We start from the raw sequence: 60948 nt of genomic DNA, 5'->3' as shown, positions 1-60948 counted from the left end.
TCATAAAATCTAATTTAAATCGACTCACCACTATCTTTCCCTTAGTCTTCATCTCTAATTCTTCGATATCAATAACAATCGAACACTGTAACTCCACTCCAGTACATTAACGTCGAAGGAACAATTGGTTACTTATCAGTAAGTCCTTTTTTTTTATCTTTCTCGAAAACCATTCCTTACCTATTAACTTTATCATTTAATTTGTTAATTCAAACAGATACAATATGGAGGCCGAGTCTCAGGCAGAGAACATGAATGAGGAACAAACCTACGAATGGGAAAGCATAACAACAGAGCTAAACATCACAAAACCAGTGAATGAGATTCAAATATGTGACGTCCTAGGCAAGAGTCTCGACAAACTGGGAAAATGGGAAGCATTCTACGAAATGTATGCGAAACGGATGGGTTTCGGCACAAGAAAAGATGATGTACGACGTTCTCACGGAGTCATCGTAATGCGCAGGTGGGTTTGTTGTTCCGAGGGTTACAAAAGAATCACAATAACGGAAACACAAAGAAAAAAGAGACCTCATGATGTCACTAGAACCGGATGTCAGGCAGCATTACGTATTTTACTCACACAACCATCTAACACTTGGAAATGCAAAGAGTTCAGCACAATACACAATCACGACCTCGCTTCATCAAGTGAGGTACAATTTTTGAGATCATACCGAGTAGTGTCCGATGGCTTGCTTGCCCAAGTTAGGTCGATGAACTCAGTTGGAATTAAAACTGCCAACATAATGTCTCATGTTGCTTTGCAAAGTGGAGGTTACGAGAGAATGCCATGTCAACTTCGAGATGTCTACAACAGGGTTGCTGGTGCCAAGCGAGAAGAAAAGATAGAGACGGACTCGGAAGGAGCGTTGGGATTTCTTGATTGTCTCGCAGAGAGGGATCCAAATTTCTTCGTTGTATATCAGGTGGACGAGGAGAATCGATTGGCTAACTTATTTTGGGCAGATGGAAACTCACGTGTCGACTATGTGGCTTTTGGGGATGTACTAGGGTTTGATACCACCTACATGACAAATGAGTACAATAAGCCTCTCACTGTTCTCATTGGCGTAAACCACCATTTCAACACATGCATCTTCGGGTTCGCTCTACTCCTCCACGAGAAGCTTCCATCCTATCGTTGGCTACTTCAAAAATTTCTCGAATGCCATGGAGATAAGAAGCCAAATGTTGTAGTTACTGACCAAGATGTGGCCATGAAACAGGCCATCATGGAACACATGCCTGATGTGACACACCGTCTATGTGCTTGGCATCTCAATACAAATGCTTCCAAAAAGGTTAAAGATCCGATCTTCTTGAAAATGTTTAAAGATCTAATGTACAACTACTACGAGGAGGAGGATTTCGAAGCAAGATGGTTAGACGTCGTCGAAACCCAACAACTAACAGATAATGAATGGTGCCAAACAACATTCGACACAAGAAAACAGTGGGCAGAAACTTATTTAAGGGGTTCATTCGTTGCAGGAATGAGAACCACACAACGTTGCGAATCGATCAACTCAGCCCTAAAAAAATTTTTAGAGAAGAATTATTGCTTGCGCGAGTTCGTAACAACCATAGATATGACAGTCTCAAAGCTCAGACACAACGAGACTGCAAATGACTTCAAAAGCAGATGCACTCGACCTCACCCACCTAATCCTACATGCTTGACCACGTACTACAACCAATGTGTTGAATTCTACACAAGAACTATGTACCACAAGGTTGCTGAGCAGCTTGATTTAGAGAATAATTATTTTGTCATAAGTGAGGAGCAAGAAGGAGAGTGGCAGATATACACCATTGGAAAGTTTCAGCATCCGGAAGTCCGATACCGAGTTCATTACTGTGAAGGCCAACGAGCACTACACTGTAGCTGCATGCTATATGAAAGTCAGGGGTACCCTTGTAGACATTTATGGGCTACAATGAAAAGATTAAACATCAGAAGAATACCTAATACTCTTCTCATGAAGCGATGGAGCAAATCCGCGAAGACAAATCTCCACCTACATTTTAACCCCCCGGCCCAAGAACAACAACACATTTATGAGATGGCTAGGTTTGGATCTCTCACCTCATTAACTTATAACTTGACTTTCTATGCAGCAAAAACAGAGGATTCGTACACGCGTGCAAAGGAAGAGATTGAACGGCTAACTCTAATGTTGAAGGAAGAATTTGAGATGAGTTCCAATCCAGAAGGACAGACGCCACAACCTGGAAGATATCGTAACAACCCCAACATTATTAAAGACCCTGAAGTTGTGAGAACAAAGGGTACGGGAAATCCAAGGGAAGGACCGAACGGGGAGCAGATCCCAAGAAACTCAAGACATTGTCGCATTTGTCGCTCATCAGGCCATGATTATCGGCGGTGCCCAAACCGTCAACAGAATACTGGATCTCAGGGGCAACAGTCAGCACACAATCAACCAACAACTGACTCATTCAATGAACACTCCAACGCGTATTTCCCTGAACCGCCTTCCACCACACAAGAATCATACTATGGTCATTCATATATATAACTAGCTATTTTTAACCGTTGATGTTTTAAGGTTTATGACTCTAGTTATTGCTTCAAAAACTCTACATTTATATACTTCATGTTATGTTTGCCGTGTTTAAGGTATTTATCTCAACAAATCTCAAATTTATAATTAATGAACAAATAAATTATTTTACCCAAGAAAATTCAATCTTATAAGGTCAAAAATTTCCATAGTAATTGTATTTTTTTATACACAATAATAAAAATAAAAATAATACACCAACTTAAAACTCAATATATACCAACACATAATTTCATAATTTATAACAAATTATTCTTAACAATGTACTACGAAACAAATATGAATGTACTCTGTACGTGATATTTTGTACTCGGTACGTGATATTTTGTACACTAATTTTACTAAACAGCATGCATAAACAATTAATGTACTCGGTACGTGATATTATGTACTCAACTACAATTCCAAAATTACATACATGATGTAAAATACCAAAATAACCCCACTCCGACAACATGGACCCACTGCCTACAGTATATTTGTACAATTAACTGCCACGAACAGTAAAGCTGTTGTACTTTTTTTTACTTTAACTGACGTGAACAGTAATTAAATTGTACCTTTTTATTTTTTAATTAAAAATACAAATTTACAACCGGTTACCTAACCTAGAATAACCGGTTGCCAACTTAAATAAATAATTAAAAATTATAACTATTCTAACGTGGGACCTACCTGCCGTACACGGATTCCATTCCGTGTTTTGCACATTTGGGCACAAAATCGGCTGCCTATATATATATGACTATATAATAATATGATGAAGATAAGATAAGTTTTTGTACACAGCCAATATTAGCTGTTCCTCCACACCAATATCCTAAAGATTCCTTACCTTTTTTCATACATATCATCATCATTATTTTTTGGATTTCTTTTTTTCACATATATATATTATAGGATGCACTCCATTAAAATATATATTTTGTAATTTTTAATTAATTTGATATTTAGAAAAATTAATTTGTTCAATAGTTTTTATAATCGTGTATATTATTATCATTAAAATATTCTATAAAATTTTAAGAAAAAAATTAAAATAATTTATAAGATAAATCCAATATTCAACCGTTAATTTCACACGTACATATATAAAATAAAAAAGTCTTGTATGTTCACCAGACTATTTTAAAATACTATTTTTAGCGTGTTAATTTTTAAAATTTTATAAAATATTTTAAATAACTACAACGTATATCATAATAAAAAAATAATTAAATTAAATTTGTTTTTAGATACAAAAATATATAATATATAAGAATTTTCTTATATTATTTATTTATATTTTTGTAGGAGTATTTTAGGTACGTAAGGAAGCCCCATGTTTTGACACATGCCAATAGTACATGTATATGTATAAATCGATCAATAGTACGTAAAAGTGTTCACACATATAAACAGTTATAAATAAATAAATATATAATATTGTAAATTATAGTTAAAAATATATATTATATTATTGGCTGAATAATACCTATATTCAATGTGTGTTAACTTCATATCTATATTATATAATACAATTGTTTGAATATGTATATTTATCTATATATATATATATATGTGTGTACTTTATATATGTAATTAATGATTATTCAGTTTATACTAATATATATCAACTGATCAACTACTGATAAACAACATGTACATTTTAAAATAATTTTTTTTAGCTTTTATTATAAAGATAAATAGTATTTTTAATAATTATTAAAATAAATATGTATATTTTTAAAAAATATTTTTTTATTTTGGCCCTTAAAATGAGTGAGCTCTAAGTGCAGACCTAACCCACCTAAATCTAAGGCCGGTCCTGATTAGATCTCAGAGTAACGTTGTACATAGGCTTTTGAGGCTGTGTAATTGGTGATTGTATACATTTTCAGTAATAAAATTCTTACTTGATTACTAAATTAAAAAATATAAAAAATTTATTTTTTAAGAGTTATTATATTAAAAAAATACTAAAAACTATTATCGGTGTTTAGGACATTCCTCAATATCGGCCTAAATATTTTGGGAGTCATGTGGGAAAGATTAAAATTAAACTTTATATATATATATATAAAAAAAAAAGTTTGTACATAAGACCACAATTCCATGATTTTTACTTCTTTTTCTTTTTTTAAAGATATCTTTCTAGACTTTTAATTATAATTTTTTCATATAATAATAATAATAAAAAAGTTTTTCCCATAAAAAATGGACTAGTCTTGTGCAATGCTCAAACTACCAAAAGCTTAGACCGGCCCTGTTATACTGTAATTAAGTATCGGGTCTCATATAATTTAAGAAAATAACTTTTAAAAAATATTGCTAATTAATTATAAAGTGTCACCTATAAAAAATATTGAGCAAATAGCAATAGATATCCCTTTTAGCATTTCTCTTTTTTAAAAAAATGAAACATATATTTGATCATGGCTGAATGCTCGTGGATCTACTACAGACACTAATTGCATTTAACACGATAAGTTATTTTCACATTTTCTTTTTAGTTTTTTCCGATTAGAAATATTTTATTTATGGTAACTATTGTTTGTAATTTCTATAATTTTTATCTATTGATGCTTATTTTGGTTATTTAAAAGAATAAATTTACAATAATATTTATTTATTTATTATTTTTATGTTTCATCCCACTATTAATGTATAGTTTGTTTATGTGCAGTTAAAATACTAATGTTGTGACAGTCAGTAGTCCTGTGATCCGTAAGGGGAAATACCGGGTAAGCTGTGCAATCCCACACCGCCTGAGGAAGGTCAAGTGGGATGATTCCGAGACTGTGTAGGCATGGGACTACACAGTTGAAGAGGGCTTAAATGGATTGATTGGTACTACCTATGTCAACAAGGTGCATCTTGTTTTTCGGTAGCCCATCACGAAAGAACTCCACAGTTAAGCGTGCTTGGCTTGGAGCAATTTCAAGGATGGGTGACCTCATGGGAAGTTTTCCCAGGATGCGTGTGAGTGAGGACAAAACACGCTGGAAACACTCGTGTTGATCTGTAGGGTCAGTCATCAATCCAGGAAGCAACCAGAGTGGCGTACTCGTGTATAAGAGCCATTATTCCGTGGGTGGAAGGACCCAATGGAGGCTTGAAGCGGGGACGTTACAAATGGTATCAGAGCCTTGACCCAGCCGGAAGTGTGGTCGACGAGGACGTCGGACCCTGTAAGGGGGGGTGATTGTGACAGTCAGTAGTCCTGTGATCCGTAAGGGGAAATACCGGGTAAGCTGTGCAATCCCACACCGCCTGGGGAAGGTCAAGTGGGATGATTCCGAGACTGTGTAGGTATGGGACTACACAGTTGAAGAGGGCTTAAATGGATTGATTGGTACTACCTATGTCAACAAGGTGCATCTTGTTTTTCGGTAGCCCATCACGAAAGAACTCCACAGTTAAGTGTGCTTGGCTTGGAGCAATTTCAAGGATGGGTGACCTCCTGGGAAGTTTTCTCAGGATGCGTGTGAGTGAGGACAAAACACGCTGGAAACACTCGTGTTGATCTGTAGGGTCAGTCATCAATCCAGGAAGCAACCAGAGTGGCGTACTCGTGTATAAGAGCCATTATTCCGTGGGTGGAAGGACCCAATGGAGGCTTGAAGTGGGGACGTTACAAATGTCCCTTCAAGCTTTTAGAGAAAGGATAACAACTTTTTAAAACAAATTGCGGGACGCTGATGACATTGGATTGTAGTCTGTTACTAAGATTTTACAACTGTGATTTATTTTTCAATAAAGTTTCCCTACTCTAATGATTTTAAGATCATTGCTAGAAGTTTTTACAAGTTTGTCATCCAAATTTCCAAGAGTGTCCCTAATCTGTGTTGCTCATGGATTAGTTGTGCATGCTCTTCGGATGAATGAACAATTTATTTAACTATATATGATGATCCAAATTTTTGTTGGATGTATAGAAATATTGTAATAATCATGACATGTATAGTATTTATTTAATGAACATGATCATAACTAGCTTGTATAACATTATTATATTTTCAATGAATTTATTCATTGCTTTTAAAAATAACACACACATATTTGATCGATAGGAAAAAGAATCCAAGGAAAGACCCCTAATAAATATATACAAATATGTATAAATGTTTTTACATATAATATGATTAATTAATTATATTAAGTAAGAACATGTGAGTTTAGATACGATTCACATGCATATCCCCCCTGACATTATTGTTAATCATATGCATATATAAAATATACATATATTATATTATATATACACATGCAAGAGTAAGTACTATAATTTCATACATTATTAACTTACAAAACTGCTAAAAGATCTTGTAACCTACATATATATAATATTTTAAACTAACTTCTTCCATATATATACATATACAATTATTAATTATTAATTCATAATCTATTATCTATATTTAATAATAAAGAGATGTTACTGTCATATATAGCCGCCCAAATAATCTTTGAAACAACACACAATTAAGTCATTATATATATACATATTGTAGACTATATATGGAAGCATTATATATAGTTTATGTAATTAAGTTTCCATTTAATTATTACCATGTATAAATAATATATATTATTAGGATCCAGTTGGAAAGAGTCTTATATATGATCATGCATGTATGTATATTTTCCTTTCTTTTTTAGGTTGTATGTATTTCAATTACATTATATTTATTTTTGAGGATGGTTTTAACTATGTAATTAATTAATTAGTTGAAATTATAATGAACACCAAACATAATTAACATGAATATACATAAAACCAAGCTAAAAGTACATAATTAGCCATTTATGCTTTGAATAAACACAAAGTTATGGGGTTAATCCCCCTTGTGAGAGTCTCGCACTTCAGCGAAACACGCCTAATCTATTATATATTTTTTTGAATGAAGAACTATGATTTTTTTTTTTTAAAAAAAAAAAAGTACGATATAATTAACAAAAAAGAATTTTATTATATAAGCAATAAAAATTTTAATATTTTTTATATACTCTCTTGTTTTTTTAAATGATCAAAATTAATTTGATGTAGTTTTTTTTGTTAATGATGATTAAAAATTACACAATTAATTAATGCTCAAGATATATTATTTTTGTAAAAAAAAAGATGACTATAGCAGAATCAAGTATATATATTTATGATCATAAAGCTAGACTGTTTAAATATGAAACATTAATTAATTATATATTTTATTTATTACTTGGGAAGAAAACCAAAAACAAAAGAAGTTACAAATAAGACTTTTATTATGTCTCTCTGTCTTATGACTTAATTAACAGAATTAATTAATTAATTAAGCAGTAGCTCCAACAGGAACAGCTCCCTTAAGCCTTGAAGATCCATATAGAGTTTCCTCAAACCTAATAATCTCATTTTTGGAACCATAAGCAACTTGAGTTCTATCATCAAGATTGTTAATCACTTTGTCAAGCACAGATTGATGCCCATCACTACTGTGACCTCCAGCCTTTTCAACCAAGAACCCTAATGGTGCTACCTCAAACAATAGCCTCAATTTCGCTTTGGCTGATGGAGATATCACATTTGTGAAAATACCCTTCTCCTTCACAATAATCTATAACATAATTGATTGTATCAATAACAGATTAAAAATATACATTGTTAATTATAGTAGCCATAATATCAATTTTTAAAGATTCTAAAAAATTTACAGAGTTTATTATGTTGAACTCTGTTTTTGGCATCATAAATTATTTGATATTATCTAAAAAAAAACTATTAAGATGCATGTTGTAACTACAATCTATAGTGATATGAAAGAAAAAATAAGTTATACAACAAAAGTACCTTATAGTCGGGGCAAAAATTATGTTAATCAACTAGCTCAAGTGGTCATAAAAGGTATGGAATGATGCGTGTGTGTAGAAGGTCTTAGAATTATGTCATAAATTGTGTAATGTAATTTATATATAAACGTTTCAATCAATAAAAAGAGCAAAAATTATGTTATTTTAAGAGTATTGCTATAACGCACCAATACTCAAAATACCTTGATGCAAAATTATGTATTGAGTCCAACATATTGTATTTTAAATTGAAATATGTCGGCGGTATCAATAACAGTATGTCATATTAAGTGATGTTAGGTAATACTGGTGCCTTGATTAATATATGAGTGTTCTGACCTGGTTAACATCAGGAACCATTCCTCCAGTGTATCTCAATGTGTACTTCTCTTTCACATAGTAATCAATTAGCTGTGAATGGAAAAGTACTTAGAACTTTATCATTCAATTCATTGTTGAGAAAAATAGAACAAAAATTATAGTTAATTACTTTGCTGTATTCTGGGTTATCAAATGTAGCTCTCAAGTTTCCAGGGGAGAAAAGTTTTCCTTCATTAATTTCTGTTGTGTCCTTCACATGCTGCCATTTTCCTTTTTACACAAACAAACCAAATCATTAGTTTTCTAATGAAAAATCCAGTTATAACAGTTTGAAATAGCCAATGTCAACACTTGTACTCTTTGTTTTACAAAACAATAAAACTATTGCTTTGACTCAAGGCCCGGCCTTAAGTTAAGGCAGGATAGGCCCACGCCAAGAGCCCCTTAACCTAAGGGCCCAATTGTTTAAAATTATCATTTAACATCATACAATTTTCTTAACATTTTAATTAAAAGCGCTTTAAATTTGATTTTAGGGCGCTCGGGTCAATATAAGCATTATTTTTTTTATTATTTTATAAAATACAGGGTACTAAATAAGTATTACCAATAATAAAAGGTTAAACTTGTATTAAACAAAAACACAAAGTACTAAAGTAGTATCTATCGAATTAATGATAATGCATCATATCATAGTTAGTTAAGTTAGTTAGTTACCTTCATCCAAAAGCAAGAACTCATGAGTACCAGGAATATCTTTAAGAGCAAGAACATAAGTAGTTCTTGGGCCATAAATTCCCATGGCTGCAGCAACTTGATCTCTTCCTGTGACACCGGTTAACTTATCGCCCGGCCACACTCCAAAGATTGTTCCTACTGTGAAATTCGTGTCAACGATACTCGATCCATCGAGTGGATCGAAAGCCACACTGAATCCTCCTGTTGTTAATCATGATTTTTTCGAATTCGGTTATTAGAAGACAAGAACATTCAAATTATGAATTTTTTTAGATCAAATTTTTTTGTTTAGATTTTCTTACCTTCAATTGGGCCTCCCATGTCTTGGAGTTCAGGTACTTCTTCAGAACAAGCATACTTACAGAAGTGTGAGTATTGTAAGGCCTATTAATTAAGTAAAAACCAATTAATGATTTAGGAACTTAACAAAGTTGTTAAAGTTACATTAATTGAAATAATCTTTACATCAATTTATTTTGGTTGTGATATATTCAATAATAAAGAACAAAAGAAATATTTAAGTAAAGGAACTCTGCATAGCTATATCACTATATGGTTACATATTTGTGACTAAAATGCATTACATATATAATAAAACATTTTACTTTTTAAATAATAATTATTTACTAATGCTTCATGTGGAGAGTAATTAATAAATGATCATAGACTTATTAGATTGGATTGAATTAAGAAAAAATAAGAGAGAAAAAGTATAAAAAAAAAACAATGAATTGATCATATATAAATAACTAAATCAAATTGTAAAAATTATCTAATCCAATCAAATTTGAACTTATTATGAAATAAAACCTCAAAAAGACCTATTATGACAAAAAATAGAAATAATTACATAAAATACTAATTTTTGTAAATTTTTTACATTTTTTCGTTTAAATTTTTTTATATATATTTTTACGGTACTCTATAAAAACACATGAAAGTATATAATAAGAAAACAACAACATAAAAAAAAATAAAGAATTAACGACAAAATAATAAGAATACAGTTTAAATAACCGTAAAAATGTTAAAAACTCCGTACAAATTGTATTTTATAATTTTTTTGTCATTTTTGTGTTTTTTTTGAAATTATCCCAAAAAAATATTTAGGTAAAGGAAGTCTGCATACCACTATATGGTTACATATTTGTAACTAAATGCATTACATAATGAAATGGATTAGACATAAACAAATGACAATTTGAAATTTGAACTAATTTTACTGTGCATGAAGAGATAAAATCTGAATTGAAATTAGTTGATTAAGTAAGAAAAAGAAAAGTAATTAACCTCAAAAAGAAGCTTATCAGCAAGCATATCAACAGCAAGTTGCTCATCACCAAAGGAGTTAACACAAGCAGTTCCACCACAAGAAGCTGTTCTTACTTTAAATGCAATTGTTCTAAGTGCTTCTCCCATTGACATAAGCAATGTTCTCAGTCCCTTATCTGTTGTTGCTTTGTTCAAAAACTCTTCCTACCACAACACACATATTTTACTAGTTTTAACATTTTACTACAAATCCTCATATTTTATGACACTTTTTAATTAATCTTCTTACCAAGCTATCACCAATTTCGCATTTTGTTACTGATGTAGAGTTCTTCGATTTTACAACTTTTAGCGACGATTTTGGCGTCACACGCAATGATTCCCCAAACAACGAGCTTGATTTCAAGACCTGTCATGGTTATTCAATATTTTGTAAAATTCTTTGGGTATGTAAATTTTTTCGTGGCGAAAATCTTTATACAGTTTATTTTTGGCAATACATATCTCAATAGTTATATTTGATGTCACATAGGGATTAATATGGTAACAAAATGACTACATAGAGATTTTTGCTACAAAATTTTTTACATAAAAACTTAAGTGCAACAAAGTAAATTACATAAGTAGAATGAGATGGTGATGGTCTATATTAATTTTGATTTTTTGTTAAAACAATGAAGGACTAAAAACCTTATTCTAAACCAAAGATATCATAAATTTGATAAAAATAAAAAATGCCCAACAAAGCATATAAATACATACATACATACATATGTATATATTATATAGTAGTTAAGATTATATAAATTATGAGTACCTTGGAATTGAAAGATGGAGAAATGGATGAAGGAGAGAAGAGAGACATAGAATGCTGAGATGAAATACTTGGAAGAAAAGTTCCACGAGCACAACATGCCACACCAGTCTCCATACTCAAATTACCTTAAAAATTATTCTTCTTTGAGTTTTAAGACTCTTAACCAAACTAAAACAAATAAACCAAAAGAACACTAAGCTAAGCTAAGCTTGTTGCTTTTGATTTTGTGTTATTGATTGCATTGGGCATGAGAACTTGGAAGGAGAGTGTAGTATTAGATAAGTGTTTGGACACGTGGCACCCTCTCAGTAGATAGACCCAAGTATAGTAGCATTGGCTGAGAAGTAATTATCTTCACACTCCTATATGTGTGGCTATAAAATAATAAGATAATGATAAAAGGCCTCTGTCCTCACCAATGATAAGTTATGCTGATGAAATAAATAAATTATTTGCAATTTTATTTATTTAATATGATGAAATTCTGTTGAAAAAACCAACTGTTTTTTTTTTTGTTAGTTTATAAGTTTTTATGGGAATGTGTATTTGTATACGTATTTGGCTAAGGTATTTTATATTGGGATGTGTGTTGTTTTAAAAATAAATCAATGATCGAAATAAGCAAAAGTAAACTCAAAAGTGACCAATTTAATTCCAAGTCAATTCACTTCTTGATTTTCTCATTCAATCATTTTTTTCTCTTTGATTTTTCTGCTTTTTTTTTTATCTTTGATGGGTGTTCATATTCGAATCTAACGACAACACATGTTACAAAAAAACAATATGGAATAGAGAATGAAAAATTATAAATGGTACAAAAATTAAATAATACTCAAGTTTCTCAAAATTTCCATACCAAAAACAATCTCACTTAACCAGTGGATCAAGTCAACTTGGCATTGATTTTCTTGGATTTGGTACTTTTAGCTTTTCCCTTTTGTTGTTTATACTCTTCATAAAGCTTCAAGGAATGTTTTGTATGATCCAACTCACTCATCAATCTTTGGTTCTCCTTAATGTCTCGAAGAAGCGTAAAATGTTCCGAGAGTTTGTTTTTCAACATGTCTTCATCAACGGGAGTTGTATCGATTGACGATTGGACTCCAGCCGATTTGAAGGACCCGCTTCCTTTTTTCTTACCGGTGGATTTAGAGGAATCGGTTGGTGGGGTTAGTGACTCCAGCTCACGTGACAAGTCGTTGAAAGCTTGTATTGGGGAAACATTGGAGAAAAAGAACTGGTCGTGAGTAACGTTCATGTTTGAAATTCCGGTAGCCATTGTTGAAACAGCAGGATGATAATGCTTCACAAGAAGATTCAGTTCCCAAAGGACTGAAGCAAGTGCACCACTTAAGTTGGGGTCTGAAGCATATGGATGGTATTTCTGTGAACAAAAATGCCGTTAGATTTTGTTGTTCAACACCGAAATCCCAGAAATTTGCCCTCAAAATTGTTGGTTATTAAAACAAAAAGAAAATATACTTAGAAACCAAGCAATCTTTGCATAATTGTATAACATGAGATATTACCGCAATGGAGCCGGAAACCGAGCCACCCCCGGCATCATTTTCCAACAAATTTCGACACTTGACATTTTTCTGAAGAAGATGCTTCAGAGTGACCAAAGCTGAAAAAGTTCCCAAAGGACATGTTATATAACTTTACAATGATTCATATCTTATGTCTGATACCAAAATGGGAAATTTCAATATAAAAAAGGCCTACCCGCCATTGCTTCGGCAGAGCCAAAACATAATGAGAAAGTAGCCAGACGCTTTACAAATGCAGCTGCCTTTTGCATGTCATGTTGTCTATCTTCACACAACATTATCTTCAAAGCTTCGGCTAAGACTTCTCCCTGATCTCTGTTAAAGAAACAAAATTGAAAAAAGATTAACTAAAGAAATACAAACCCGACTTGACATCTCAAGCACAGCCGAATTGGAATGTATAAAACACAAATGCACTTGCCTCACACATATATATACACTAAAACAAGAGAGAGCACTGACCTTCCAGGCCTGTATTCAAGGATTATATTATACAGTTGGATAAAGAAGTCCTGCAGATCAACATTCAAGGCGTCGAGGTTGCTCTTCATCACTTTAAAAGCAACAATGCAGCATTGAAGGCGCTCAGATACTGTCAAACTTTTCCCAGAGGCTTTTTCAGAACTATCACAACCATATGCAAGCCTTCTTAGATGACTTATGAGATCACTCATGAAATCTAAATCTATTAGATGGGAAAATTTCCCTAAACCTCTCAAACAGGGAGCCAGCAGAGGGTGGGAACCACCAGCATTTGCTTCAGAACTAAGATACAAAATAAGAAAAGAGAAAAAGTAGTCAAAAATATGTAGGGAGAATTTATTAGATAGCAGTCTATCAAAAGTCATTCTCGAAGTGTCAACTTTCCAGGATTCAGATTTCTGTCTTACGTTCTTATGCAAATTCATAGATAACAACTCAATTTAGCTCTTGTAATTTACGAAAACAAGAAAATAATCTCAAAGCTAACAAAATATGTGGAAAATAAAATATAACAAGGTTTCCTAAACAATCACTACTCTGCTCACCCATATAAAATATATTTATACATATATACACTAAAAACATGTAATTAAATGGTTTTGATCATCAAGCAAGCTTTTAATTTCGAAGAAGAAAAACCGCATGAAAATTGCTGCTCCCCAATCTCACTTAGACAATATTTTATGTACTATGTATCTCAACAGCAAAATTAGACAACTTAATACACTAAGCTCAGGAATAGTTCAAGAAAAAGCCATCTGTGAGAGGCAATGATGTAATTAAATATATGTACATACAACAGTTTCCAACCTAATCACCCATATGTAAATTTGCAAGGACAAATAGACAATCATATATTTGCTTCCTGTAGTATCTGTTAATTCAATGTAAATGAGTCTTGAACCTAATATCACAAAGCTTTTGTGTATCTTTACTAAACAATACTACACGACATTGCATGTTCAGGTCAATAGAATTATACGATGAAAAATTATAGTGAACCTGGCAACTGTTGCCACTGTATGCTTCAAGATACGAAAATATGTTGCAAACACAGCAGAAAGTGTCTCTGTCTGCATCCTTCTCCGCTCTGTAATATCAGGGGTGTAAGCTACAGACTTGTAATCAGCTTCCACCTAGTACAGCAACATAGTGTTCCCATCAATAGAACAAATTAAGAGCAATAAAATTGTAAAAGGTAACAGTAGTTCTTTTTTAATATGTAAAAATCTACCTCCTCTCTTATCTTTGACATGGTCTCTCGTTTACTTCTCTTTTTGTCATTCTCTGGCAACTGACTTGCATCATCAAAATTCTTTCTCTTCCTACCTCTCTTGGGTTTGACTCTATTCTTTGGATCTTCTTTGTGCGACCTCCCAAGATCTTCATAAAATGACAAAGATAAGAAAACCTGAGAAAGCAATGCAAACAATGTTCAGGCGAAGTTTAGAGATTTAAAACAATTTGGTAAGTTTTATTTAAATGTGCCCACACAAAAAAAAATGTATATATAAGCTGAAGGAGGGCATCACACCTCAATGGTATCAGGATGCAATTGACAATTATAAGCTTTCACATGATCTGCAATCAATCGAACAGCCTCCCCTGTGAGTTCGCCACCATGTTTACCCTCATTTGTAAAAAGTGACTTTATCGCTGAGGAACAAAGTCTCCTGTTAACAAGAAATATACATGTAAACAAAAATGTTTCCATTGAAAATACTTAAACTAGATGAGCCACTGCAGCTATATTACAAGAAAAAGTGTAAATTAACCAGATAAGCCAAAACCAAATTAGAATTGCCCCAAAAGGGAAAGGTTTTTTAGACTTCCACTCCCTAAGCAGATTCATTCAGGTACATTAATCATCTTCTTAAACAAAAGTTAAACACAAAATCCAAGAAAACATTGTACTGAGATTTTCAAGCTCGAAACTGTCACTAGCCCCTAAAAGGAAACTTATCAAATCTTAAAAAGAACAAGGAAGAAAGAATATAGAAACAGCAAAACCTTACGACGTCATCTTGGGAGCTTATGTTTCTGACAACAACACCTAACAAGCTCTCGCGAAAGTTAAAATGAGGTGCTGCATCAAGCAAAGAGCAGAGACATCGAATGGCCACATGTTGGAAAGAGGGCACATTAACAAGTGCTGATAGTTTCTGCAAGTATGCCTGTAAAATCATGCATGAAAAATAAGAAATTAGCTGTAATTTACTGAACTTAAAAGTTATTCATGCCTGAAAACTAAAACAATAGTATTGAAAAGCAAATATCAGAACAAGTTGACAATAGATTCCAATTCTCATTCAAATTGGAGTACCAACCTTGTATGAAGATAAAAGTGTTGACTCATAAAATCGCATTTTCTTGACATCCTTAGAGACTTTCATCTGGAGCTCCTTCTCAGTAGGAAGCCTGATCCGGTAGCTGTCGCACAAATGGAAAATGTGAAAATCTAAACTGAATACAAACACCAGACACCTTCCATACAATGAAATTATTCATACCCGGGGATGATATCCTTAAAAATTGCCAACAAAGATAACAGTCCAAGTTTGACAATTGGATGGTTATCGTCTTTACAAAGTAGTAAGAACTCATTTAGAGATTTTATATTAGACTCTGGATCAGAAAGCAGTGCAGTTCCCAGCTCAGCAATCTTTCGCTTCTTATTTTCAAATGCTTCTTCAGCCGTGAGATCTTCTTTCACCTCAGCCTAAAAGCAAAAGGGGAAAAAAATTATGGGACACACAAAACCAGAGTCCAAGCATTTTATCTACTTGGTATTAATGGAATCCCTATATGCAAACATTGTGATACAATTTAAGTTGTGTATTTGATATAGTTCCAAACAATACGGGCATACAACAAAAAATGAAAGCATATTGTTCTAAATTCTAATACATGTCAAATTGACAATAAATATTATGAATACTCAAATATCTCAAGTATATTCCTTGTATATTTTATGACTAAGGTTCACATTTGTTACTTAATAATCCTAACAATTACAAGTAAAAAAAAATATGACATAAAACTTCAGTCATAAGGAAAACAAAGTAAAATAAGAAACTTCAAAATAGTAATTACCAAAGCAGCTGCTTGTGGGGTTTGCTCCACTTCAGGTGCGACCACCACTTCCTTCCCTTGTTTCTTTGCCTCTTTCCTACCCTTTTTGAGCTTCGCCCTCTTCTCCGCCTTTGTCAACTTAAAAACACCTGTACCTTCCTTATCATCTTCTTTCTCTTCTTCTTCATTAAGATTGCTTTCAGATTGCTTTGAAGCCTTTGGAACTATACCAGACAGCATATACAAAAGGTATCATACTTACAGCTTCAAAGACTAAATAAAAGACAGCAATGTAAGATAGCGAAAAACTAAAAACCTGTTCTGTAGACAAGTGTCCCATCTAAAGTTTTCACCGGAAGAGCATCTACACGATCCACTTCAAGCTTGTCAACCTCTTGCTCTTTCTGCAATTGTTTCTTCTTTAATCGCCTCTCGTATATCGCCTCCAAAGCATCCTCTTTCACATCAGCAACACGAGTAACATGCCTTTTTGTACGCAAATACAAAGTTGATCAGTAGAGAAAAATCCCACACAAAAAAAAAAACAGCACAGAAGTTAATTTGATTCACTATGACAGCAAAGACATTATCTTCTTCAATATGAAAGTTACCATTATATAATTTAAAGCAAGTTCGATTCAGTTTCAATGAAAATAAGACTAAAACACACACACACACACGCATTATGGTATAAAAAACTTCAAACACTAAAGAAAATCAACATTTCCAGTACATATTTATGAACAGAGTTTGATACAGAAACTAGTTGAATGATATCAAATTGATCAAATCCATTAAAATCAATATTCTGCATAGAATCAAAGGTATAAAATACAGAAATGAGAATGAATTAAAAAGAAAAAACACGAACTTGGTGATAGATTGGGTGTCCAAGCGTGAAACGAAGCCAGCATAATCTTTATTGTGGTGAACAAACTCCAAGTCCTCATCGGAGACTTCAATTTCATCATCAGCAATATCCGGTGGAAGGTCAGGTGGAAGAATTATCTTCTGCTTTCCACCACCCTTCTTCGTCCTCGTCCTCATCATGAGTTTGGCTAGGGTTTCGGGTTTTTGGGTTTGGGGGTTTTAGTTTGAAGCTACTTCTGTTACGACCTCTCTTACAGGGTTTTAGCGATTTTTTTCACTTACAATTTTCTCAGCAATATTATCCGTTGGATGGAAGAATCTAACGGCTGAGATCAATGATGAGATTATTTTTATTATTTATTATGAGTAATTATTTAGGGATAATTGCGGCAAAAGTCCCCAAAAAGTTAGGGTTGATGCAGATTAGTCCTCAACCTCAAAAATTGGCGGTAATAGTCCCTAAGGTCCCCATTTTCGTTAGTCCGTTAGTCCCTATTTCTAACTGATCCGTTAAACCCAAATAAAATGCCACATGTCAATTTTTGATTGGTCCAAATAATAATTTTAATTAAAAATTTTAAAATAAAATAAAAAACTAAAAACAAATATTTTAAAATCATAATTTTTTTTTTTTTTGAAAAAATAAAAACAAATAAATTCTCTTTAAAAAACTTAATTAATTTTTATTTTTTCACAAAACCGACCATCACTTTTCTCTTTCCCCTTCGTCTTCTTCATTCTGCCAATACCTCCATAGCCATGGTCTGAAGCTCCCACCGTCGTCCCCTAAAACCTCCATAGCCGACCCTTGCTTTTCTGTCTTCCCTTCTTCTTCTTCTTCATGAACCCAGCCAACCTCTTTTCTTGTTCATCTTCTCCATTTCTCTTCAACCCAGCGCAGCCATCATCACCACACTTCGAGCTCCACTTTTCTCAGATCTGTTTGAGCTAGACTACCCCAAGATCACAACATCGTCCCCGTGCCAAGCCTCACCCCCATTTTATTTCTTCTCCTACAGTTTCCCCACAACAAGAACAAAAAAAATCCTCACCCACACCATGCTCAGATTTGAGATCGGGACCACGCCGATATCGTTCCAAAGCTTTTCGCCGGAGGTCAAGATTTGAAGACCAATGAACCGGTTCTGGGTTGGTTTTTGTAGTCGATGAGCAGAGCCTAACCACCTTGTGAAATCGAAGGGACCCATTGTTGAATTTGGAGTTGATTTTAGTCATCGACGACCAACCTCTGCAAATAACAGCATTGCAAGTACTCTAGTTAGTATCATTCTGTAACCAGAATGCCATCGGACATGTGAGGCAGTGATACATAGTAAGAAAAGAAGAAAACAAAATTTGACATTATTAAAGCTTAGAGTGCAACAGGAGATTCAACCTTTGAACTCCATCGGAGCAATGGTTTTGATGCCATCATCATGATGGTGAGTTTGTGAGAGATTTGTGGGTGGTGAGTTAGATCTGAATATCAGTTTTTTTTTTACTGTAACATTGATAAATTCTTTGAAGAAGAAGAAGAGAAGGATCGAGGTGGGTGGGATTTGGGTATTAATTATAGGATTTTGTTATATTTTCTTAGATAATGGTTTTTTTAATTTTAATAAAAGAAAAAATAAATAAATAAATTTTATAGATTTTATTTTTTATATAATTTCTAATTATTTAAATTTTTAATAATATTTATTAAGTATACCAATAATGTTTTGACACGTGGTAATTGTTATAGCAATTAACGGACTATTTAACTTAGGTACTAACGGACTAACAAAAATGGTGACCTTAGGGACTATTACCGCCAATTTTTGAGGTTGGGGATTAATCTGCATCAACCCTAATTTTTTGGGGACTTTTGCCACAATTATCCCAATTATTTAAGGGTGCTAACCAAAATACATAAACGACATTAATCGTGTAAAACGACATTACAAAAATTAGCTTCATTTTTCCCAATAATTTTTCTAAAAATAGATTATTAAAGCAAATCATCCAATATAAGTATATCAAACTGATTATAATAATGATTAGAAGGTAGTGTTTAGTAACACTTTTATTTTTAAATTTTTTAATCACAAAAATAAAAGTAAAATTTTTTAAAAATTTTGTTTTTGAAAACAAAAAATAAAAGTGTGTTCTGTAAATTTTATCTTTTGATTTTATTTAGGTCGAGTCTCGGATAAGGTCTGGGCCAAAGTCGAGGTCCGGGTCCGTGTTTTGGCTCCTCAAGGCAATAGTCAAGGTCGAGTCTGGGGTTAGGGCCGGAATTCGGGCTCAGCTCAGGGTTCGAGTTTGGATTCCAGGTCGAGGTTGGGGGTTCGGTATGGATTTGGATCTGAGACCATGGTTTGGATTTTGGTCTGGGTGTTAAGGTCCAAGTTGGGAACGAAGTCCAATATTGATTAAAAAAAACAACTGTTTAAATTTTTTTGAAAGTGACTGTTATTCCAAATTTCGTACAGGGTGACGTGGCACTCATTAGAGTGACACAATGGAGTTCATTTTAAGACCTGAACGGGTATACTCACCTAAGGTTTTGTCCATAACGGCTCGAGATTAAATCAACAAAGTTTAGTTCTTCAGCAAGTAGTAACCAAACATAATCTATGCCTCGTAATGTTCCCAGCTGAATACACGTTTTTATTTGGTCAAGCCCTGAAGTGTCTGAGAAGAGTTTGAGGCCTTGTAACATGTAATAGATGCTCTTAAAATTGCCATTGCAGAATAACTGAACATCATCTGCAAAGCTTAAGTGGTTTAGTCTTATAGCTTCACATTTGTCATGAATACCAAAATCTTATTTAAGATCAATCTTCTGTAGGATCCTGGTAAGATATTCCATCCCAAGTACAAAGATCATGGGTGACATGGGATCATCTTGTCTCAATCCACTTTTGGCCTTAAAGAAACCTTGCATAGAACCATTAAACATGATCGAGAACCATACAAAGGAACATTTTACACATTTACTTTTAATACAGTAGAACCTCTATCCAAGAATACACTTGGGACCAAATAAATTATATTCTAATTAAGAGGTTATAACTCAATAGAGTTACACTAGAAAAATAAAATTAAAAAACTAAAAAATATCAATGTAATAATAATAACAATAAATAATCATTAATACTATATTATATTAAAATTATTTTAGAGTAAATATAATGTTCATACATGTATTATAATTTGAAATAAAATTATTAATTTTACATAAATAAATTTACAAAATATATGTATATATTTTATTAAGATGTAATTATTCTTATATAGAGGTATACTTTGTTAATACGGGACTTAAAAAATATATAACTAATTACAATTTAGAGGTTATTCTTATTTATAACTGACCCAAATTGGGACTTGATTTTCTTATAACAAATTAGAGGTTATTCTTGAATAGAGTATTCTTAAATAGAGGTTCTACTGTACTTGCTAATTATTGATTAAAGGCCCCTGCCTTACTATGGCAAGATATCAACGAAGTCAAATTGCATGATTAAACTTGATCTTCAGAAAGCGTATGGCACCATAAAATGGGAGTTCATAGAAGAAATGCTACAAGCTTTCAACTTCTCACCAAAATTCATTCAGCTAGTCACGACTTGCATACAAACTCCCACAAAAAATCTTTACATTTTAAGGTGTTCATAAAAATAACACTAAAATAACAAAAAAAATACATAAAAATAATAAGAAAACAACATCACAATAATACCAAAAAAAATATAATAAGATAATATACAAATAATAAAAAATCAATAATAAAATAACAAGAGTACAACATAAAGAAATCAAAAGAACGGTACAACCGTATTTTTTTTTAATTTTTTGTTTTATTTTTGTGTTTTTTTTAAAATAATCCCTAAATTTTTCAAACATGAGTATGGAGTGGACTATACTATCCATTATCCAAGCCCACCCAATTTTCCCATACACCAAACATGACCAAAGTATATGGTAAAAATCAGCACTAGAAAATTAAAACTTTGCACTATGTTTAATTAATGAGGAAATTACATGATGTGTTTTCTTAACAAAAAATTAACTTGATACATTTTTCTTAGAGATAAGTTGAGTAAAAAAATAACTAATCAAAGCATAAAAAATCATATTTGAGTAGCAATATTTTTATGCAAAATTAGAGATAAGTTGAGAACTATTTTTTTTATTACACATTAACTAAATATAACTGCAAAATAATTTTAATTGATGAATACTTTATTTTATAATCAAAATACTAAATATAATCTCACATAACTCATCAAAATTAGAGTCTCTTACACACATAATGAGAATATAATCTATAAAACTGGGTATACATTAAAGAATAATAAAAGAAAGGTAAAAATTAAAATAGAAACTAAAAAGCGGTTATACAATATAATTTTTAATATATATTTGGAAGAGGTCGAAGTTGAAGCGGCCTACTGGAAGAACTCGATTGTTTGTGTTGTTCTCGGAGCCAACCCACCATTTCGGGTTTTTGAGGGCTTCTTGAAAAGGATATGGGGAAATCTGGGTATTGACAGAATTGTGCGAATGAACTCTGGATATACTTTGGTTAACTTCCGAGATGAGGCTACTAGAGACATTGTTCTGGAAACAGGGGTCATCCATTTTGACAAAAAACCGGTTGTCATCAGACCGTGGACCACTGATATTGATTCTTTGAATTTGGTTAAGTCAGTCCCAATATGGATTCGATTAAATGGACTAGGCCTTCAATATTGGGGTAAGAACACTCTAAGTGCTCTTGTAAGTACTGTGGGTAAACCAATTATGATAGACAAAGTCACGAGTGAAAGATCGATGATAAAATTTGCTCGGGTGCTTGTGGATATGCCTATACAAGATAAACCCCCTTCAAGCATTAGTTTCTTCAATGAGAGGAAACAACTCACTGAACAACAAATTGAATATGAATGGCTTCCAACCTCTTGTGCAGCTTGTGGGTTACTTGGTCACAACATTAGCACTTGTGCTAAAGATAAAGGGCTGGTTTGGGTGAAAAAGAATAAAACAGTTCAAGAAAAGAAGGGAAAAGAGGTAAACAAAATATCTAATGATCATAATTTTGCTCTGCCTACAGAGAAGACTTTAGAGAAAGAGGGAAAAATGGCTAAGACTATACAGGGGGATATAAAAGAAGGATCAACATTGGCTGAATGTGAAGGTCAATGGATTACACCCCGAAGAAAGGGTAACAAAAAACAGACAGCGGGTAATGGAGAAACAACTGAGATGCAGAAAGCCACATCAAGCAACACTTATGAGGTCCTCCAAGAACCTTTGGATGAGATTGATCCGTTAAACAACTCTATGCTGGATGGAGTGGTGTAACATAATGTGTTGGAATGTTCGTGGATTAAATAAAGTCAATAAACAAAAATCCATTTTGGATGTTTGTCGGTTGAATAAGGTGGGTATTGTAGCGTTGTTAGAAACGAAGATACGAGGGGGAAAAATAAAAAAAATGATTAGTAATAACTTTCCCAACTGGGATCACTATACAAGTCCGATTGTAGAGGGTCGCATCCTTCTTCTTTGGCAAAGAAAGTTTGTTCAGATTGAAGTGATAGATGAAGATGATCAGTTGCTCCATAGTAAAGTTAAAATTCATGGTCTTGATACGGGGTTTATTTTCACAAAGAATCTATGGCAAGAATTCCATTAGTGAGAGGAAGCTTTTATGGGATAAGTTGGCTGGTTTTGGGATGGTAAATCACCCTTGGCTCATAATGGGTGATTTTAATGCAATGTTTCATTTTGGGGACAGATCAGGTGGCAGATTGGTGAAGCGCAATGAGATTAATGATGCTCAAACTTGGCTATCTATAGGCCAGGTCACTCCTATGAAAAGCTCTGGGGCTGAGTTTACGTGGTCCAACAAACATGATCCCGGTATTAGAATTCATTCTAAGCTTGATAGAGCCTTCAAAAATGATAGTTGGGTTTCTTTGTTTCCTTCAACAGAGGCTTTATTTCAATGGGAAACTTACTCTGATCATTGTTTTTGTTTAATCAAGAACTTGGAAATAAGGAAGGTGGGCATAAAACCTTTTAGGTTTTTTAACCATTGGTTGGATCATAGTCGGTTCAAAGAGGAGGTGCTTTTTAATTGGAACAAGCCGGTTAAAGGAGAGGGTCTTTCAAGAATAATGGGCAAGCTTAATCGTCTGAAGCACTGCCTGAAAAGATTTAACAATGCTGAGATTGGTAGTATTACCTTGACATACAATGATGCCAAAAACAAGTACAATGAAGCTCAAACTTTGTTGTCTTTGAATCCAGCTGACAGAACTCTTCAAGCTGCTGAAAATACAGCAAAGGAGTTCTATGTTGCTGCCAATAAACAGTACACGAGCTACATTCAGCAGATTAGCAAGATTTCTTGGCTTCGCTTTGGTGATGAAAACTCTAGCTTTTTCCATGCTAGTGTTAAGAAAAGGAAAGAGCAAAATCGAATTACCACCTATGTCTCTAATGGTAAGATCTATGATGATTATGATAGTGTTATTTCTCATTATCTCTCTCATTTTAGAACTTTCATGAAATTTGGTAGTTCTGCAACTATGAAGCTGAATCCAGAGAGATTATCTTATGGGAAAAAGCTTGATATGCAACAACAAATTCAGCTTGTGAAACCGTTTACAAAGAAGGATGTCAAAGAAGCAATGTTCAGTATAAACAAGATCAAAAGTCCAGGTCCGGATGGTTATGGAGCAGGTTTTTTCAAGGATCTCTGGAATGAGATTGGGGAAGAAATTTCAGTGGCTATCCTTTCTTTTTTTGACAAAGGTATCATTCCTGCTGATTTAAATAAAACTACCATATCTTTGGTCCCTAAAGTAGATTCTCCGGCCTCTGCTATAGACTATAGACCAATTGCTTGCTGCAACACTTTATACAAGTGTATTTCTAAAATGATTTGCTCTAGATTAAGTGAGGTGTTATCAGATCTAATTCATAGCAACCAAGGTGCCTTCGTGAGGAAAAGGAGTCTTGCCCACAATGTTCTAATTTTTCAAGACTTACTTAAAGGCTATACAAGGAAACACATCTCGGCTAGGTGTCTAATGAAGGTGGATCTAAGCAAAGCCTATGATACCGTTGATTGGGAGTTCATTATGGATCTACTTAAAGGCCTTTGCTTCCCTACAAAATTCATTAAGTGGATTATGGTTTGTCTATGTGGCACCTCTTACACTTTAATGCTGAATGGGAGACTTCATGGGACTTTCCAAGGAAAAAAAGGGCTTAGACAAGGGGATCCCATCTCCCCTCTGCTCTTTGTTCTTGTGATGGAGTACCTCACTCGTCTGCTTATCCATGCCTCAAACTCCAAGGGGTTTGGATACCACCCAATGTGCAAATCTTTGAAACTGACGAACTTGTGTTTTGCAGATGACCTGGTAATTTTTTGCAAGGGTAATGCCTCTTCCTTGAACATCACTCAACATGCTTTTACTGAGTTTTGTAATGCCACTGGCTTAACAGCCAATGCTACTAAATCCTCCATTTATTTTGGAGGTGTTTCTGATGATACAAAAAAGCTCTTGAAAGGAATAGCAAAGATGGAAGAGGGCTCTTTTCCCTTGAAATATTTAGGGGTCAATCTTCGACCAACTAAATGGAAAGCGTCGGACTGTGGGGGAATCATAGACAAGATTCAAAAGAATCTTCACTGTTGGAGCAGTCGACATCTTTCCTTTGCAGGTAAAGCTCAACTCATTAACTCTGTCTTACTGGGGATTCGAAGCTATTGGATGAGCATTTTTATTCTGCCTCAAAAAGTTACGAAGGAGATTGACAAACTGTGTAGGAACTTCTTATGGGGTAGCTCTTTGAATCAGAGAAAGCTTCATTTCTCTTCTTGGGAGAAAATTTGCTTACCTAAAAACCATGGGGGTATTGGTGTCAGAGAGAGTCAGAAGTGGAATGTAGCAATGATGGCTAGATACATATGGGCGTTGTCCACAAAGCAAGATAGTCTTTGGATTCGTTGGGTGGATGCTGTCTATATGAAAGGAGAAGACTTTTGGTCGTTTACCCCTTGTCAAGATATGAGTTGGTACTTCAGAAAACTTGTTAATCTTAGGGATAAGATTGATAAACAGGCTGTTTATGATGCTGGTATCTCTGGGAAATTCAGAATTGGTAAATTCTACAACTCCTTAATCTCGGCTCCTCAAGTCCTCTACCACAAGGATGTTTGGCACAAGCTTAAAATGCCAAAACACCGATTTATTTTATGGCAAGCTATCAATGGGAATCTCCAGACACGTGACAGGCTAGCAAAGGTAATTCCTCTCAACTCCACAAGCTGCCCGGTGTGTGATTTGATGCAAGAGTCTCATTCTCATTTGTTTTTTGATTGCATTTTTACTAAGAGAGTGATTAATGAAATCACTAGTTGGTTGGGGCATTTTGATTGGCCGCTAAGTTTAACTGATTGGTTGAATAGAATTTGTAACAAAGGGACAGGTTTGCTCAGTAACATTACATCAGCTGTGGTGGCCGGAGTAGTGTACCATGTTTGGTGCAATCGAAATAGGTGTGTCTTTGAAGAAGCTTGTGGTTCAGCCAAGGCCATTAGTAGCTTGGTTAAACTTAGTTTGAAAGCTAGAATCACTATATGTAACCATGCTAAATTGAGTTCTAGAGAGAAAAGCATTGTTAATATGTTGAGCAATCTGTAATTGCTTAGTTTGGCTCCCTGTTTGTAAGTGGTGGTTGTTGATAAATAAAATTTTTCCTTTCTTCCAAAAAAAAAAAAAAAATTAAGTTTAGCATATATTTTTCTTTTCAATTTTTCCTTAACAGATACTTATAACAAAATTCAAAATTCCAAAATCTAAAAGAAACTAATGATAATGAAGGCCTTAATTATTTTTGTGAAGAAGTTTTGAGAAATGATTTGGTCTTGGTAATAACCCTAACAGGCTTAGGATTAAACCTAAGCAAGTTATAGGCCCAAACACCACTAATGGCCCCAAGAATTGGTGCCACAACATAAATCCAGAATCCTTTAAATTGGTTCCACACAATTGCTGGGCCCAAGCTTCTTGCTGGGTTCATAGATGCTCCAGAAATGGGCCTGCATAGAAGAAGCCCAAGCCCATGAATTAGAATATGATTGCTCATTAATTTTCTATTTGAATTATTATTAAATAAAATATTGACTAGTAATTAAAATTTAATACCCTGCTACAAGCACGTTTAATAGAACAGTAAAACCAACTGCAATCCCACCAAGCTGACCAATCTGCATAAATGAAAACCCCAAAATAAGATTAATTTGTAAAAAAAAATATTGAGGCTTTGAATTTGGTGGAAAATCATAAGTATATATAAATATTTACAATTGTTTTATATACGATTCTAATTAAAAAAGTGATAGCAAAAATAATTTATTTTATGATTTTGTTACAGTCATGCTTTTTTTTGACTATTAATATCAACTCAAAAATACGTGACAACATATTATTGGACTATATATTAAATAAACTAAAGAAATATATCGTCAAGTGTTTTTGAGTTAGCTCTTAACGTGTTTAATTGACACTTAACAAGTAAAAAAAAAATAAGACTGCAACAAAATCATAAAATAAAGTACTTTTGCTGCAATTTTTTTATTAGAGTTATATGTTTAACAATTACAAATATTAAAAAATTTTGCTGCAAATATTCCATATAAATATTACAATTACTTAAATAAGCCCCACTCAAATAATAATTATCCCAATCTTGATAAATTTAAGTTCTATAAAAACAAAAAATGCTCTTGATGGGAATTGAACATTGACCTCTACCTTATATGTAATTTAATTTAACCATTACACTAAAGCTAATATTATGTCTGTAATTATTATTTTTTAGGCTAATTAGCAATTTTTCCCCCCGAACTTTGACATATACCAAATAATGCCTCATGAATTTTTTTGGCCGTTAAAAATTCTCCCTAAACTATTGAGATTGTTAAATTTAAGGACTTTTATCTGATTTCATTCAATTTTACTGTTTTAGTGATTGTTTATATACTAAACCATGCTCCCCAAACTTTAATATCTACCAAATCATGCTCCTTCAACTTTGATATGTACTAAATCATGTCCCCTGAACTTTCATTCATGTTAGAATTTTTTTACTAAAATTAGATAAAAGTCCTTAAATTTAACAATCTTAATAGTTCGGGGGAATTTTTAACGGGCAAAAAAGTTCAATGACCATGATTTAGTACATGTCAAAGTTTGGGAAAAAAATTGCTAATTACATATACATTTTCTTCTAATTTTTTTTCAAGGGGTGACTGCTCCGCCTCACCTCTATGTGGGTCGACCCTATTATTTGGTAATACTATTTTGGACCCTATCCAAATTACCAATCAGATCTTCTTTTATAAATGACAATTAAATTCTATTCTTTCTAAAATTGTATAAAAATAAGGGGTAATTATATTAATATATTTATAAACAAATATTTTACGGCAATAAGCCACAAATCACAAATCACAATAAGCCATAACTCACAATGTCGGTGAAGAGAAATAAAAATAGGAAAATATTAACATAAATTTTAAAAAATAATAATAAATTAACGCATATTTGGTAAATTCCCTAAAAAAATAATATATTAAACTCATTTTTACCAATTTATTTCTAATATAATCATTCTTAAATTAATTTCTAAGAAAAACAAATATAGTATTAAAAAAAAATGTAACAACACATTTAGATTAGGTTATTATTAAGTTTTATTTTGATAAAAGTTGAGTTTAAAATATTATTTTATACTATTTTAGAAAATATAAAATCTTAATTACCATAAGACATTTCGAAAAAAAAAAAATTATCATTTAACAAAATAGATAGTTTAATTAATTAGTTTTACAAAACATAAAGTTCAAAGTAGTATTTGAAATAACACTATCTATTTGCACTTGAATTGAACCCTACCTAAAATAATTTTGTTAGATTTTTTACCCAAATAAATGTATACTGATTTATGAAAAAATATTCAAGATGAATTTATAAGAATAGCATCAAAACACATATATTTGATTGAATGACTTATACTTATTTTTTAGATTTTTGTACCATTACTTGTTTGGACTCCTCAAACTTCTTTTTTTAAGCATAAAGACTTCTTCACACTACTCATATTTGACTAAAAAATTTTACAAAACAAAATATTCAAAAAAATTTCTTAAAACACGAAATTAAAAAAAAATGTAAAACACAGAATCTAAAAAAATATAAATCTTCGATTAAATGTAGAAATTAAGATATTTAGAAGTGTAGAAATTACCGCTCTATCATCGAGGCAAATACCCGAGATAGCAAACAAGAGATAAAAAGTAACGATATACTCAGCAACAAAGGATTGTATGTAGGAGCCTGCCGGCATTGTCCCAAGAAAATGGTCTTCTCCTTTCCCACTAAACATCAACCTTAAGGTTCCACATGCTAGGGTTGATCCAACAACTTGAGAAATTATATAAGCGGGTACCTATAATATATTTACAAGAAAAATACTAAATAAAAATTGTGCCATTTCGAGAATAAATAAATAAACTTCTTGTTTGTAGTTCCAATGGGATTTAAACTTTTAACTTCTATCATATATATAATCTAATTTAATCATTACAATGTTTATAAATATTACTTTTTATTATAAATATATGTGGTAATTAGTTAAAATGCATATATATTTTTTTGGTTTTTTTTTAAGAGGACTCCTTGCTTTCCTTGCATGGTTCTTATTTCTTACCAAATTGGATTCGGTTAAAATTATTGATTGACATACTTTTTTTGATTCGATTATTACTTTATTAGGTCCTTTCTTTTAATAAAAACAAAAAATATATATAAAGAATTTGCTTTTTTTTGGACAGTTCATGCAAATCTTTTGGATGATTATGTGGGAAAAATTCATTATAATTTTAACAATGAAAATAGAATTTAATACATAAAATGTATTGAATGAATGACAATGATACATTTCTATTTAAAAACCATTTAAAACAAAACAAAAAAAAAGGACATAAAATCCAACCTATTATGGTTAGTTCAAGCATTTTTTTTTTTTGAATTAAATCCAATAGTTAATACTTATGCATGCATGTACCAGCTACTATCCAACAAAATAGTACTAAATTTAAGATATTGTTTAAAAATATTAACAATCAAAATTAATTACACATTATTGCATATTTAATTCTAAATATTAACCTGTTTTATCGGAAATTTGTTGACGGAAGCAAAAGCAATAGTGACGGCGGGATTAAAATGGGCACCGGAGATGTGACCGAGAGCATAGACATTAACCATGACCACTAGTCCCCAAGTTATGCAAATGCCTGGAAATGTTACTATTTTGTCGAAATTCAAATTCACAGCCACTGAACCACACCCAGCAAATATCATAAAATATGTACCTAATAACTCTCCAAGTAACTGCCACATATAACATGTAGATATGTTAGAGATAAATAAAATAAAAAATGTTAACAAAACTTACAAAAAAGGGGACAATACATGTAAAAAAATAAAAAAAAAATCATTTTTTAATGTAATTTTTTTAAAAAATAAGAATTATAAGACTCCCCAGCCTCCTCTAATTTCGTCAAATGTCTCAGATAAAAATAATATCATAAGATCAATGACGGAACCAAAAGAGGAAGATTGAGGGTGTCGATATTGTCCTCTATAAATTTTTAAGCTGATTTCGTCTATAAATAAGATAAATTACATAAAAACTAATAAAAAAAATATAAAATATAATCAAACTTACCTTTTGAGCAAAAGCTATGTTGGCACACATGTTTGAATTATCATGTGGGATATTAGTATTATTATAATCATCATCATCATCAAGATCAATATGATCACCATTCTTCATACTCAAAATATGATCTCCATTATCACTAATCTCATTCTCTCCCATGATTTAATATTTCACTAACAATACAAAATTTTGAATTAAGTTTATACATATACACAAATAAATTTACATATATATAAACTTAATTCAAACCCTCTATCAACCTTAATGTTGATTTATCTAAGCATTTATTGAAAATGTTTCGAAAATGTAAAAGATGTTTATTGCTTTTGGATTTTATAGTTTTCCTTGTTATGACTTTTCCCATTTTATCCATTATTACTCAGTGCTGACTCATAAGAATTATCCTGTGATTAAAATTTAATTTTTTAAATTATTATTATTAATTATAGCTGTTTTAATTCTACATTTAGGGATTCATAATAACTATAAATATAAAAATATTTTCCTTACATGTAACATATATATAGCTGGCATTAGCATACTCACATAATTTGATTGTATTGTTAATTAATATATATTACAAAAAATCACTCTACATAAAGTCATTTTTAATATTGTAATATTATCTTATATATTAGGCTATTTTTAATCTCTTTGTCGGATTATTTTTAGAATTATTTTTTTCTTCATTACTATTTTTTGGAACAGAGTTACGCTTGTTTTCTTTAATTTTAAATTTGACACTTAGAATGTATAAATTGATTAAATTTTGAAAAACGGTAATCTATAAAATAGAGAAAATTTTGTAAGAAAATAAAACTGAAACTTCAAATCAAAATTTAACTATGTTCTGATTAGATTTTGGAAAAAGTCAAAACATATTAGTTTTAGATCTCTTTTTCAGCTTTCCAACTCATCCTCAATCAACTCATTTGAAGTTTGTATGTAAAAGTTATACATATTTTACTGAGAGATATCGAAGCAAAAAATGTCTTCTCGCCGCGACGAATTGTCACCACGGCGAGGCTAATGGTGGTCGCGACGAGGGTATACAGAAGTGGTGTTTTTTTAATTTTCTACAGTCGTTGTGGCGTCGCCTCCGTACAGGATATGAGCAACTTTGTTTTTCTTAATTTTGGGTTGAAACACATTATTTTAATGAAACATGGTCGTGAATTTTAGAGGGATAGACAAAATGGAACCCTAAAAATACGAGAAGAAGAAGCTTGGAGTGAACGTGGATGATCCGTGACAATCCTCCATCTAATTTCCTTTGATTTCTTATGTTTTTATTTGTGTTTAGTTTAATTAAGAATTTGATTATGAGTTAAACTCTCAATGTAGGGATTTAATAGATATTGTCTGAGATTATTTCGTGAGTTAATATTAGTTAATTGTTCTTTCTTCTTTGATTGAGTGATTTATTCATCTTTGTGTTTATTACATGTTTAAGTTTGATTACCTTATGCATAATTTATGATCCTATGTGAAATCTGAAAAGTGAATATTAAGAATGCTATAAATAAATAAACATATGTGTTGATGTAAAACGAAAATATTTACATAGTTTATGTAATTTTTAGATTATTGCTTAATGCAAATTATATGTTGTTCTATCTGAGAGATGCAATAGTTGGCATATAATTTAGGACATTTATGATGATGAAGAAAAAGAAAAATAGTTAATTAGTATTAATAATTGAGTAATTGAATCAACTGAAATGATATGCCTAATTCAACAACTAAGAATAGTTACTTGTTTTCAAAATTTTCACATCAGGTTATAAGAAGGTAGATTTTCTAAAAAGAATAGATTTAAATGTTGATTGTATTTTTTTTTTTGAGCTCTGATAATATGAGTGATATTTCTGTTGTTGAGACCGAACTAGTCTAGTTAAATGAAACAAATTTAAATATTTGTATATATTTAAAACCACTAATAATTGTAATATTTAAAGTTAAACATTGGGCTAGGCTTAAAAAAGTCGTTGCAATATCTCATTGGAAAATTCACATTTTTATTATATTATGACTTATTTGTACCGCAGATTTTTAAATTATACATGTTTTAGTAAGTTGATCCCTAAATTTTTATTTTTAGCAAATTGGTCCCAAAATTATATAAGTTTTGATAAGTTAGTCCTCAAATTTTATTTTTTTAGCAAATTGTCCCCAAACTTTTATTATTTTAGAAACATAAAGTCATCACTCTTAAATGATATTTTTATATTAATTTTAAATAGTTTTATATTAATATATTATCAAATTAAATAAATATATATTTTTTTATTTATATGTATTTTTTTTCAAATATGTCAAAATAAGAAGAAAAGAAAAGAATAATTGAAAAGGCTCAAATAATAATATTTTTATAAACTAAGTAAATTATATTTTAAAATTTTCTTTTAACTTATGATCCACGATGAACTTATGAAATTTTATCATCGTTCATGCAAAATTAAAATAATTAATAAATATATTACAATTAAAAAATTATTAAAATTATAATACTGCATATTTATAAATCAACAATAAAATATATTATTAATGTTAAAATATAAAAATATGAGAGAGTTGAAATTCTATAGTCATTATATGAGTCGGCGCTAGTGTTTATACTTTTTTTCTTATTAATAATACATATAAATAAAGTATATTTTAAATATTTTTTTTAAAATAATTAATTATTATAATTATACAGTATATATTATATGAGTACTTTAAAAATAAAAATATTAATATTAATATAATTCTTTTTATTAAAATATTAAAATTAAAAAAATTAAATTATTTAAATTTAACACAAAAAATAAATTAAAGTATTTAAATAAATAAAAATTAATAAAAATATTAATATCTAATAGTAGAGACTTAATGTTGCTAAAAAAATAAAAATTTAGGGGCTAATTTATCAAAAAATTAAATTTAGAAATCAACTTGCTAATAGTTATATAGTTGGAGAACTAATTTGTAAAAAAATAAAATTTTAAGACCAATTTACCAAAATTTATATAATGCTAAAGTACAAATAAAATAAGGTTCGTGAAAATATCATAATTCTCATTTATAACAAATAAAAAGATTAATTAATAAAAAGAGAAATGCTAAAGGGCACCAATGGTGCCTAGCACCCTCCTATGTGTCAATATTGCTATTGGTCCAACTAAGTATCGGGTCCCATATAATTTAATATAGGGTAAATACCATTTTGGACCCTGTGTTTTGCAAAAGTTATAAATTAGACCTTGTGTTTTGTTAAATGACAAAATGGACCCTGTATTTTCTAAAATAGTAAAAATTGGACCCTGAGCTTAATTTTTGACAACTTTTTTTTTAATACAACCAACTTGAAGACACTGCTTAATACGAACAGATACAAAAAATGTAAACAGTTTTTTCATAGCACTTTTAGATCATATTATAATTAAACTTTATTTTGACAAAAAATCAATTTAGGGTCTTATTTGTACTATTTTAGAAAATACAGGGTCCATTTTGTCATTTAACAAAACACAGGGTCCAATTGGTAACTTTTGTAAAACAGAGGGTCCAAAATGGTATTTACCCTTTAATATAATAGTTTTTAGGGAGTATCGCTAGTCAATCGCAACGCGACATGTCGAGAAGGTACTAGGTACCACTAGTACCTTATAGCAATGCTCTAATAAAAATTACAATGTATATATTGAAGAATCAATATTATATTATTGTTTAGAAACCAACATTATAATTAAATTGCATTTATTGCTATAGTACTATATTTTATTTTCATAGCTGCAATTAAATTGAAAATAATGACTTTTGTTGGCTTGTTTCAAATCTAAGAAAACTGTTTTGTTCTCACTCACATGACAATATGTTTGAATTGACTTTAATATTAATAATGGCTATAATGTCTTTGTTTTTGTTACTTGTAATTATTGCTCTTGTCGTTTTTGAATTTAGTTGTCGTTTTCCCTTTATATGTTTCTGTCGTTTTCTCTTCTTGTGTTTTTATTGACCATATCCCTATCAATTAGTTTTGTTTGCTTCTCAAAACTCTCTCATATTCTAATAGAGAAACTCCACAAAATAACTTAAATTTATCAAAAATATATATATATATATATAACATTTTTTTAATAGGTATTATTTATTAATGATTATTAAATAAATTTAATTATAAAAATTAATTTTAGAAATATTAAATTATTAAATTTTAATTTTTTTGAAAAGCATTAAATTTTAATTTAAATTTATTTAATTTTACCACTTAATTAAAAAAAATATCAAAAATAAGTCTTTTTATACTATATTAAAAATATATTTATTGATTTTTTAGGAATAATAACACAAAGCACTATTTTTTGTAAAAATTTTACAATTTTACATTCAAGATCTTTTTTTTTTTTAACTTTCTTACAGTGTTTTATAAAAACAATACGAAAACAACAAAAAAATTACATAAAAGTAACATGAAAATAAATAACATATAAATAACAAAAAATTAAACAAATTAACAAGAGTATAACATAGAAATATATTAAAATACTGTATTTTCTGTGAATAAAATCATAAAAATTATAAAAATATTTAAAATTTCATACAATCGTATGTTTGTAATTTTATTGTTGTTTTTGTGTATTTGTGAAATAATCCCTCTCCTTTATGTATTGTCCTAAGACTAGTAATAGTGTGGCTCACACTTTAGCTAAGTTAACACTGTCTTTGAATGATCATTATGTTTTGAGGCCTGGCCACCCAAATTGTATTGATGCTGCTTTGCAAACATTAATGTTATTGTCTAATACTCTTTTTTCTCTTGAGGTTTCTCCATATGGGTTTACTCTTGAGGTTTTAATGAGATCGTTTTTTAAATATATATATATCGTTATACATGTCAAACTCAACTTCTTTTATCTTTTTTATGTTGATTTTTTTTTTTTAATTTTTTCAAAATCGATGGAACAACCTCAATTCATACAATATAAAATAAGAGATTTTTTTTAATTAGATAAAACAATTAAGCATAAAAACTCAATTTCTTTAATACTATCCATTTATAGGTAATATTCATTATTAAAAGTGCACCCATCTATAAAAATAAGTTTTAAATGCTCTTGTGTTCTTATTATTTAAAAGCTAAGAGAATGTTATAGTTACTAATTTTTTTTTAAAAAAAAATTAATAATAATTTAGATTGAATTTTCGAAGTGTTTTGTTTTTTTGGTAAAACACAGAGGGTCCATTTTGTCATTTAATAAAATAGAGGGTCCAATTTGTAACTTTTACAAAACACGGGATCCAAAATAATATTTACCTGAAAAGCAAACTATATAATAGAAAGATTTTTTCTTTCTATTCTCTTTTATTTATAAGTACTACATTAAAAAAATAAAGATAAATTAAAAAAAATAATAAGAATTCTGTTGACCCTAATTTTGGTCAACTGACAGCAGAGCCTTCTTTATTACTGATAATCACCACGTGTAAATTGTAATAGCAAATAATAAAAGTGACACAACAAGTTTTAGAGGTTCGACCTTCTTGTTTAGCAGGTAGTGACCTACTCTCTTTTTTATTGTATTAATTATGGAGATAATACCACGTGATTACAGGCTTAAGCTTTGTAATTTCTAGTTATGTCTCTCTTGAATAGTACAATAGCGAGAACTGAGTATTATAGATTCATAACAAGTGAGGTTTATTGAGGAACATAAACTAAGTGCCTAATGAAGAAGTGAGGAGGCGTGAGAGAGAGAAGCTCAGTGCGTGGGGCTTGAAAGATTTAGAATTCAGGCTCTTTTTTACCTTGCCTAATGCTTTTTATATAATGCAAGACTTACAAAAGATCACTATTCAAAATGGGTAAATATCCTCTCAGAATCGAAAAAATAATTTTTCTATCTTATATTGAAATTATAGAAAAAAATAATTAATATCCCTAAAGGATAGGTAAATATTAGCTTGAAGAAGATCCCATATATCCACGGTCTGTTAAGAGTGTTTTGTAACTGAATTTTAGCTTGCATATCCCACCATCCATCTAGCCTTTACTCGAGGCTTATTTGCACATGTTGGTGTTGGAAATTATTTTACCAGGATCTTAGATCTACTCACAAGTATGTTTATTAACATCCTAAATAAGAACTTTCTAAAACGATAAATTAAACACATATAAAGTTTAAGAAACCTTACATTGGGTGCAGCGGAATATAATGACTCCTTCCGTTCAGATATCTAGCCCTTGATTCCTTTCTGTAGCAGAGCATTATCAATATCTGAACCTGGATCTCTTTCTCTGAATCTTTGATGCTGAAACTCCTTTGCTGAATGTCTTTCTTCACGATCTTCCTCACTATGATTGAGGTATCACTTGCTGTGTGTGGGCACTACTCATACACTAAGGATTTCGAAATTCAAGAGGGAAGAGAAAGAAGAAGTGGCAGCTAAAGATAGAGAGAGAGAAAGGCTCAAGTTTTTCTCTGAAGGAAAAATAGAAAATTTAAGTGTAAATTTCCTGAAGCCTTCACTATCTATTTATAGCATTCCACTAGGGTTAGGTTTGAATTATTTGGCATTAAAATAATGAAAAAAATCATTTAAATTTCCTACAAAAGTGGCAGGCCCTATACTAGTGGATTTGGGCCTCACTTTTTGCAATTTTGCAGTTTTATCTTTTCTGCATCTGATTTTCTCAAAAACGCCAATTTTCTAATTCAACCATTTAAATGCCAATTCTAACTATTTAATAACTATAAATAATTATTAAATAATATTGTCATTTATCATATTATTAATTGAACCATACAAAGTATCATAATTAACAAATATGCCCCTATAAACTCTTTCTTTATAATTTCGCCCTTACTTAGTAAAAAATTCACAAATAGACATAGTCTAATTTGAGAATTATAATTGATTAATCAAAACCAATTACATGAGTCTTACAAGCAATATTATCTCAACTAGTGGGGGGACCATGGGTCTATATAATCGAGCTTCCAATAAGTAGATCAAGAATTTAGCACTAAAATTCACTAACTTATTAATTCTTCGTTGAATCCACGCATAGAACTTAGAATTGCACTCTCAGTATATAGAATGCTCTATATGTTCCACCATATAGACACATCATTAGTTATCCATTGTTATAATCCTAATGTGATCAATTATCCTCTATATGAATGATCTACACTGTAAAGGGATTAGATTATCGTTACACCCTACAATGTATTTTATCCTTAAAACACTTGACCCCGTATAAATGATAGTTCAACTTATGTGAAATGAGATCTCCACCATTTATTTTCGTTTGGTCAAGCTCGAAGGAGATCATCCTTTGCTTACTATTCGCCAGATAGAAGCTATAGATTCCATGTTTATGCTAGCGCTCCCACTCAATTGCACTACCGTGTTCCCAAAATGTACGTATCACCCTGACCTAAAAGTAGGCTTAACTAACAAATCAAAGAACACGAATAGCCTTTCAAGATTGAGTCTAATCATAACAGGATTAAGATCATTTGATCTAGGATCAACTAGGCGATATTGACTTGAATAGATATTACGGTAAGTTTAATAAATCTAAGTCAAAGTTCAATATCGGTCCCTTCCGATGCATACTCCATGCATCCAACCTGAGCTTTACTTTAACCAATGCTCTGGAAAGAACATAGTATTTCTCCAAATACAAGTAAACTCTTGTTGTAGATTATCATATCAGTAAAACCCTGTGTCTGATAAATCTAGGAAACTTTATTCACATAGTCATGTTTACTTTCCAATGTGTTGACGGCACAATAAACAGGATCAAGTATGTGAAAAGGGTTTCAGATGAATTTATACATTATGTACATATAATCATGAAATAAATCATGTGAACCATGCAACATTAAATGTTATTTCTGATCTATATTAATAAGTAAATCTGATTATATTGAAATGAGTTTTATTTAGGGCATAAAACCCAACAGTTGGTCGGCCAGCCCTATTTTTAGGGTCTGGCTAACACACAAAAATTTATTGGTCGACTAGGGTTTAGTCCGGCCAAGGTTCCCTGGCTGGCCATTTCTCCCTTGCTTGATCTTGCTTGATTGCTTCAGAACCCTTGACAATTGACATGATGTACAAGGCAAATTTGTCCAGTCACTGACAGGCTGTACTCCATGCGGCTTTAGTTTTTCCCATGTGGACATACCACATCAAGTGAGCAAAAATTGAAATAACATTTGCTCTCAAGTCCCTGTGCGGACGTCTGTATAGATAGAGACTTTTCAACTCCAATCTTGGTTGTAAAAAATCTTAACCAGACAACTATGCCTAGTCAGATATTTAACCTCTCAGATGACTCACATTGATGACAAAAAAAGACTTTATTGCCAATCATTGTGGGAATATATGTCTTGACTGCACATTTTCCCATTTTTGAACTATTAGTCTTCTGCATGGCTATTCTTGCGGAGAAATGACCATCTATTAAGTTTTTTTGGTGGAAATCATACTTCAGAGGCTATATAAGGTTCAACTTGCCTCATTTTCATTTTACTTCCCTTCACTCTCTCTTTCTCCTTCGAACTCCTTACAAGAAAAAGGAAAAGCTTTCCATCTTCCTCATTTAACCCGACGCTCCAAACTCTTCCATTTCTCGTGGTTTCAATTTTTTTTATTCGACCATTCCCCGAGCATCTATAGCGATCTTCATCAGTGGGTAAGTCTTCAATTTTCACATTCTCATTGCTTTCTTGAATCTGCCATGGCTGACGTTAAGCTTTTTTAAAATCTTTGATTCTCACGTTGTAGTATAGTCTTTCTTACATTATAATCTGCATAATAGCTTTAGGACGTATAATGTATGACTTCTTGATAAAAAAAAATTAGCGTTTGAGCTCCAATTAGATTTTTGACTCTTTGAGTCATGAAGAGCACGAAGAACACTATTTAAGTTTTTGAAAACTAGGAATTTGATTCTCATGAACCTCTGGCCGGCACACAGGTTTCGTTTGTGACCGTAGCCAGTTCATGCTTTTGGATTAAGAACCTGGTCAGTTCGTGACTTCAAACTTGAGAACCTGGCTGGTTCATAGTTCCATCCTGGGACCCTGGCCTGTTCGTGGCTTCTGTCCCAATAACTTGGTCAGTTCTGGCCTACACTTAATCTTAGCAAAGACTCTTCATGGCTTTTTGAGCCTATTCCTCCCTTACCCAATACTTAGTTCTTGTAGGAACTCTGAATGGCGTGCCTTAGGTAGAGCCTATCCCAACCAATTAATAGCTTAAAACTCAAAGTCTGTTTAATTTTTTACACTTGGATCTTGTACTTTGCTGATTAACAGCTTTATACATTAGGGCTATCTGGCTAATATTCTTAGGTTTAGATCAGTTGACCCGTGTTTCGTCTAAGTCTTTTTATTTCGCCAGGTTGCTCACCTTCCTCTACCTTTTTACATAAATGAACTCGCACGACTTTTGGGGAGGTGACAACCAAAATGACGAAGACTTGCTCAGTCTTCTCTACAAAGACCATCATCCAATTCTTCTCCCAAAGGTTCTTCGGGTAACCCCTTGAGCAATTTTGAGGTTAGCAACAATTCTCTGGAATCTGAGGTCCAACACCACCGCTATTTGAAGAGAATAAGCGATGAGTTTTATGATCAGTTCATCTGGGAACTTCCAACTGGATGGCTTGGTCGGGTCCTCATATCGAGCAAGGGGCGGTCCTACCCTTGCATCCCTATTTCAGGGACATAGCTAACTTCTGTAGCCTGTGTCCGACTCAAATTACCCCGAAAGACATTAATTACCTGTTAACGCTTTTCATTCTCTTCGCATAGTTAGGCTAGCCACAACCCTCACCTTACGAGGTTGGCTACTACTTTGAGCTAACATCTGTTTTGAAACACGGCAGGTCCGGATACTTTTACTTTAGCCAGTTAGGTTACAAGGCTATGTCTAAAATTTGGAAATACTCTAGGAGTTATTTCCTTGGCAGGGATGTCAGGTATGTAAGCCACCACTTCTAGAAGGTTCCAACATTCATTCGCCCAATTCCAACTTTCCAATTGAGGGATAGTGCCAATCATATATTGCTCTTTCTATTCCCGCAGGATTAAAATTAGAAAAATAAGCCAAATAATCAACTGCTTAATTCTCATATCGTTTGATGAAAAAAAAAAAACTAAAAGTAAAATAAGATGAAAAGATTGCAGCATCATAGTTAACCTTAAGAACACTTATATTCAGTTTTATCTACTGTTCATAAGATACAACAGTAGAAACTGTTGCACATCATATTCATTCAATCTCGTAGCTTAAGTACTTAATTATTGTGCTAGGTAAGTAACTGCACTACTAACAATTTCTTCAGTTGTAGAGAACTTGTTATTCCCAATCACTAATAGCGATTTGATGGCGAGCCATCAAAGAACAAAGAAGAATCAACAACGAAACAAAACAAAACTATATAACACAGACAAAACTAAAACACTCAAAACTATGTCACAAAGACAAGACTAAAACACTTAAAACCATGTCACGAAGACAAGACTAATCACAATAGCAAAAATCGAATTCAATAGCAAAATATCATCCCAACCAAGCCGCACCTATAGGGATGCACACGGGGCGGGGAATTAGCGGGGAGTGCTCTCACCATCCCCATCCCCGTGAAGGATTTTAATCCCCATCCCCGCCCCATCCCCGCTTATTCCCCATCGGAGACGGGGTGGGGAATCCCCTAATGGGGCGGGGACAAGGCGGGGAATCCCCTATTGTAAAAAAAAAATTATTTTAAAAAATTAAATGTATAAAATTATTAAATTACATAAAAGATAAAATATTACATATTATTTACTATTCAATGTAGTAATTATTATACATAAACACAACTTCAAAAATTGTAAAAATGATATTAATATACTAAAAAAAATACAAACGCATTTATAAAATATAAAATATTAATAAAAAATAATTAATAAATTTAACGGGTCCCCGTTGGGGCGGGGAGTGTCATCCCCGTCCTCGCCCCGTTTAACATTCGGGGACAAAATTGGATCCCCATCCCCGCCCCGTTCCCCATTTAGACGGGGAATCTTCGCCCCATTAGGGGCGGGTCTCCGCGGGGCACCATCCCCATGAGGAAAATGTGCATCCCTACGCACCTATGCTAAGGTAAGACCAATGGGCTCGGAGAAAAAAGATAGCCTCCTATAGCTATAAATTTAAGAACGAGAAATCCTAATTTTTTTTGAATGGATACAAATCCATGTGTATTATTCATTAATAATAACTTAACAAATTATTTTCAAAAATAGAAAACAAAAATTTAACAAATATAAAATAAAATAATAAATAATTTAAAAAATTATATCTAAACTACTATACTAAAGTAAATAATTAAAATACCGCACAAAGAACAAATATATTAGCTAGTTTTAAAAATAAAGTAATTTGCGACATAAATATTTAAGTTTAACTGCCAGTTACAAATAAATACCTAAGTTTAATTTTTTTGCAGTAATAATACCTAAGTTATAATTTTAAAACTTCTGTAGGTACCTGGTTAAATAAATTGTCATGTGACGATCCCTGATTGGTCAAAGTCATTAAATTTTTATTATTTTAAAAAAAATTAGTTCAAGTATACCAATAAGAAAATGACACGTGGATACAATGGCTTAACATTTAACGGTTAGGTACCCATAGAGTTCCAGAAATATAACTTAGGTAGTATTGCCGCCAAAAATTAAACTTATATATTTATTTACAACTAAGAGTTAAACTTAAGTATTTATGCCGCAAATTACTCTAAATATTAAATCATTATCCACGTGTCATTTTCTTATTAGTATATTTAAATTAATTTATTTTAAAAAAATATAAATTTAATGACTTGGACTTGAACCAATTAGGAATTGTCACGTGACAATTTACTTAACACTTAACAGTCAGGTAGCTACAAAAATTTTAAAATTATAATTTAGGTATTATTACCGTCAAAAATTAAACTTAACTATTTATTTATAAATGAGAATTAAACCCAGACATTTATGCCGCAAATTAATCGTAAAAATATCATAGGTGGCAAGAAGAAATCGTATTTGTTCTTCTAATAAATATCGTGATGTTTTTTTCTTTATTCCCTCAAAATATCAAGATATTAACTATAAAGAAAATTATGGCTGACTAGACATTAGCACATGGGATCAGGGAATGAAAATAGACCAACAAGTACAAGTAAAAGATGCATAAGGTACAACTACAACTCCATTAGCAAGTGCCAAGTGGCATTAATGCAAAGCAAATCAAGAAAATTAGAGGTAGCAAGTAGGAGTGTAAATGGGTCGGGTCGAATCTGATCCAACCTGATCTAGATCATGTAAGGATTTGTCCCACTCGCCCTGTTAGATTAGATACTCAGATCGAATTAGATTCGACCCAACTTATTCGGATCAGATCAGACCCGACTCTTTTTTTTTTTTTTCAAAGAATTTTAATATTAACTTATAATTTTATATTAGTATTATTAAATACAATATTATATTTAGTATTGACACGAAAATTAAATACTTTTCAAAATAAGTCTTGACACAAAATAAAAAAAAAGTCAAACACAACAAAACTGCTTAATACGAATTTAATACATTTTTTTTAATAAAAAATAAAACATTATTAATAATAATATAATTATGTAAAAGTATATATGGAACCTAAATTAATTATTTCTTCTACAATTTTAATAACAAAACGAGTCAAAATATATATTTATTAGCAACAAAAAAATAAAATAAAAATATTGGTGGTAAAACTACTTTAATTTTATATTTTTTTAATACTTAACTACAAAAAATAATTTTTTAACAGTAAAATCTACTACGTGTACACGTGACAAAATTTTAATAATCGCTGTAAGTTTAATTTTAAATATAATAAAAATAATTTTAAAATTATAAAAATAAAAAAAATAATTTTTTTTTTCTTTTCTTTCTCCTTCTTCTCGAAAAAAAGAAAAAAAAGTTTTTTTTTTTTTTTTTTTTTTTGTATTTATACACAAGTTCACATAGAAACTTCTATTACAACTAACAGACCAACTTAAATCGCAACCGAAATTCGTATCTCAACTCACGTAGAAATCACTTGAGAAACTACTTTCGGAACCTATAAACCATAAATTTGAAGGAAAAAAAATTAAAAAAATAGTATATAAAGTAATTTCTCTTAATATATATATATAAAAAATATATATATTTATACAGCGAATTATCATTTCAAAGACTTGTTGTAGCTTTCACTGTCTAAAAAACAAAGTACAAAGCAAGAGAGATTTTGCTTTAACTTTATCTGCAAAACACCATTTCTCCAGATCTATCTTACATTAATGGAGGTGGTTTTGGATCAAGAACACGCTGCTCAATGGACTTACAGAGGCGAAGGCGCCATGAATTTAGTCCTTGCTTACTCCGGATCTTCTCCTGCCTATGTAAGTAAGCAATTTCACCACAATTTCAATTCAAACCTCTTTTTTTTGTTCCATTTCAATTCAACAGTGTAATGTAATTGAATTTGAAACCGTTTCTTGATACTGCTGTGAAGATTGGGAAAGTTTTGCGGATACAGAAGGTTCCAAGAAACGAATCGAATTCTGACAAGAGCCTTACTGCTTTAGGTTTGCATGAGCGCCTTGTGTGGAAAGAGACAGAGGATATTGTGTCCTCACCTACTAGAGAACTCGCCGGTCACATGTTTTTGGAGCACGTAATAAGCCCTTTACTGGGTTCAAAATATGTAGATGTTGGGGTATGTTTTCTACAAATTACTCTCTTTGTGTTTTCCTGCATATGGTTTATGAATTGTGATCAAACTATCGACACATTGTTGTGTGGAAGCATTGGATTGGGCTTTTACTTTATATTTTGTTGAGTCTGATTGTTTAGCGATTGTAAATGCATTTTCTAAACACTATTCCTTGCTCAATGAACTTGGTTCTTTGTTAGAGGATTTAGCTAGTTTGATGTTCAGTTTCTCAGAATATCCCATGAATTAGCTCGGTATGCTATTCGGATGGATAAAGAACTAATATGGTTTGATGAGATTTCTTATTTTGGTGGGGTTTCTTAATACTGTTTGTATGACATTATCATTTCTCTTTTCAATAAAATTATTCATTGTTACCAAAAAAAATATAGAGAAAAAAAGAGTTATGCTAGAATTTAGTTTTGTCAGTGTTAAGAGTTTTAGCAACTTTGAGTACTATTTTGAAATTATCAATTGGATATAGATCTGACATTTTTTTTAAAAATTTTTGTATTGAACTTGAATATCTGGCAGAAGCGTGTTAAGGTTTCAAGGGAATTTCTTGAGTTGGTTGAGAAAAATGTATTGTCTCAGCGTCCTGCTTGGAGAGTTGATGCTTCCAAAGTTGATACACGTTGTGATTCCGTGCTGATACTATCTGATCATTCTATTTTTCCAACTGGTAATTACAATAAATACTGAAAAGGAAATATGATCATTTTGCTTCTACTGGTTGGAAGGAATGAAAATATAGGAATATGAATGAAAATCAAAATACGATTCATAATGGAATCAAATTTAGAACGCATAAAATGTTTTTTCATTCCAATACTTCAAAATGCAACCAAACAAATAAATGAAATAAAGATTGTTTCTTTTTTATTTCATTACTTCCAACCAAATGCTAGTTATTTGCTCTCATTTTGTGGATTACTTAAGATAAGATTCTGTTTTCTTAGTTTATCTGGGTTCTCTCTATTTCAAAAAAATGAAAAAAAAAAACTCTCCTTCCCTTTTCAATTTACAATGTTAAGGATTTACAGTTGTAAAATCCTGCAAGCTGGAATATAAGAAAATAGTTTAGGAAATAAGGAAATAAACTGTCATAACAACTAGTGTAAGCTTTTCAGTAAACTAACTGTATTTACACTTAGTACAATACCCAACAAGTTGACAGTTTCTTCCTCTGTCCTTTTAGGTATCCAAGAAGGTGAACCCTGCTTATGTGTAGAGATAAAGGTACTTATTTATATGGGTTTCTTCTCCTGAGGATTCCTCTTTTGTAATGTTTAGTGTTATTACCAAGGTTTTGAATCAATTCCATCGTTATAGGACTTACATGACTTTTCTTGTGTTAATTTTTCAAAATACAGCCCAAATGTGGATTCCTCCCAATCTCAGAATTTATAGGTGAAGAAAACCGCATTAAACAAAGTGTATCTCGTTATAAAATGCATCAAGCCCTCAAGTTGCATGGAAAAGAGGTACATTTTCTACTAGCTTCTTGTTTTCAAATTATGAAATTTACAATAATATGGGTTTTATTCCATTATGTGGATGCATGAAGTTTGTACAATAAGTCTCATATCTCAATTAAATGTTAAGATTTCAGCAGTGTTGTAAGTTTGATCCAAGGACTTACATAATATGGGAGTACCAATGCACCATGTGTCGTGCTCTACTCGCATGATCTCACATGATTGGCAAGTTTTGAGTTTTTCAACCATATATGCTGAACTTTTTTTGTATATTTTAACTTACATTGCAGATTTCATCATTTAGTGAATATGACCCTCTTGATTTGTTCTCGGGAGTAATGGACAGAATACAGAAATCCATCAAAGATCTCTTCTCATCTCCTCAGAACAATTTTCGTGTATTTCTAGACGGTTCTCTAATATTCGGGACCTTGGGTGGGATTGCTGACAGTACAAATTCTGTCATTCAAGAAGCATTTGAAGATGCACTCAAAGATGTCATTGTAGGGGATCAAGGTCGTCGTACAGACAGTTTTATACAACTTATTGCTGAGACAATTTATACATCCGGAGTAATGGAGAGGCTTATAAAACTTCAAAAGCTTGATAATCTTGACATAGAAGGGGCAATTCATGCATATTATAATATTATATCTGAGCCTTGCAAAGTATGTAGAGAATTGGGGGAAGAGAAAGTTCGAGACAAGTATACGACCTTGCATTCGATTTCCTTAGATGAAAGCTTGAAGATAGTAAAAAACTTTTTGATAGGCACAACAGCAAAGGACTGCAGTTTGATGATGAGTTTTAAACTGAAGAAAGAAGGTGACACAGAATCAACATATGACAGTGTGTACCTGAAATCAACCTCTCAAACTTTTGATTATAAGGTAGAATCTCTTTCTTTTTATCCATTTTGTTCTTATTGTATTCTCTAAGTTTATCATAGCTTTTTAGTCATGTATAATGTGAATAAAATAGTTAGATAGTACTGTTTGGGGTAGTGGTCTCATTCAACAATGAAAGAACTCAAAAACTAAGAACACAAAGACAAAGATCAATGCAAATGTAAGAACAAATGGATTTTGAAGTTGTTCTTCTCTTGAATTTGATATCTTATTTGAGCATGTATTCTTGCAGGCATGTTTCATTGATCTGGATTTGAAACCTTTTGAAAATATGCAAGAATATTATGAAAAGGACAAGAAAATCGTAAGCTGCTACACGCAGATGGTGAAATCAGAACAAGAGGTGGAAAAAAATTAAGGGTTGGGAGGTTTATGGAAATGTAATCCGAGGTTTAATACAATGGCAGGAATTATATTGGTGAAGAGCTTAATGGTGAGTGCCAATTTGCTTGGTAAGGCAACTCTTCCTATGCATTGTTGTTGTAAATGGTGTAAAATTATGAGACTTGGAAGGAACTATAATGTTGTTTTTTTTCCTTTTGAAATGGATTCTGTTATCTGGTTTGTTCCCCCATTTTTCAGGGGTTGATGTAAATGTTTAAACTATTGTCTAGTTATGAGCCTTGTATTATTTATATATAAGCTAAGGAAAAAAGAGGTGAATTGGCAAGTTTGTATGAGTTTTTCATATCATTTTTTTATTTCTAAATTATTTATTATTTTGTGGTAATTTCTAATGGGCTAAGGTAGAAAATGGCCTTAAATACTAGGGGTGTTCATCTAATTCAATCTGTATTATTTTGTTTATAGTACATTCGATTCGCTTTTATATTTTGGATCCAATTCAATTCCCATTATAATTCAATTTTAATATGCAAAAGTGGATTTGATTTGTTATTTTAGATTGGTTATTTTTAAATATTTAATTATTTAATATTTATTGAAAAATATTTTTTTTAACATAACTCACAACAAAATAAAATAAATAAATTATTATTGTTTTAAGTGTTCAATAATAAATTAAATAAATAAAACAAAAAATAATAAATTTAAAGAAAGAAAAAAAAATGCATGCAAAAAAGAGTATTTAATTTTATTTTGAATTATAATTTCATTATATTAAGAATGTAATATAAATTTGATCTATTAAATTTTAAATATATATTTGTAACACATATTGTATATATATATATATATATTTTAAACATATATTTATACATGTGAATTAGATCAGATAAGTAAATTTTACATATCAATCAACATTTAGTCGTAAAATGGAGATTTTAGAATTTCCAATTCAATTGAATATGCACAAATGTAGGTATATGCACTTTGCGAATTGGATTGAATCGTGGGGTGTAAGAGTATTCTTTAGTGATCCACGTGCCTTGAGTATGTGTCTTCTGTTTGGGCAATATGTTTATATGAGGTCTTATAACTACATATTTCATGGTTGAAAGAAATCTATTTAAATACAAAGTGTGTCAATCATAAAAATGAGATGTATTCACAACTACTACAACATTTTTCCAAACAAAATACCTCAGAATTTCTTAATTTTACAATTGTGAAAATCAGTACAATTGACTCTTTGGAATGGAACAATAACAAATCACTAACATCATCCAATGTAAAAGGTTCCATCAGTTGTTCTTTACAGCATATATGTAAGTAGCTTAAAGTAGATAATAATATACAGAGAAAGGGAGAATAGTGCAAACAGATGCTGCCAGAAGATGAGAGCCGAAGCCTCCCTAACCGCGTATCCCCTCAGGCTAGCAATTGCTCCCAGTAAAATGGCACTTGGTGTTGTATACTGCATCAAGAGGACAAATCTGTACATTCGATCGCCAACCACCAAAAAATTGAGCTTATCAGCCATTGCCACTATTCCAATCCCGAATATAGGGAGCAAGAGGAGCCTCGCTACACTTATACCAATAGTTGTTCGAAGGCCAAGGGTAGATTCACTTGGGCCTTCTGCAAGCATACCCCCAAGAATAAGCATCACAGAAGGCACCATTGCTGCAGCTAAAATCTCTAAACTATCTGTAACGAAACCTAGTGGAGGATCGTAGCCAAAGAAAAAACCTTTGAATTGAGGTATCAATCCGATAATGATAGCCAACAGAGAAGCAATTGTTGGGGGCTGAAGTATGTGCTTTATAGGAGTTTGTTCCACAACAACTCTCATCCTCCTCACAACTCTTGGTTCAGCCAAACACCTAATAGATTTTGGACTGCTTTCACCACTTTGTTCATAGAATTCAGTATCAGGTAGAGTAGATTGTGAAACATTCGAGATGCTTTTGAAAATCCTAGCAATGAAAGGTGTCTTGGAATGCTCTGTTTCCTTATCCTCAATACCTGGCCATTCAGCTTCAACAAGGAGAGGCCTACTGATATTAGTAACTGGCAACTCTTCCTCAATTTCCATCCTTTCCTCTTCAACTATCTCATAATACTCTAATGGAGGCTCCATCATGTGATAAACAAGGGTGTAAACAAGAATTACACAAACCCACTGAGCAAAGGAAACATAGGCAACCCCTCTTGAATTACAGTGAGGTCCAAAAGGGTTATCTGAAGTATGACATACAGACCCAACAATCGCAAGAGGAAGATTGCCAGTATTCCCAAATGCAGTCATGATGATGGTAAACCTATTCAACTGCGGAGGCGGGCGACATATAATCACCACCAAGTACCCAAGGAAACAACCAACAACTGTACTGATCAACACATTAGCTGGAATGAACCACCAATGAACCAAGTTTTCAAGTGTCATGGATTCACCAAGCTCAGTAAAAATTAGGCATGGCAAGAAAAGAGCAAAAACAAGTTTGCTCAAAAGCTTAAAAGTAGATTTAGGGATGATTTGTATTTTGGGATGTGCAATAACAAGTCCCATAAGAGTAAGAGTGAGAAGTTTCATCAAAGGCATCATTGCACTCATCACATCTTCTCCACTTGATTTCACATTATTTTGGTACAACTCGTTCAGATATCTAGAAATCATTGTTTCCACAACTTTTATGATCAAAAACAATATACCCTTCTCTGCAATTATGAAACAACAAACTCAAAATAAAACCTATGACTCCCAAAAAAGAAAACCAACTGTGCAATTGTACTATGTTGGTTCTCAATTACTTAATATCAAAAAAATTAAATTTGTAGATAATGAGATATCACTGTATCAAGTACTCTAAGTCCAATTACATAATAGTCTCATGCACCAAATGAAAGATACTAACTCAATTGCAATATCCCTGAAACCCCACAATTGAAATCTCTCTTTCATTTCCCAGATATAAAAAAAAAAAATGACATATTTTCTATTACCTCTCGTCCTCCGTCGTCGTCGGTGCTCTGTTGCTCCGCCGATCTCTTCAAGTCCTCCAACTCGTCGCCTACTTTTTACTCTTCATCTTCTTCAACACTTCTCTCTCAATCTCAGATCTGTTTCAATTTCTCAATCTCTCTCTCTCTCCCTCTCAATCACAGATTACTCTCAATCTCAATCTCTCTCTCTTCCTATCTTTTCTCTGATTTAGGTAATAATTTTTAATTTAATTAATAACAAATTTTATCATTTTTAAGTATTTTTTTTAAAGGTATCATTTTTAAGTATTTAAAAGATTTGATTTAAAAAAAAATGATTTTTATTTTTGATTAAAATTTCATTTTTAATTAAATAAATGCCTCAAAAATTCTGAAAATTTGTATGAAAATATATGAGAAATTTGATTATGTATACATACATTATTAGGGCAAACTTTGATACCCAAATATAAGTGTATTACAATTGTTAAAATAAATTAATTTTGTATTAAATCCAAAAATACTCTTCTCATTTTTTAAACTCCTATCTCTCCACTCCCTCTCTCTTCATTGGCCCAACGGCCCAACCTACGACCCACACCCATAATGATCTATCGTCGGTCCCAACGACACTCACGACCACCTAAAAATCAGACCCACAAGTCACAACCACCAAAAAATTGAACCCAAGATCAACGACGACCACCGACTCAAAGTCCCAAACAGCCACAACCATCTCAATGTCTAAGGTAAGTTCTCAGACCCTTCTTTGCTCTAATTTTAGTGAAAATGTTAATAGAATTATTAATTTATGGTAGAAATTTATAGAAAAATTAAACAAAATTTCTTAAATTTAACAATCTCAATAGTTAAAGGAGAATTTTTAACGACTTTAAAAATTCAGGAAGCACGATTTAGTACATGTCAAAATTCGAAGGAAAAAATTCTAATTAGCCAATTTATAATTGAATGATAAGATAATAAAGATTAAAGTTTTTTTTATCTTTTGAAAAGAAAAAAAAAACTAAAATATTAATATTTGACACAATAAATGCATAAATGAGTCTCCCTGGTACAACTTCAGCAAATAAAAAGCATGAATGACTCCCTGTCCATAGTACAACTTCAGATAGTACAATATTCTTTAACTCTCTTTCTCTTTCTCTTTCTTTTTTTTTTTTTTTGTCTAATTAAAATTTTTATCCTCTAAATTAATATATATTAAATGAAAAATTTTAACTATATTAATTTTTTTCTAAAATTTAAATTAAGATAATTTTTACATTTATATTTTTTTATTTATTGAAATTTTTATAAATCTTTTTTTTTATTTATTAAAACTTCTATAATTTAATTTTTCTTTCTTTTATCTTTTTGTATTTTTTTTCTTAACCGACTTTTTTTTCTCTTAATTTCTTATGTAAGTTTGGGTGACATTTTTTTTTTCTTTTCCAATTTTCTCTCTTTTTTTCCACTCATTTTTTTATCTTTATATATATAAAAAATATATAATAAGTATATATTTTATATATTTTTTTCTAACACTTTTTTATTATCTCACAAAATTTTATTTTATTATTTTTTATAAAAATACAAACACTTATTATATTTTTTTTTCTCTCTCTTTTACAATTTTTTACTATTCACACTCATACTATTTTTATTTTTATGTAAGTAATCACATTTTATATCAAAAAAAATCTTAATTAATTTCTTTTAACCTTTACTATAATATGATTATTTTACTTTCACACTTTTTCTTATATTTTTTTAACATTTTTTCTCTATCTTAGAAAAAAATTAAGAGCACTTCTCTTATATATTTCTCTATTTTACATAATTAATAAAAATAGTATTTTTTGGATGTTTTGTAGTATATTTGGAGTTAATTTATGAATTGTTTGTATATTTTAACAAGGTTGATGTTTTGTTATTTTTTTATTGATTTATAGTTGTCTTTTTATTATTTTATAGTTGTTTTATTATTATTTTACTATTGTTTATATAGTTTTTTTTTTTGTTATTATTATGTATATTTTGTACAGTTGTTGTTTAGTTTATGTGTATTTTTTATGGAGTATATTTTTAGTTATTCCACAAAATATTTTATTGTATATATGTATTTATTTTATTATTTTTAAGTGGTTTTCAGAATATTTTTTGTTCAACAGTTACTTTTAGTTATTTTTTATTCATGTGTATTTTTTTTATAGTGTATATTTTTAGTTTGTTCTTGATAATTTTTTTAGTTGTATATGTGTTGTTTTGTAGTTTAAATACATATATTTGTTTATTTTTTTGACACATTTTATTAAAATACATGATAAGACTTTTTATTTTTTTTAATTGACACAATGTGCACTAGTAGATATTAACATATTAATTATATATTATCCACTATATTATATATCCCATATTTTGACCAAATTATATACCCCGTTTTTTTGACCAAATTATATACATCATTTTATTATTTTTATTGTTAATGTATTATTTAACTTTTAAAAAATAAATTATCATTCTAACCGCTACTAACTCAAAAAGAAAAAGAGAAAAAAAAATAGAAAGTACGAAATTGTAACAATAAATTCTATGAAAAAATAAATAATGTAGTATTATAAAAAGATAAATTAAGCTGTCAAAACTAAGTAAAAAAATCGTATACAAAAACATATTAAAGAGTTGATATTGTTTTGGATATTGCAATTATGCCATTATTTTGTTATTTTTTGTTGCTTTGTAAATATCTTTTTGTTGTTTCATAATTGTTCTCATGTTATTTGTTAAGTTGATTTAGAGTTATTTTTTTTGTTTATTTTATTAAAATACGATATTTTTTATAATTTTGAAATTTTAACATATACTTTTAAAAATTTGATACAATAAAAATATATAGAAAAAAGAGTGTAACAATATAAATTTAAAAATGACAAAAAGTAGGTATTTTTATAAGATAATGATATTAAATCGTGTCTTGTAAACTTACATCTATATAAGTGTTTAGTAAAATTGAACGAAATCTTCAAATTTAATAATCTAAATAAATTTTTAACAGTTTAAAAAATTTGAAAAACATAATTTAGTACAATATAAAGTTAGAAAGACAAAAATTTCTATTAACATTTTTTTTCAGTTAATTAATCTATAATAACTCATTTGAATCTTATAAGTTTAACCAGCCATAGTGGTTGGAGTATTTATATATATAAAGAATTTTTCCATATATAGATGAATATTAAATAATAAAAAATCAATATATTTGTAGATAAACTCAGATGTAATGTATCCTTACTATTATTTTTTATTTTTTTTGAAAATTACTATTTTATTTATTAATTTATGTCAAACAGTACATATACAAAAGTTAAAACTGTCCCAACTACTGACAAGATATCATATAAATTTATTGAACCTATAATTTAATATTGATAATCATGTAAATATTCAAATTCCTCCCCTAATTATATACACAACCAATATTATTTGAGAGCAATACAAAGGAAAGTATATATATTTATCCAATTAATAATGATTATGTGCACCATTCAAGACTTGATACAGTATATAATAATTATTAAACCATGCTATTATTATTAGAGAAATGCTAAAGGGTACCAGTGGTACCTAGCATCTTCCTATGTGTCAATATCGCTATTGGTACAACTAAGTATCGGGTCCCATATAATTTAATATAATAATTTTTAGGGAGTATCGCTAGCCAATCGCAACGCGACATGTCGCAAAGGTGCTAGGCACCAGCTCTTATTATTATTTTCAAGTTAGCTAGCTTTTAAGTGTTTCTGTCCATATATTAATTTTTTATTTTTTCATTCAATAAATGTCAATGTCATTTTCAATTATACATATAAATATTTATGATATATATATTTAAATAAAACTGTCGATTTAGATACTAGTTCATATCAAAGTAGTTAAGAAACCATTGCGTCCACTCATGTTTTTTTTTTTCATTATTCTTTTTTTATATATCATTATTGTCTCTTTTCGATCGGTATGTCGTATTATATTGTATTGTATTGTATAGTATTATATTAAATTGTATTTTTTACAATATTTTTTATGTAAAATTGTATGTGATATTAACTTTTATGGGTATCTAAATATATAATATTTTAGTATAAATTAAAATTTAACATAGTATTACATAAAAATATAATATATTGTCCAATTCAATATAATTCAATACAATAGGATCTAATACCACGTACCAAACGAGCCATAACTGTGCAACCAATCAAATGCAACCAAAATAATACAAGCCAAAAGCCAAACAAAAACTAGCATCACCAACCTCCACTCCTATCTATTCTATAACAATTTTGTGAGTACATTTTGCACTATAGTTTTCATCTTTCTTTTGTCATTTTAATTTGTCCAAAAATTATAATTAATCTCCTTCTGGGGTAATTGATTAAATCAATCTTTACCTAATTAATTAGTTATATATGTTTTGTTAAATTCATATTGTTATACCTGATTTTTGAGAAATGAAAAAGTCAACTCTACGATTTTAACCAAGACTTACAAAGGTAAAATAAGTTAACATGTTTGAGGGTCCCATGACATCTTTAGGAGACTCGTTGAAACATTAACTAACCATTTAGTGTACCTAAGTGCGTCCAAATTAGGATTTATGAGTACCCGCGAGTATTTTTACCCTAGAGACCTCAATCCAACAAGAAAACTAATAAGAATTTGACTTATTTAGGTGTAAAAATGCTTGAATTTGAACATAAAGCCAAAATTGCACAAGGATGCCACTCAACAATGTATGACCAATCACTGCCACATGAAAGATGACAGTGCTCTCTCTCTTTTTGGGAGCACTACTATAAGAGGATGACAATGCTCTCTATTCAAAATATTGAAGAAAATTTGTCAAAATGTATTCATCAACACCAAAGAGTACAATACAAGTGAAAAAAACTATTATTTTATTTGTCATATGCGACAAAATTTGACAAAATGATCAATTTACAATAGTGTGAATAGTTCAAAAATTATTTTTAACGAGCTGAAAAATTCAATGAGTATAATAATGTATAGGTCATAATTCAAGGATAAAATCCTAAATAAAAAAAAAGTATACTATTCTATATTTATAATACATGCCTTTTAAAATTTTCAATATAAGCAAAAAAAAAAAAGTTATTATAATATTTATGTATATATATTTAAAAGATAATATGATTATAATAGACTAATATTTTTGAGCCCCATCATCATCTTTTAAAAATGGTTAAGGGCAGTTTAGCACGGTTTGTCTTGTGAGAAAAAACGATTGTAGGCTGTCTTTGTCGAAAAAACGATTGTAGTTGTGCTGTAAGAAAAAACTACTGAGTGTTTGGTAAATATAATTTTAAAACAGTTATGAGTTGAAAAAGTATATAAGTGTTTGGTAAACTAAATGATTAAATAGTTGTTAAATATATAATTACTAAAATAGGTATAGGTATGACATTTGTTATATAATTTATTTAAATAATTTTATACATATTAATATATTTATAAATATTATTTATTATATTATAAATTATAATAATTTTTTTCTTATAATATTTAATTCTTTTAAATATTTATATAATAAAATAATAAATTAGACTTTTACTACTATTACTAATAATAATAATAAGATGATTGTTGAGTAGTTTTAATAAGGATGAGATTGGAAGAATGTAAGAAGCCCTAAAATTAATTGGTAAATGAGAAATTTTAAAATTAGATGAGGACAATTAGGTCAAGTGAAAAATTCATTAAACTAAAATTGTAGCTTCCCTTAAAAGCTAAAATCTCAAAGTTAGGGTAGGCCAACTTTTCTTAAAAGCTATAAATTTCACTTAAATTTTTGAAAAAATTATTTTTTAAATTTTACCAAACACATATTAACTCATAACTTTTTCCAAAAGTGATTTTAACTTTTTAAAAAGCTCTCCAAAACGGGGCCTAAAAATAATTCATGCGTACAATTTTAATCAAAATATTTTTGTTCAAGATATTTTTTCATTAATTTTCAATTAAAACACGAGGTTCAAAAAAATAATATTTAAAGTAAATGTTTTGAACTTGTATTAAGTAAAAATAAAGGGTCAAAAATAATATTATCTAAAAAATACTTATAAAATTAAATATAATAATTTATTAGGTCGATATCACTCTTAATAATTTAATATTGGAAAAAATAGACTAATTAAATATCAAATATTATCCCACAAACTTATTTGTAAAATTAATTAATACACTTTGAGAAAAAGACTAATTAAATGTGCAAACATCACACTTCTATTACTTCTAATAAACTTCTAACAAAATATCTATTTTTTGTGGGACCATAAAAGATAACTTATTATGATTTATATAAATAACTTTGAATAATTTGTACTTATTATGTGAGTTAAATAATAATAATAATTTGTATATATATAGTACAATTAATGTATCATTTTTATTATACATGGCGGCTAGTGAGTGGTGACCCTTAGGACTATTGACTTAATTTCCTATCACTATCGTGCATGTATATTAATACCAATTTTTATTATTATTAATTTTTTATGAGAAATACTTACAATGGATGTGTAATATTGTTATGAAATACTATAGGGTATTATATATTTTAATTTAATAATTATTATAAAATATATTTTTTATTATTTTTTTAAAGAGAAATTTTCATTCAATTATCAAAGGAGTCAAATTTTATAAATCAACTAAAAATTAAGCCGCACAAATTTTATTAGGAAATGACTCAATTGTCAACTAATTATATTGAAAAAAATAAGCTAGCTCAAAGCTCACGCAAGAGCTACTAAAGGGAGATACTCCGCAAAAGTATTAAAATACCAACACTACTAAGAACATAAGATACAAAACACCGACAAAACTAAAAATAACTAAAAAGTACAAATAACCAAATAGAAAAAAATAACAAAACAATCCCATAAACCCTAGCATAAAGAAGGAGCAGGGCCGGCCCTGGGCATAGGCGGGCTAGGCCTGTGCCTAGGGCCCACCTAGTCTAGGGGCCCAAAAATAACTTTTCCTTTTAAAATTACACAATTTAAATTGCTGATTTTGAAAAATACTACTTTTTTCTAAATAAGGGCCCAAAAATAATTTTTTCTCCTATGACCCACTAAATTTCAGGACCAGCCCTGAGAAGGAGCCATTGAGGCAACCCAAAACAGGCTGACAAAGAGCACAGAAATGATGCCAACTTCTAATAAGAATAGTCTGCACTCTGAAGTTATTATAGAATATTATTAATCATTCATAACACATTAATTATCTCATATCCTGTAATAGTGTTTAATTTAGAACATTATTATTAGGTACTGGTAGTGCCTATTTAGAAGTAGTGATATATAATTAGTTAGTAATATTTTCTAAAAATTATTATCATAAGCTATATGAGACTCGATACTTAATTGTGCCGATAATAATATGACACCGAGAAATACACTAAGCACTCTTAGTACCTTTTAATATTTCTCTATAATTTATTACTATTAATATTTAATAACAATGTTATTTTTTATATTTATGTAAAGTATATTTAATATATAACTTTATGTGCATGCATGCATGTGTGTTTTCATGTTAATATACATAATATTGATTTATTATTAGTAATGAATATAATTAATGAGAATTTGGTCATGTTGAACAAGCCAAAAACTATATGGGAAACCCTAATGGTCCCGTGAGACATTTAATGCCATTTAACATTTGCATTGGACCTTTCAACTTCTAACATTAAATGTTATTTTTGTTTCTATTTTATTTTTGTATCATAAATTCCACGCGTCTCATAAATGTTTACAGGTTTATTTTAGTTGAAATCTTTCTTAATTATGATGTTGACCAATAAATGATATTATTATTATTATTATTATTATTATTATTATTAATAATCAAAACCCTATTCTATTTCAAAGTGCTTCTATCTTCTCTACTACTACTCCTATGTACATAAGTCTTAATAATATAATTATTGCTTTAGGACTTTGGTAGTTCGAGGCTATAATTAATTGACTACATCATCATCATCATCATCTATATATATATATCTATGCTTTTTCATTTTCTTTGTATGTAAGTAAAACCTTAATTAATTAATGTATAAATTACAATAAATTATTATTTAATTATTACTTACATAGTTGATCTGTCCCATTCATCTTTGATAGATTAATTAAATTATATTCTTAATAATTATTAAAAGTTGGTTTATATCATTAATGCATTATAAATATGTATAATTAATTAATGATTAAGCAAACCCAAATCGTTTTCAATGGTTATATAATAATCTGATAATTGTTGGAGGTTGGTTAAGTATATAAAATAAAAAGAAGTATAATAAACTCAACTCCTATACATTAAGGTGATATAGTACTTACATAATTAAGGACCAATTTGGCATAATTTTTTTTAAAAATTAAAATTACTTTTTGAAAACAATTGTGCTATAAATGTGTTTAGTAAAACTAAAATTGATACACTTTTAGAAAAAAAAAGAAATTTTTTTGATAAAATTGAGTTTTACACTAAAATAAATTTTTTTATATTAAAATATATCTACTTATTTATTATATATTACTAAAAATAAAATATTTGAAAGGAACTAATATTATAATAACATAAATAATATTTTAATTTATTTTATTTTTTTGAAAAATATTTTATATTTATAAGATATTTGTTAGTTTCATACTTTTTTATGTTAATAAACTACATGAATTAGTGTTGATTTTTCTTTTTTACATGTGATAGAATAAAGTATTTTTAAATTATTTTTTTATCAAATCAATATAAATTTATATTCCGTAAAAAAAATACAAAATAGAAATTTAAAAAATAAAATCTTTTGTATAATATAAAATTTAGTGATTATAATAAATAATATTATACCATTATTATCTCTATAAATAAAATCTTGAAAAAGGATTTGGTAAACTATATATTCAGATGTTTGACATGCAAATAGATAAAGGTTGAACATTAGACCCCTGCGAGTTTATTACAACCTTTAATTTTTCTCGAGTAGAAGTGAGAGGACATTATCATAGATTTTGTGATTAAGTTACCTAGAACCACAGGTTTGTACGGTTCGATCTAGGTAATATTGGATTGTTTCACTAAGTCAGCGTACTTCCTACCAGTGAAAACAACTTATACAGTGGATCAATATACAGAGTTATATGTGAAGGATATAGATCATCTTCATGAGGCTCTGAAATCCATTGTATTAGATAGAAATCCTAAATTCACTTTCAAGTTTTTGGAGAGTCTTTAGAAAATCATGGGTACAAAGCTGAAAGTTCAGTAAAACTTTTCACCCTTAGATAGATGGTCATTTCGAGAGAAAAATTCAGATATTGGAGGATATGTTACGGGCCTATGTAATGGATTTTGAGGGTTCATGGAGTAAGTATTTATCGTTGATAGATTTCTCTTACAAAATCACTTGTCAAACTACAGTAGGGATGGCTTCCTATGAGATGTTGTATGACAGAGAGTGTCATTCTCCGATTCATTGGGATGAAACCGGGAAAAGTAAGTATTTACTGTTGATAGATTTCTCTTACAAAAACACTTGTAAAACTACAATAGGGATGACTTTTTATGAGATGTTGTATGACAGAGAGTGTCGTTCTCCGATTCACTGGACGAGGCTCGCAAGCCAACTGGACCCAATGCAGCACCAAGTGCACTCTTGCACATAATCTCTTCGCAAAGTACTCACTATTGGCCCTCCGGCCCTACTGCACACCCACAACTTCATGGAAAAGGTCCCTTTGACCCACTGCATATGTGCTCTTCTGAGCTTCTTTCATGTGGTTAATGATCTATCAATCACCTAAAATAACGAATTTGCCCTCTGGCTCTTGCTCGTGTCGGCTCTCTAACACTGTGCCACAAGTCCATCTCCCAAAATCAACTCTGCATCCTTTGACGACTCGCTACATTTTTAACAACTTGATAACACGAAGTCTTACTCGTAAGACTTGAAGTCATCCCAATTCGTTATCTCCCATCAGCATATATTCTCCGAACCATTCGACTTACAGTGTCCCATACAACACTAGTGGTTCCATAAACACAAACACACCCATAACATGCTGCAAACTAACTTAGTCTTGATCTCAGCCTACACCCAAGCATAATACCTATCTTCAGCTTCCAGCAATCATGCAAGACTTCGCACTGAATAACCCATATGTTGTAATGTTTCCCTCTGAATTCACGCATCAAAACTGAACAAGTACCTTGATTCTTCAAACATATAAATTAGTGGGCTTCCCCACTTTAACTTGGGAAGAACTTATCTCTTAGAGGAATACCTCCCAAGGTATAACTCGCAAGCTAACCACATACTTGCATACGGTCCCTCCATTCCAAATGTCACTTTGATGAAGATGTTGAACTAATGCCTCAGTCATACTAACTCTTCGCTCGTCGATATTTCTATGTTGCCTTAGTAACTTAGTCCTGTTGACTTTTACCTTAGGCCAACATTACCATGGTGTTATCTTAGTACCTGAGTCCTACTAACTTTCACCCTAGATAACTGGCACTCCCGAGTCTTCTTGGCTTTACATCCTGAATAACAATTCAACTCCGTGATACTCATCTTGATGCTTGTAATGAATACCTAGTCTGCTGAGTGAACCGTGAGGGTCTTAATGTAACGTGCAAGCTAAGATAGCACGTTACAAGCTAAGCTATGTGATGCCCACAAGGTGGCCAAGTAGTGGAGCATGTTGGTGTGCATGCTGGTGGCATGTTGGTGCTTAATTTGTACGACAGTGGCATTTTTGTAAATATCTTCAATATTATCCAGATCGCGACGAGACTTCATATTTGCCATTTATATGAATACAATGGTGTAATCGGATTTAAGAAACTCTGTAATTTGGTATATGGTGATGACCATATGTCTACAGAGAAAAAATCATTTATGTTCTTGGTAGAAGGCTAGGAGCTTAGAATGCTCCTTAAGGGGGGAGTACCTGGTGTCAACTCTCCACCACCCCTTTGCACCTTGGTGCTAAGTGAGCTACTACTAGTCAGTAGGACTAGTAAGACATGCATATGAGGACCACGAGGGGACTCATATGTCTCCATGAGTTA

The 60948-nt window shown here is 30.8% G+C and overlaps 7 protein-coding genes across 7 annotated transcripts; 3 read left to right on the top strand and 4 right to left on the bottom strand.

Annotated features, from left to right (window-relative positions):
* The first annotated feature begins 224 nt into the window (after window positions 1-224).
* Window positions 225-2543, top strand: LOC133036071 (protein FAR1-RELATED SEQUENCE 5-like). Its single transcript, XM_061112538.1, has one exon. It carries the CDS (start codon window positions 225-227, stop codon window positions 2541-2543), a length of 2319 nt encoding a protein of 772 aa, XP_060968521.1.
* A 5156-nt stretch (window positions 2544-7699) lies between these two features.
* Window positions 7700-11957, bottom strand: LOC115709267 (sedoheptulose-1,7-bisphosphatase, chloroplastic). The gene is made up of 8 exons (XM_030637326.2): window positions 11542-11957; window positions 11014-11133; window positions 10743-10928; window positions 9755-9836; window positions 9432-9653; window positions 8884-8984; window positions 8733-8804; window positions 7700-8161 (listed from the first exon to the last, which is right to left on the bottom strand). Exons 1-8 carry the CDS (start codon window positions 11653-11655, stop codon window positions 7880-7882), a joined length of 1179 nt encoding a protein of 392 aa, XP_030493186.2. The 5' UTR covers window positions 11656-11957; the 3' UTR covers window positions 7700-7879.
* Window positions 11958-12309: 352 nt separating this feature from the next.
* On the bottom strand, window positions 12310-17780 carry LOC115709246 (nucleolar complex-associated protein 3). The gene is made up of 13 exons (XM_030637294.2): window positions 17518-17780; window positions 16963-17132; window positions 16668-16870; window positions 16085-16293; window positions 15902-16004; window positions 15585-15748; window positions 15109-15247; window positions 14809-14985; window positions 14577-14710; window positions 13554-13856; window positions 13267-13406; window positions 13071-13168; window positions 12310-12925 (listed from the first exon to the last, which is right to left on the bottom strand). Exons 1-13 carry the CDS (start codon window positions 17694-17696, stop codon window positions 12425-12427), a joined length of 2520 nt encoding a protein of 839 aa, XP_030493154.2. The 5' UTR covers window positions 17697-17780; the 3' UTR covers window positions 12310-12424.
* Window positions 17781-22067: 4287 nt separating this feature from the next.
* LOC133036070 (uncharacterized) lies at window positions 22068-22868 on the top strand. Its single transcript, XM_061112537.1, has one exon. It carries the CDS (start codon window positions 22068-22070, stop codon window positions 22866-22868), a length of 801 nt encoding a protein of 266 aa, XP_060968520.1.
* Window positions 22869-26303: 3435 nt separating this feature from the next.
* LOC115709271 (aquaporin NIP1-1) lies at window positions 26304-30646 on the bottom strand. Its single transcript, XM_030637331.2, has 5 exons — window positions 30321-30646; window positions 29759-29983; window positions 28836-29036; window positions 26732-26793; window positions 26304-26625 (listed from the first exon to the last, which is right to left on the bottom strand). The coding sequence occupies exons 1-5, from the start codon at window positions 30471-30473 to the stop codon at window positions 26415-26417; spliced, it is 852 nt and encodes a 283-aa protein (XP_030493191.2). The 5' UTR covers window positions 30474-30646; the 3' UTR covers window positions 26304-26414.
* Window positions 30647-43552: 12906 nt separating this feature from the next.
* LOC115709262 (inositol-pentakisphosphate 2-kinase) lies at window positions 43553-47200 on the top strand. The gene is made up of 7 exons (XM_061111107.1): window positions 43553-43770; window positions 43884-44087; window positions 44619-44766; window positions 45283-45323; window positions 45458-45568; window positions 45853-46452; window positions 46703-47200. Exons 1-7 carry the CDS (start codon window positions 43669-43671, stop codon window positions 46826-46828), a joined length of 1332 nt encoding a protein of 443 aa, XP_060967090.1. The 5' UTR covers window positions 43553-43668; the 3' UTR covers window positions 46829-47200.
* A 794-nt stretch (window positions 47201-47994) lies between these two features.
* LOC115709259 (protein PIN-LIKES 2) lies at window positions 47995-50360 on the bottom strand. The gene is made up of 2 exons (XM_030637316.2): window positions 49816-50360; window positions 47995-49530 (listed from the first exon to the last, which is right to left on the bottom strand). The coding sequence occupies exon 2, from the start codon at window positions 49487-49489 to the stop codon at window positions 48125-48127; it is 1365 nt and encodes a 454-aa protein (XP_030493176.2). The 5' UTR covers window positions 49490-49530; window positions 49816-50360; the 3' UTR covers window positions 47995-48124.
* Between the last annotated feature and the right edge of the window lie 10588 nt (window positions 50361-60948).

Source organism: Cannabis sativa, chromosome 3 (genome assembly GCF_029168945.1).
Source record: "Cannabis sativa cultivar Pink pepper isolate KNU-18-1 chromosome 3, ASM2916894v1, whole genome shotgun sequence".
Taxonomy (NCBI): Eukaryota; Viridiplantae; Streptophyta; class Magnoliopsida; order Rosales; family Cannabaceae; genus Cannabis; species Cannabis sativa.
The sequence above is the reverse complement of the archived record's forward strand: the minus strand, read 5'-3'. Positions and strand labels throughout refer to the sequence as shown.

Bases quoted from the DNA above. Each gene is read 5' to 3' on its own strand.
- LOC133036071 (XM_061112538.1), top strand. From the start codon at position 225: ATGGAGGCCGAGTCTCAGGCAGAGAACATGAATGAGGAACAAACCTAC.
- LOC115709267 (XM_030637326.2), bottom strand. From the start codon at position 11,655: ATGGAGACTGGTGTGGCATGTTGTGCTCGTGGAACTTTTCTTCCAAGT. The intron at 9,837-10,742 runs GTTAATTACTTT...CTTAATTAATAG, and splicing joins CTGATAAGCTTCTTTTTGAG to GCCTTACAATACTCACACTT. The intron at 8,162-8,732 runs GTCAGAACACTC...ATTATGTTATAG, and splicing joins TGGTTCCTGATGTTAACCAG to ATTATTGTGAAGGAGAAGGG.
- LOC115709246 (XM_030637294.2), bottom strand. From the start codon at position 17,696: ATGATGAGGACGAGGACGAAGAAGGGTGGTGGAAAGCAGAAGATAATT. The intron at 17,133-17,517 runs GTTCGTGTTTTT...GCGTACAAAAAG, and splicing joins GACACCCAATCTATCACCAA to GCATGTTACTCGTGTTGCTG. The intron at 12,926-13,070 runs GTAATATCTCAT...TTTTGTTCACAG, and splicing joins CGGTTTCCGGCTCCATTGCG to AAATACCATCCATATGCTTC.
- LOC133036070 (XM_061112537.1), top strand. From the start codon at position 22,068: ATGAACTCTGGATATACTTTGGTTAACTTCCGAGATGAGGCTACTAGA.
- LOC115709271 (XM_030637331.2), bottom strand. From the start codon at position 30,473: ATGGGAGAGAATGAGATTAGTGATAATGGAGATCATATTTTGAGTATG. The intron at 29,984-30,320 runs GTAAGTTTGATT...TATATGTGGCAG, and splicing joins ACATAGCTTTTGCTCAAAAG to TTACTTGGAGAGTTATTAGG. The intron at 26,626-26,731 runs GTATTAAATTTT...TCTTCTATGCAG, and splicing joins TTAAACGTGCTTGTAGCAGG to GCCCATTTCTGGAGCATCTA.
- LOC115709262 (XM_061111107.1), top strand. From the start codon at position 43,669: ATGGAGGTGGTTTTGGATCAAGAACACGCTGCTCAATGGACTTACAGA. The intron at 45,324-45,457 runs GTACTTATTTAT...TTCAAAATACAG, and splicing joins GCTTATGTGTAGAGATAAAG to CCCAAATGTGGATTCCTCCC. The intron at 46,453-46,702 runs GTAGAATCTCTT...GTATTCTTGCAG, and splicing joins CTCAAACTTTTGATTATAAG to GCATGTTTCATTGATCTGGA.
- LOC115709259 (XM_030637316.2), bottom strand. From the start codon at position 49,489: ATGATTTCTAGATATCTGAACGAGTTGTACCAAAATAATGTGAAATCA.